The 70986-nt window shown below is 46.4% G+C and overlaps 1 protein-coding gene and 1 non-coding gene across 6 annotated transcripts; one reads left to right on the top strand and one right to left on the bottom strand.

The window, feature by feature from the left end:
• Nucleotides 1-7467: 7467 nt before the first annotated feature.
• On the bottom strand, nt 7468-7608 carry LOC142875259 (U4 spliceosomal RNA). The gene has a single exon (XR_012922657.1). It is a non-coding gene; the product is annotated as a U4 spliceosomal RNA (small nuclear RNA).
• A 1596-nt stretch (nt 7609-9204) lies between these two features.
• On the top strand, nt 9205-25814 carry SH3BP5L (SH3 binding domain protein 5 like). Of its 5 annotated transcripts, none has more exons than XM_012754566.3 (7): nt 9205-10643; nt 11222-11839; nt 19171-19233; nt 19415-19543; nt 21264-21425; nt 22712-22885; nt 23455-25814. In XM_012754566.3, the coding sequence occupies exons 2-7, from the start codon at nt 11657-11659 to the stop codon at nt 23920-23922; spliced, it is 1179 nt and encodes a 392-aa protein (XP_012610020.2). In that variant the 5' UTR covers nt 9205-10643; nt 11222-11656; the 3' UTR covers nt 23923-25814. The 5 variants fall into 5 exon arrangements, with proteins under 5 accessions (XP_012610020.2, XP_012610022.2, XP_012610019.2 ...); XM_012754568.2 differs by lacking the exon at nt 9205-10643 and adding an exon at nt 10651-10757 and having other exon boundaries at nt 19167-19233; XM_012754565.2 differs by lacking the exon at nt 9205-10643 and adding an exon at nt 10651-10757.
• Nucleotides 25815-70986: the final 45172 nt, after the last annotated feature.

Here is a 70986-nt window from a genome sequence, read left to right on the forward strand (position 1 = left end):
GGATATTCCGCCTTGACTTTAATCCAGAACATATGAAGATTTGAAGTTGTCTCAAACATACTTTTAAGGCCACCATCATTTGAGATCTTAAGCAGTTGATCCTAATATAGACAAAGTCAATTCAACTGGCTTATTCATAAATGGGTCACGGATCCATTCCTTCCCAGTTTGGGAGTCTTTTGTGGTTGAGAAGTAGAGCTTAAACTTTTTTGAAAGCTGAGATAGGTGATCATGCACCAGCTGGGAGAAAGAAGGCTCTGGCTCTGTCTCTTTCAAAATCTCTGCTAATGTTTGAAACATGTCAAAAATCCCAATGCTCAGTCGTCGCTGCCATAATTCCAGTTTGGCTTTGAATGCAGCCACTTTGGTGACTTGAACCTCTAAAGTGACAGATTTTGTTGAGCAGGTTGAGTATGTCACACAAGCAAGTTTTGTGACCCATTCTGTGTCACTGAATTGTGCTGCCAGAGGTTAACTGTTTTTGTAAAAGAAATCTCTGGAGCAGCTCTTATAACTCAGAAACGCTGGCCAGTGATCCACCTTTAGAAGCCATCTCACTTCTGTGTATAGGAGAAGACATGTGTGCTCTGTGTCCATCTCCTCACAGAGCTGTGCAAACAGACAGGAGTTAAGGGCACATACTTTAATGTGGTTGATAATTTTAATCACATCCTGCAAAACGTTGTTTAGTTCAGGTGACATGTTTCAGCTAGCCAGCATTTCTCTATGGATGACACAGTGCATAGGCATTCAGAAGCGACCTCCTTGACCTGAGTAGTGAAACCAGAAAGCTGTCCAGTCACGGCACCGTCCATCCGGACATATACCGACATGAAATGACCAATGCAGTTTTCCTGATATGTAACCATTCTAAGACTTGAATAGCTCTGTAGCTATGGTGTTGGCTGGCAACAAGAGCACACATAACTTATTCTCCTGCACATCCTCCTAGAAACTGTATCACACAAAACAACCACTGTTGCCTTGTTGTCAACATTAGTAGACTCATTAACCTGGATTATGTATCACAGTGACTTATTAATCCTGACAACTGTGCCTCAATATCCACTGCTATTTCATCATTTCATCTAGTTAGAGTGCTAGCCAGAAGAGGAACATGTGCCACCTTTGGAACTGCAGCCTCTCCTAAAAGTTCATGGCAAATGTACTTAGCAGCAGGCAGGATCAACTCTTCACCAATATTAAAGGGCTTCCAAGCTTTAGCAATTCGGTTAGCTGCTAAGAATGACGTTCTCAGTGCAGAAACAATTGATGAAGTGGTGGCCTTCAATAACTGCTTCTGTTTTTCATGTTCATGTCTTTTTATTTTCTTTTGAAAAACTCCAAAGGTTTGTCTTTTAATGCAGAGTGCTTGGTCTCCATGTGTCAAAGCTGATTTGAAGGTACCATGGCTTCACTTGATAGCCGGTTGCCACATATTATACAAAGTTGGTGTGGAGAATGTGAATCATCTGTTGCAAATTACACCTGTAATTTAAGTAGGACTCTTGGTATTTTCTTTTAAATGCGGCAGTCTTATAGTCTTCTGCTGTCTCATCATTGGGTCATTCCCCCTTTTCAAAGAAGCTCTCTAGCTATGTTTGTTTTTTCACTAATTTTGCTAGAGTTAGCTTGTAGGCTCACAAAACTGTGACTAAGACAAGTGCACAGTGCAGGAAAGAGGCACAGACAGAAGTGGTAAATAAAATAATGGGTGGGCCACACACAGACTAAAGTAAGTGTCAGATTCTGACTTAAAGCCTGCCATCAGATGTAGCTATACAATTGAAGATGCTCACTTGGCACTATAAAGCCTGTCACCAGATGCAGCTTAATTGTCACTTGCCACTCACTGACAGAGTTTTGATATGAGTTTGCAAGCAACTGATTTACCATAGTCTCTGTGCAGTCAAACCTCTCTGCTAACGATGCTCTGTATTTGCAGCTGCTCGCCAGCACTAGCATCACCACCTTAACTCCACCTCAGATCATCAGGCATTGGATTCTCATAAGGCCCTGTGAACTAAAATAAAATCCGAAGGCTCACCCCCCAACTGGCTGACTGAATGGACCCCGTCTTGGCCAAGGGAATATACTAAAACTAAACTGCCTGCCATGTGGAGGTCACACATGCTTCCTCATGCCCCCCTCCCTTCTTGGGGACATCCTATGTAACCCATTAGCAGGCCTAAGGGTATGCAAGACAAACCTGCAGGTCCTCAATTTACACAACAGATATATATCCAGTGGCTTGTCTCTGATTAACAGCTTCTTATCTTAAAACATTCTAAGCTTTTAGACAAAGCTTCGTGTCTTTAACCAATTATGAGTCAAAGAATTTTTAAACCAACCTATAACCTGTAATCTCCCTGCTTCAAGATGGCCCACCTTTTCGGCCAAACCAATGTATGCCTCCCATGTATTGATTTATGACTTCACCTATAACCCCTGTCTCCCTGAAATGTATAAAACCAAACTGTAACCCAGCCACAGGGAGTCCACTTGCTCCAGGCTTCTTGGGCATGGCTTTGGGTAATGGTCCTCAAATTTGGCTCAGAATAATTCTCTTTAAAATTATATTACACAGTTTGGAATTTTTTTCTGTTGATGGAGCGCACAACCTAGATCCCTCGCATGTGCAGTTTACAGTAGGGTTCACATTCCTGTGAGAATCTAATGCTGTAGCTGATCTGACAGGATCAGGCGGTGATGTAAGTGATGGGGAGTGGCTGTAAATACAGATGAAGCTCTGCTCACTCACCTCCTGCTGTGTAGCCCAGTTCCTAATAGGCCTCCAACTGGTACCAATCCTTAGTCCAGGGGTTGGGGACCACAGCTCTAGAGCACAATACCTTCTGGTGCTTCCCCATATAACTCCACTGATGTCACCTGACATAGTTTTCCAATAGTAGAAAGAACCAAGTACAGAAAAGTGAATTTAACAATTTAGAATGAGAATAGAAAAGGCTGTGTTGCCTAAATCCCGAATTGCAGATTTTCTTTTTTTAAGGCATGAGGATTTTTATTAATTTCAAGTTGCAAACAAATCATAAAGCCAGATCAAAATGGATTTCAGGAAAGAGGAAAACAAGTGAAAACTTACAAATTGCAGCAATAACATACATTAATTTTAATGGCTTGACACAGGATTTAATGCCTTTTAAATTTATTTAAACAGTAATTTTAATAAAAAATGATTGGAATTTGTGCTGCTTACATTCTGGTTAACTTCAAGGTCTCAGGCACTGAAGCCATCAGAGACTGCTACTTTTCTTTTTTTAAAAAACAGTCTCATTCATCTGGGTGGTGTGCAGTGGCTTCAGCCTAGCTCACTCAACCTCAAACTCCTGGGCTTAAGTGATCGTCCCACCTCAGCCTTCTGAGTTGCTGGGTCTACAGGCACACCACAGATACAATGCCTGGCTAATTTTTCTATTTTTAGTAGAGATGGGTCTTGCTCTTGCTCAGGCTTGTCTCTAATCCTGAGCTCAAGCAATCCTCCTGCCTCAGCCTCCCACAATGCTAAGATTACAGGTGGGAGCCATGGCGACTGGCCATTTTTTTTTTCTCTCAGAAAGAAACATTTAATAAGGACTTACAAACAAACAGAACGCACATCCTGGGCAGCTGTGAGACAAGACAAGATGGTGGGTACCCATGTTGAGACTGCTACTTATTTTAACATTTACACAAGTAACTTTGAAGAGCTATAGTAAACTAGATAAACATGGTACAGCACAAAAATAGAATATTTGTTGAGAGGATATTTAAAGATCAACTTTTTTTAAAATACCAACTTTATTCTAGTTCCTCATGTCCTAGTCTTAATGATGAAATTTTTTAAAAATTTATGTTAGATAAAAATTATGTTCAAAATTCATATCTAGGCTTAACGGTTCACATAGTAACCACTAAATGAGCTTAAAATCATGAAGCAGAATTTTCATGGTAAAAAATAGTTTCAAAGTGAAATACAAGGTAGGATAAAATCAGTTTTTATTTAATTTTTAATTTTTTTTTCTTTTTTTAGATTTATAGACAAGGTCTCATTTTCACCCAGGCTGGAATGCAGTGGTACAAGCATAGCTCACTGTCTGCTTGAACTCCTGGGCTCAAGTGATCTTCCTGCCTTAGCCACCTGAATAAGTGGGACTACAGGTGTGTGCCACCACTCCTAAGAAATCAGTTTTTATAATTGAAACCACTTTAAAGAGTAAGAGCAGTAGTATAAATAATAATGGTATCACATGTAACATCTTTAGAAAACAAGCATGTAACATCTTTAGAAAATATTTTGGTTTTTGTTGTTTTCACAAATTAGGGCATTTAAAATGTACATAGATACATTTAAACTTAACATGTGTTCTAATAAAGACTTTCAATAATCTTACTTTATTCATAAAGCTTTTAACTGAGGCAGTACACTGTTGTCTCTAAGGGCCTACATAATCTGAGTCCAAAGACTGGTTCTGCCACTTACCAGCAATATGACTTTGGACAAATTATTTAATCTCCTTGTCTTTAATTTTCTCAACTGTACAATGGAGATACAATTTACCTAAGTTGATTGTTATGAGGATCAAACGAATAGATATAAACCACTCAGAACAGTACCTGGCACAAGGCATATGCCGAACAAGTGTTTGCTGCTGTTGTTGTTATTATTATCATCATTATTATTATTAGAGATGGGGTCTCGCGTTGTCATCCAGGCTGGAGTGCAGTGGCATGATTGCAGCTCACTGCAACCTTGAATCAGGGGATCCTCCTGCCTCAGCCTCCTGAGTAGCTAAGACTACAGGCACGTGCCATGATGCCAGACTAATTTTCCTTATTTTTTGTAGAGATGGAGTCTTGTGTGTTGCCCAGGCTGGTTTTGAACTCCTGGCCTCAAGCAATCATCCCTCCTCAGGCTCCCGAAGTGTTATGAGTACAGGCGTGAGCCACCACATCCGGCCTAACTGGATTTTAAATAAATAGTTTTATGGCAGTATAATTGGCATACAAAATTGCATATTGAAATGTACAATTTGAAAAGTTCTGACATGTATATATACACCTAGGAAATCCTCACTACAATCAAGATAGAGAATATATCCACTACACACAAGTTTCTTCATGCCATTTTGTGATCCCTTCCACCTCCCCAGGCAACCACTCATCTGCTTTGTGTCACTATATATCAGTCAACTAATGTTTAATCAGCAATTGATGGTGGTGTGACTGACGGGAGGAAAAAAGTTAAAGAATACAAAAAGGCAGTTTCTGTTATTAGAAAAAAAGAAACCAAAAAAAAGTAGTTTTTAATGATGAAGGCAATTTAGGGTACTTACATGAGGAAATTAAAAGTTACATGTAAAAATTTATGAAAAATTATTTAACTAAGGAATGGAGTTGATTTGTGACATTACACAGTAATTAATGGTGTTAACATCTTTTTATGGCTTTCATATTTTTATATTTCATTCATTTAGTCAATAGGGGTTGGTTGGTTTTCTGTTTGTGCCAGATACAGTTGTGGCAGGATCATTTAGACCTGTACAGTCTAATACATTAGTCACCACCCATATATGGCTATTTTAAACTTAAAGATTTAGTTCCTCAATCACACTAGCCACATTTTAAGTGCTCAAGAGCTATACATGGCTAGTGGCTACCATTTTGGACAGGGCACATACAGCAATTTCCATCCTTGCTGAAGGTGCTATTGAACTAAGCTGATTTAGAAGACTCCTGAGGTATGTTGTCTCTGATGCAAGTGAGAGGGTCTAAACTGAAGCAGTGGCAATGAGATGGAGGGGAGGGCTCTCTAGATACTTACTGCAATGAAAAGAGGTTGGGGAGGAGGGAATGCATTTACGTCTAGGTTTCTCCCTAGGGTAAGTGGGTGGATCCTAGAACCATTTACCAACATAGTAAATGTCAAAGGAGCTGGATTTGGGAAAAGGGGATGAGATCAGATTTGGACCCATGAGAGGAAACACTGAGGCCAGTTGTGTCTGGGAGGCTGCTGGATAATGTGATCTGCTGGGAGTCTGTGGGGACAGAGCTCCAAGGAAGGAGCCATGCACATGGATAGAGGCTGGAGCCATGCACTAGGGTAAGGCCACTCTGGGAAAGTAGGCAGCATGAAATAGTCAGAAGCTAACAGCAGGCCCTGGGGCACACTGACATTTAGCAGGTGGTTTTCAAACTGTGGGTGGGCTGTGAAATCAACAAAAGAGGTCTCCACCAGCATTAAAAAATAGTATAAAAATATGAATATGTTTTGCATACAATTTGGGTAAAGATCTTTTCCTGAAACTTTTTAATGAATATATTTACACACTTATGTATATTAGGTTGCAAGGTATAATATATATCTGGGTTGTGTTACAATGTTTGAATGTCACCAGTTTATAAAATGAGCATTACAGACTACAAGCTACATGGGAATTGGGACAGTGTTCTTTTTCTCATAATCACTTGAAATTCTGGCATATAATAGACACCCAGTAAAATCATACTGCATACAGGAATGCATCAACAGGCCAGAGAAATAAGAGGAAACTCGGGACAAGGGTGACACAGAAGCTACAGGATAAGAAAGAAAAGAGAAATGACCCAGTGGTCAGACGTCAATGACTTTGCAATATTGAGAGCATAGATGACCTTATGTCTGCAATTTCTATGGAGTGGCAGCAGCAGAAGACAGACTGCAGAGGTAAATGGTAGGCGAGGAAGTGGATATAATGCAAATGGCAGTGGAGACTGATGGGCATTTGTTTGTTTTGGTTTGAAGTTGTCAAAGTTCAACATGTACCCAGAAAACATTTACATAGGAAAGACAGGCTGTTTAAATGTGCCAATAATGGAACCACTAGCCATATACAGCTTTTAACTAAAATTAAATATAGTTGCTTCATCACACTAGCTCAATGGCCACATGTGGCTAGAGACTATACCATACTGCACATAGCTGATACAAAACATTTCCTCCATTGCAGAAAGGTCTATTGCACAGTTGTACTCTAGAAAAAAGTTTTAGTTCATCATGTTTATGCTGGCTTCACAAAAACAAGCCTAAGTTAAATCAATGCACAGTATCCTTCAACCTCATTATACCTGAAACATTATCCAAACCCAGCAGAAAAATTCTTAGGGGATTGTATCACAGTCTACATGTGACAGAATCACATTTGGTCTCAGTGGGTTAGGGTTAATCTTGGGAGAGCCCATTAGAGACTTAAAAGGGCTGCTGAACCTCAGGATGTGATCTAGGGATCTGGGCATTATATGTATTCATGATATTCCCCCACCAAATCCAACAAAGGTCTGTGTCAAGTAGAAGCAGTTTGTGACCGTGAAGGACTGCACACACAGAAGGATCTGCGGGATGGGTTACAAGGTAATGATAGGTATTGGAGTAGTGCTGAATAGGAAAGGTTGGAGAATTCTTTATTTCATTTTATTTTTCTTTTATTTCAGTCTCTATAGAGACTGTCAAAAATTGCCAATGCCAACTATATTTCAAGTCATCATGGCAGGGTATTGGGAAAAGTTTTCAATTAGCAATAATCACGCCTCAGATAAACGTCATTTGCTACAATACTGCTACAGCACAAAGCTGGGGTTGGAGAATTCAGGCTAGGATAGACAGAAGACATTGGGTAAAATGGGGTTATTACAGTGAAATTCTGGTTCTACAAACTTAAAGCGACTATCCAAGATTAAAGCAGATTCGGTAAGAGAAAAAAATAAAAGTGACTGGTAGAGAATAAATAATGTTTAAGACTTCTATATTTGTTTAATTTGCATAGTTTGTGTATGGCACTTTAATAACAAAAAAGAACATGGTTGAAGACTGAGGCATTATCATGTATCAGAGCTGTCCAATTAGACAATGTCACTTAGGGGTCCCTCGAACTTAAATGAGAAAAGTCAATTTTGGAATTTTAAAAATAAGACTTCCAATTATATGGGGAAAAAATCTGTCTTTTAAATCACTTCTTTTAAAGACTATATTTGGCTCTATTCAATTTTTGGGGTTTTTTTTTTAGGGACAGGGTCTCACTCTGTCACTCAGGCTGGAGTGCAGTGGTATGTTCATAGCACACTGCAACTTCAAACTCGTGGGCTCAAGTGATATTCCCACCTCAGCTTCTTGAGTAGCTAGGACAACAGACATGTGCCACCATGCCTGGTTAATTTTTTAAAGTTTTTGTAGAGATGGGGTCTCATTATGTTGCCCAGGTTGCCCTCGAATGGGCTCAAGGGATCCTCCAGCCCCGACCTCCCAAGTAGCTGGGATTGCAGGTGTACAACACCACACCTGGATACATTTTTTATTTTTTATAGAGACAGGGTGTCACTATGTTGCCGGGGCTGGTCTTGAGCTCTTGGCCTCAAGCAATCCTCCTGTACTGGCCTCCCAAAGTTACAGGGATTACAGGCATGAGCCACCTTGCAGACCTCATTTTTTTTTGTTGTTGCTGTTTTCTGAGGAAGAGTCTCACTCTGTTGCCCAGGCTAGAGTGCCATGGCATCAGCCTATCTCACAGCAACCTCAAACTCCTTGACTCAAGCAATCCTCCTGCTTCAGCCTCCCGAGTAGCTGAGACTACAGGCATGTGCCACCATGCCCTGTTAATTTTTTCTATTTTTAGTTGGCCAATTAATTTCTTTCTATTTTAGTAGAGACGGGTCTCACTCTTGCTCAGGCTGGTTTCAAACTCCTGACCTCGGCCTCCCAGAGTGCTAGGATTATGTGCCTGAGCCACCACATCCTTTTTTTTTTTTTTTTAAATGTGGTTATTCATTGGATAAGGGGATGGCAGGGACTGAGAACTGCCAAACTCTTGGCACATGACAACTCCATCTTAACCTCTGCGCTAAGAGATAACTGAACAATAGCATGCCTTCTACCCGCAAAAGGTCATGTCCCTATTATTCCCACCGGCACCCCCCACACACATTAAAATGCCTGCCCGAGAAAGTTCAATGCTGCCAGAACTTAGTTTGTTCCAGCCAACACTTGATGATAGGCTCCTGACTTCTCATTCTTTTTTTTTTTTTTTTTTTTTGAGACAGAGTCTCACTCTGTTGCCCAGGCTAGAGTGAGTGCCTTGGCGTCAGCCAGCTACACAGCAACCTCAAACTCCTGGGCTCAAGCAATCCTACTGCATCAGCCTCCCGAGTAGCTGGGACTACAGGCATGCGCCACCATGCCCGGCTAATTTTTTCTATATATATTAGTTGGCCAATTAATTTCTTTCTATTTATAGTAGAGACGGGTCTCGCTCTTGCTCAGGCTGGTTTCGAACTCCTGACCTTGAGCAATCCTCCCGTCTCGGCCTCCCAGAGTGCTAGGATTACAGGCATGAGCCACTACGCCCAGCCTCTGACCTCTCTTTCTTAAGAGCATTTACTAAGTGTTTACAATTATGAATTCTTCCTTCATCCCTTTAAGATGTACATAGGACTCTATCTCCCAGACTCAGTGGCAGAATAACACATTATCTTAGATAACTGCCAGCTAGCAGACATCTCTGGCCTAATCTCATTTACCCTAAGCCTAACCAATCCTATGTAAGTTTTCACTTCTCTCTCCGACTCTACCGAGCCCGTTCACTTTCTCACCCTCTTTCTTCCTCTAAAATGCCCAATCACCTCTAAACAAATGGAATGGAGCTCAGCTTTCCTTGACTTTCCTTTACTGTATAAAATCCGTTTTTACCGTTTTAATTAAAGTCCCGCTGTGCTTATCTTCCACAGGATCCAAAGAGAGGAGGGAATTCAGTCCTTTTGCCTTCTCCAGCCCCGGTGCAAACCCTGAGTCCGCCCTCACTAAGTTTGGCCTTTTGTAAAAACAAAACATCCCAGCCCCTGCCCTTAGGCCCAGGCCCCTGCCCTGCCTGGCGACGCCTGGAGGTGACAGCCCAGTCGCTCGCGGAGTTAGGTAACGATAAACACTCCTCTTCGAGGGTGTTTGAGCACTGAGTGCACGAGTGTACAGAGTTAAAGCTAAGTTCCTAATTAGTATTCACAGTGTAAACGGTGACCTCACTGAAACCATGTTCAGGGCGGCAGGAGCGGCAGCCCCGCGGCCACAGCCTCTAAGGAGAGGGATCTACCCATCCAAGCTGTCCGCTTACATGCTGTTTTCAGGGTTCAGCTGGCTTCACTGGAGTGAGAAAAGCCGCTTCTGGGACTCCACCTTGCGTCTCAAAGGCGGAATCCACCACGCCCCCACCTCCAGCAGCCCAGAGCGCCCGGCCGACGGCCCGCAAGCTCACTTCCGGTGTCGTGCCCACCTCCGCGGGCAAGGCCGGAAGTGCCTTTCCGGCAGCCGGCGGAGCGGCTCCGTACAGCAGGATGGCAGTGCTCTCTCTGAGGCAGTTGTCTGATCTCATTTCATCCCCAGCGCTTCTCTGCTCACTAGGAACTCTAGAGCGCCATCAACCTCCCTAGCTTTTCTTAGCAGCATATGCTCGTGTTTCGCCTTCACTCAGCCTTGGTGGAGGATGGCTGGCGCCAAAGGAAGGCGCGCCTGAGCACTGTGGGGCACCATTCTGTACGGACACTGAAGGCCGGGCGGGGCGCGGAATCCCGGCGCGGCCCGGCGGGCGAGAGCGCGGGAGAGGGAAGTGTTGCCATCTCGTGAGGTAATTCCGCTTCCGCTGGGCAGAGTAGCTTTTGGTTGGACCGGCTTGTTGCAGGGAGGGAGGGGGAAGATTGTTTGCAATCTAGGAGCTCCGCGTATGGGGAGGTAAACTGAGGTAAGGCTGTGAAGGGTCTTTTGCACCTGGAGGTGTAGGATGGCTGGGGGCAGAGTCCTTGGGGTTGCAGAAAAGTGTGGGGTCGGGAATGCGAGGCTTAGACTGTCCATAGGGTGGCGAGAGAGGAGGTGGGGCGGGGCTGGGGGTTACAAGGTGAATTGCAAAGCCGGGCGGGAGTGGAGTAGGACGGGCCAGAGAGAAAGGGGGATGAAGGGAAGGCCAGGAGCGCGGAGGGAAGTCTAGAGAGCTCTGGATTGGGAGGGGCTGAGGCGAGAGGAGCTGGAACGGGGAAAGAGTGGAATCCAAAGTCCTTGAGCGCTGAGAAAAGTTGAGGTGGGAACTGGTCAGAATACGGGGTGGAGGAAGAGAGTGCAGTCCTTGGGAGGCAGAAAGGTGGGAAAGTGCTGGTGTCTGAGGTTCTGATAATGACATGACCGTATATTTGGCCATTGTTTACTCCGCAGCTCTCCAGAGACGCTTGTTCCGCAGCCTCTGCTTGGGCCCAGCCTACTCTCTACAGCTGCCACCACAGCCTGGAGGTTCCTGCTTCCACCCCCTGAATGGTGCTCCTCTTTGCAGGCCTCGGCCCAGGGTCTAGGCTGCCTTTGCCCTCTGCCTCAGAGCCCTTGCTCTGGGCCTCTCTTGGTGGATTTCCTGTGGCTGTCAGGGAAGAACTTTTGTACAGACAAGGTTTTAGCTCTAGGAACCCCACTGACAACTTGAATCTAACAACTCAGCCTCTAACTGAGTGTGAGGTTCTCCCTGTGCCCTCTTTTTCTGCCTTTTGAGAAGAGAAACCGTTCTTGCCATCCAGAACCCAGGAAGCCCCCAAGCTGGGGCCCTGGTCCCAGCATGTCAGTCCTCTCTTGTGCATAGGGCTCTGCCCACTCCCAGTCAACATGGCTGAGCTCAGACAAGTTCCAGGGGGCCGGGAGACCCCACAGGGTGAGCTGCGGCCTCAAGTTGTAGAGGATGAAGTCCCAAGGAGCCCAGTCGCAGAGGAGCACGGAGGAGGTGGAAACAGCAACAGTGAGGCCAAATTGTCTCCTAGAGAGGAGGAAGAACTGGATCCTAGAATACAGGTGAGAAGACTGAGTGGAGGTGGAGAAGAGCAACCCAGATTCCAGCTTTCTTTCTTCCTTGTGTACTGGGGCAGGAAAGGAAAACAAGTTTGTCAACAAATCATTGCAGTATAGTGTGATAAGTGCCAAGAGAGTTGTGTGTTTAAAGTGCTCATGGAATGCAGAGAAAGACCTGACCTGAGTACCTGGGGTGTGTTGCTGGGATGTGTCCCTGAAGAAGTGAAGCACCAAATTGGCAGTAGGTGCAGGAGGCACACTTTAGGTCAGTGGAGGGTAGAAATGTGCTGCTTTCCAAATAAGCAGAGGGGCTGCTAGCTTTGTGAATATGAGGTCAGAGGAGGTGATTTTGAGATTGGGAGACATTTTTGAGTCTTATTAAGGGACTCTTTGCTCCTTTCTCACCTTTTTAGTAGTTCCTTCCACGGTTGTTTACTCCTGTTAGCAGTGCGACTTTCAAGTGTTAAAAATGTGGTGTCAGCTTTAGGCCTATAAGGAAATCCCATATGTTCAAGGATTTGTATTAGTTGTGGTCAGTTCTTAATAATACACTGCTCTCAGGATGGTGGGTATGCCAAAGAAAATGGAAGAGTGGTTTATTGCCTTGGAGTGTTTACAGCCTGGTTAGTAGGACAGGCAGATCTTTGTTTAGGAGACCTTGGTGCAGTAAGTAAAGAAGACCATCATCATGTGGAAGACTACTTGGCCGGTCAAAGCCTGGTTGCAGTGTTTCAGGGCATTGGCCAAGAAGGGCTTCCTGGGGAAGCTCCTTGGGTAGGTGACAACCAGGATTCTACTGTGTTTGGGGCCTGAGTCTGCCATTTGCTCTGGTCACATCTCCAAGACTGATGTGGATGTGACTCACCATGCCTCTGTAGGTGAGCAAGTGCATCCCAGGGCTCAAATTCCTAGATTTTTCTGTCAACAAGTTTTTATTGGATTACCCTAGTGAGTTGGGAGGAAATCAAAGCCAGTCCAAGCATCGTTCCATCCCTCTTTGTGAGAGTTCCCAGGATGTGTGTGGGGGGCTCCTCTTCAGTTGTGTCCATGCTTATAATGGAGCAGTAGTGAGCTATTCATTTCTGGCATGAGTCAGTAATTTATTTCTGCTTTGCCTCATAGGCATTGCATTGGAAATAGCCAATTTCTTCTGCTAATTCTACAGATTTATTGTCCACTGAGGAAATAAGTTGTAAAAAAAAACAAAAACAAACAAACCTTGGGCTGAGATTTAAGCAACTTCCAGCCCCATGATTTGTGATTTTTTTATTATGGAAGTTACTTCTCTGAGCCTCAGTTTCTTCATCTGTGAAGTAAGCAGTTGGTCTAGATGATTTATTTGCACAACTCATTCTCACTCTGCTCTGACACAGGCCTACAATTCTTTTCTTTGGGGAAAAGCTCTCTCTCTGTTACTTGGGAAGGAGGGGTGTGTGCACTTCATGTACTTCTGCAGCATTCCTTGCCCTGCTCAGAGGCGGTTTCTCCAGAGAAGAATCCACTGTGGTTTCTTGGCTCAGCCTTTCCTGCTCCTGTCTATTTTTCCAACTACTGCAAAGGCAGTAGTATGAAGAGTGATTCTTGCACTGCAGTGTCTAATAATGTAGCCACTGGCTGCATGTATCTAGTTAAATACAATTGATTAAAATAAAAAATGCAGTTCTCCAAGTGCTGTACTGACAGTGCAGAAATAGAATATTTCTGTCATCACAGACAGTTCTATCAGACAAGCTCTGTGAGGGTCAGAGAATACTGAGGAAACATAAGATTCACTTCACCTCCAGTGAACTTTGTAGTGTTACTAGTGCAAGAAGGATAAACCAGACCCTAGTCTCTTGCTAAACTGTGTGGCACATTGTGGAATGCTGTGGGTTGCATTCCACAGCAGCGGGAAAGTTTGTCATGGCCTTCCTCACTTGATGGCACAGGCATGGTGTGGCTGGCTAGTGCTCCAGCCTCGCCAGGGAGTTAGTGTCGTCTTACCATGTGGGAGGGGCAGCCATGTATGAGGGGCACTCTTAACGGAGCAGGCCAGTGGCATTTTGCCCTTCTGTGTTTGGGTTTCTCTCCTGGATGAGAAGGAGATTGGGCGTGTCTTTTTTTTTTTTTTTTCCCTTTTTGGTAGTGTGCATCACCATGCTCAGCTAAGGTCCTTTTTAGTATTGATGGTGCACCACACCACATTGCTCGGATGATGTGTTTCAGTGCTTTCAATGGGTATTCATTTCTCTGGATTCTCAGTGCAGTTACTGGGTCTCTGCTACAGATCTTTCAAAACCAGCTGGGTGTGGTGGCTCATGCCTGTAATCCTAGCACTCTAGAGGCCGAGGCAGAAAGATCGCTTAAGGTTAGGAGTTTGAGACCAGCCTGAGAAAGAGCAAGACCTCACCGCTACAAAAAGTAGAAAAATCAGCCAGGAGTGGTAGCACACACCTGTAGTCCCAGCTACCCAGGAGGCTAAGGCAGTAGGATCCTTTGAGCCCAGGAGTTTGAGGTTGCAGTGAGCTACCATGATGCCATCACACTCTACCTGGGGTGACAGAGCAAGACTCTGTCTCAAAAAAAAAAAAAAAAACCCTACCAAGGAGCTTTTTTTTTTTTTTTTTTTTTTGCTAGAGTCTAGCTTTGTTGCCCAGACTAGAGTGAGTGCCATGGCATCAGCCTAGCTCACAGCAACCTCAAACTCCTGGGCTCAAGCAATCCTGCTGCCTCAGCCTCCGGAGTAGCTGGGACTACAGGCATGTGCCACCATGCCCGGCTAATTTTTTCTATATATATTAGTTGGCCAATTAATTTCTTTCTATTTATAGTAGAGACGGGGTCTCGCTCTTGCTCAGGCTGGTTTCGAACTCCTGACCTCGAGCAATCCGCCAGCCTCGGCCTCCCAGAGTGCTAGAATTATAGGCGTGAGCCACCGCGCCCGGCCCCAAGGAACTTTAAAAACACCCTTTCCTGAGCCTCACCAGACATGTGGATTCTCTCAGTATGGATGGGGTGAGAAGTGATTCTAACACACAGCTAAGGCTGAATTCCCTGGGCCAGGGGCCTTGTTTGGTATTTTCTGAAGCCCCCAGAAATGGCTGCCCTCAGGGTGAGGCTCTATCTGATATGGGACTGGGGTTCCTTGGCAGGCAGGCAGCTCATGCCCCTTGTCTGGTGGGATCCTACTGGAAGTTGGAAGGAGGCCAGCTGATACCAACCTGGGGTGTACTGTCCTCCAGAGAAGGCCACTGGCTGTGTCTCCATGTCATGACCTCAGTGGAGTTCTCCAGATCTCCAGGCTGGTCCTCTGCTTGCTTGCTTGCTTTTCTTTTTTTATTTTTAATTAATTAATTAATTTTTTTGAGACAGGGTGTCTCTCTTGTCCAGGTTGGAGTGCGATGGCACAGTCATAGCTCACTGCAACCTCAAACTCTTGGGCTCAAGTGATCCTCCTGCCTCAGCCTCTCGAGTAGCTGGGACTACAGGCATGCGCCACCACACCCAGCTAAATTTTTTTTTTTTCGTAGAGACAGGATCTCACTGTGTTGCCCAGGCTGGTTTCGAACTCCTGCACTCAAGTGATCCACCTCACCTTCCCAAAGTGCTGGGATTCCAGACGTGAGCTGCCACACCCGGCTTGGTCCTCAGCTTTCTGAGAGAGGGTCCCATGGAGAGATGGAAAGAGGAAAGGAGGGTTGTGCTAGATGGGCCTGTGTCTACTTCTCTATGACTTTTTCTAGCCTTCTTTGTGATGGGTGCATTCTTTCCTCAGATATGTGGACATAATCACTTACCTGCTTCTTTCCATACTCTTCAGGGTGATTTTGCAGCTTCTGTATCCTCATCTGAAAGTGTGGGTTTAGCTTTTGCAGGATGGTCATGATTCTGGCCCACTGACTGACCGTCAGCCTGACTCTTTGGATAGTCCACAGGAGGTGCGTGAGAGCATCTATAGCCTGAGTTGCCTATGCATTTGACTCAGTGTCCTGGCATCTTGGGAATGTGCCCGGTGTGCTCTGGGAAGGTCACCCTCCCCGCTGGCTGCTGGCTCACTGATGGATGATACCTGCTGACTCAGACTTTGTCTTGCCCAAATTCCATTTCAGCTGAGTGCCAGGAGTCCCTGGTGGAGCAGGCCAAATGGAATGTAACTGACTGTACAATACAGGGCCCTGGGTCCTTGGTGGTTTCCCGCTCAGCCTTGCCCTGGGTGTGCCCTAGCCTGGCTGTCCCCTCTGCCTCCTGTGCTTACCCTGCCTGCCGGGCTGCTCTGCTCCCCAGGCATCTCCTTGTCCTTTTAGAGCATTTTGAGTCTAAGGAGCAGGCCTCAGCAACAGAAGGCATTTTAATTGCTGAAGGTGCTATTAGGATGTGAGTTTCCATATAGAAAGACAGTGCCTGCTCCCACCACTTGTCAATAGCAAGAGCCCATCCTTTTTCCAGTGGGGATGACTTAACACTAAGCCATTCACTCCTTTATCTGTCAGGGCTGGGAGTTGGGGACTAAGAGCACTCTGGGCCATGCAACTCAGTGGGGATCCAGTCTTAGACCTTCATTTACCTGTGTGAATGACGTAGGTTAGCCTTTACCCAGCTCCTTCCCTTCTCCCCTGGAATTAATGTTTATAGCATTCCTGAGTCCCATCCCTTTCCTACCTGGGCTGTGGTTTTCCTAGGTCAGCACTCCTTTCTTTTCTGAGGTGTTCTTCCAGGGATGTCCTCAGTCCCAGGAGGGTGGTCACAGTGGTGGGAAAGCAAGATCAAAAGTCAGATCCTGGATCCAAACCATACTCTGTCACTAATTCCTACTGCCTCATTGTTTCTTGTCTGCTCCCAGTGGGAGCTGCTGAAAGGTCTGGTCACCTCCTCTTCCAGATAGCCTGAAACCTCCTGTGGGCCAAGTCCAGCTACAGGAAGCTTGGCCCATAGGAAGAGAGGTGGCCTCTTGTCCTTACAGGGTGAGGAATTGCATTTTGGGGGCCCTTTAGGGCGATCCCAGCAGCTGATAGTGATGCCCCTGTTAGGAAGGCTCTGTGAAACTTGGTTCTGTGTTATTAGTGGCGTGGCATTGCCCCCAGGCAGAGGACTCCTCTGGGGTCCTCTGAGCTGTGTTGGCTACCTGTAGTTCTAGAGTGGTTTATTGTTATTTTATGGACACTGGTTTGTGTGACTAATGTTCCGCATAGGCACCAACTTCTAGACCCACACTGGGAGTCAAATGCTACTAAGTTGAGATTTGTCCTAAGGGTCAAGTACATGTGGATTTTGAAGATTTAGTTTTTTAATGTTTTTTTTTTTTTTTTTAAAACAAAGGAAAAGCCTGGTTAATATTATTATTTGTTGATTACATGTTGAAGTGATAATATTTTGGATAGATTGGGTTAAATGAAATATATTATAATTTCAGGCATTGCTTTTTAAAAATGTGGCTGCTAGGAAATTAAAAATTCCATGTGTGGCTCATGTTATAGTTCTGTTGAGCAGCTCTGTTCAAGAAAGTTTAGAGCCAAATTTGTGGCCTTCCTGAGGCAGGGTCTACACTGTTGTAGGTTTGCGTATTTCCATATCTTTGTTTCTGCTTCCATTGTAAGTTTCTACCTTTGTGTTCTTCCTTTTATTGTAATTAACACATCTGACTGGTTCCCTGTGTTCTCACTTGCTGACCCAAATCTTTTCAAGATCAAGGCAAGGAGTCAGGGGAGTATAGAAGTAAAAGGACTAAAAGAGAGATCATGCATGGCAGCCTGACCTTTCACCTGGGTGCTGGAAGGGCCAAGTTAGGTGAGCAGGAGCTGGTGTCACAGCCTCATGAATGGGGAAGTGACAGCAGTTGCTGCCCAGGACAGTTACATCTGGGCATCAGGCAGATGCTGAGCTAGGTCTCAGTACTGTCTAGAGACTGCAGGGTTTGTGAAGGTGGATCCTGTAGCTGAGCACCAGGTATTTCCTTGGTGCAGAACTGCAGTGCTGCTCAGGAACACCCTCATCTTGCCAGGGGCTCCAGGAACTTGTGTGTTTCCTCCAGCAGGAAAGGATGACTTGAGGCTAACACACCTCCCAGCTCTCTGCCACTTCACAGAAAGCCCTGGGATGGTTCCATTGCTTCTTTCTCCAGCCCAGGGCCAGTGAGATATGTAAACCAGCATCTCTGGTGGCTTCTCCCCAAGACTCTCCCTCCCTCTCACAGGATCTACTGTGTGGGGACCTGGGTCAGCATCACCAATTGCCCAAGCAGGCTGAGAGGCTTCTCAGAGCCTGCAGTCTTCCCTGATCTTGGCCTTGATTATCCACCTAGCCCTTGTGATTCTGTGTACTGCATTTCCTTGGGATCTGCCCTCTCCCACCTGGAATACTACGGACAGCTGCTTCTTTCATCTCCCTATCAGCTCCTCCAAGCTTTACTCATATCGCTCAGGTCTGCCTTCCTAAACCACAGACTAAGTGGCACCAAGCTCTGAGGGACCGTTTTGCCACTGGAAAAGGTCCGGTGTCTCTTCCCTTGGTGCCCCAGCCTCACTTGTTTCCTTAACCTGCCAACTTACTTGCCCAGGGCATCTGCTCCCCTTTGGTCCCCTGGTTCCCTCCCCTTCAGTGGCACTTTTGTGTCTATTAAGTCCCAGCTGAGGAGCAAGTGTTCTGGTCATCCTGCTGACCTTCTGCTCCTCAGGTAGGGTGACCCTGCCTCCCTGGAGGGTACCCTCGTCCACCTCTCACAAGGCTCCACATGCTGCCCAGGGGCTGTTGCTTATTTTCTGGGCTTCCTTAGCGGCTGGGAGCTGCCACCTCTCTGTGTCCTGAATTCTAGGGTTCACAGTACTGAGAGGTGATGAGTGTGCAGTAAATGTGTGCTGGGTGAGTAGCCTTGCCCTGGCCCAGGCAGCTGTCCTCTTCTGAGGGAGAGCAGCCCTCAGGCCTGAGGAAACTCGCCCAGCTGGAGAAAGTGGTGCGATCTGATGGGGAAAGTGAGGGTTCACCACCACTGGCTGCGTGCGTCTTAGTGTTGCATTCTCTGAACCTCAATTTCCTCATCCTTAAAATTGTAGTTTTACTACCCAATACAAAGTAAAGTGAGGATTACATGAGATTGTGTATATTAGGTCTCTGATATACTAGGAGGCATTCAACCATCTCCTCCTTCATTTCTTCCCTTTCCTTTTCCCTTTCCCTTTCCTTTTCCTCTTTCTTCTTTCTCCTTTCCTTTCCTTTCCCCTCTCCCCTCTCCCCTTCCCTCCCTTTCCTCCTTTCTGTGGGCAGGTGGGGCTTCCTCTCTCTGTGAATCACTTCCGCCCTGCACAGTTCGCTTCAGGTTCCTTCCTTCCACTGCACTAACTCCCTACTCCTCTCTGAGGCAGGAGGAGCTGGAACACTTGAATCAGGCCAGTGAGGAGATCAACCAGGTGGAGCTGCAGCTGGATGTGAGTATCCTCCTTTTCCTCACACCCTTGGGCTGGTCTCTGGAGGTCTCTCCATCTGTCTCTTTCTCAAATTGAGACAGCGGCAGGGGGAGGGGCATGCTTCAGGAACAAGAGGGACTGGGACCCACTCCTGGGACCCACCCCACACATGTGCCTTTCCTCTGCCCCGTCCCTTTGCCAGGAGGCCAGGACCACCTATCGGAGGATCCTGCAGGAGTCAGCAAGGAAGCTCAACACACAGGGCTCTCACTTGGGGAGCTGCATCGAGAAGGCCCGGCCCTACTATGAGGCTCGGCGGCTGGCTAAGGAGGTATGGCTGGCTGTCCTGTGTTCAGGGAAGGCTGCGCCAGAGCCTGACCTCGAACTCTTCTGTCTCTGTATGGAGTGGGAGACAAAATACCAGACCTAAGGGCAGAGAACCAGGCCAGACCTGGCTGCTCTGAAGTAGCTCTGTAGGCTGAGAAGGTTTCTTTACCCCCATAGGCCCTGGGCTTGTGGTGGGGAGTTTGGGGGTGTGCTCCAGAGAGTCCAGTTTATGCCTGCTGATGTTTAAGTGTTCTTCTGTGTGTAAGGAACCAGGCTTTAGGGTGTATCAGATTTGTCAGCTTTAATATCTTACCATTTTTGTCTTCTCTCATTTCTTCTTTCTCTTCTCTTCCCTTTCATTCATGTCTCTCTTATCTGCATCTTTTCTTAGCTAACCAACAGCCCCTGACCCCAGCCATTTTGTTTACACAAGTAATATGTGTTAACATTGGAACACTGTAATAAAAAGAAGAAGAAAACCAAAATTGCCTACAATCATACCATGCACATTTCATGCTTTTTTTGTACCTGGGATTTGTTTTAATCCAGTATGGTAAGGTGCTAGACTTGGGGATAACTCCCTTGAAAGAAGAGTTATTCCCAAGAGGAGGGGACATGCCATGTCATGCAGGGCCACACTAGGGAGCAACCAGGGCCAGTCAAGGGGCAGAAGAAGTGAAGGAGAGAGCATATCCCAGAATTGTCACTGTGTTTTTTTGTGGAAAGAAATGGTTGAGGCAGGGTAGGCAAGTTTAGGTAAGTTTAGGATTGGAAAGGGGTGGTTTCTAGTTGTCTAGTTACCTGGTTCTGGGATGATTTGGGGCAGGGAGTTACTAGTTTGGTGTGTGAGTTAGATAATGGAGGTATCTGGGCATCTGGGGTTTGGACTGGTTGACTTGCATGTGAAAGTCACACTTACAGGAGAGTTTCTTATCTCTAGGAATTAGCTAGCTCTCTTTGGCCAGCAAGGCCCTCCAAGATGTCAAAGCATCCTAAAAAAAATAGAAAATAAAAAATATGACTGATACAGCACAGATGAACATGTATTTAAAAAAAAATTGGTGTTTATTTTGCCAAAATGGGATTATACAATATGTGCTATTTTCGGTCCTTTGTTTTACTTAGCATTATGACATGGTTCCATATCAATGAATGTACATCCATGCCATCATTTTGAAGGACTGATTAATATTTCCTTATGTTAGATGTACTATTACTCATTTAAGCAGTGTCCTGTAACTGAAAAGTTAGGTTTCTATTTAGTCTTTTGCCTGTTTAGTATGGTTGTGTTGAATGTCTCCGAGCATGTGTCTGAGTATTTCCTTCAGCATACCCACTGGATATGGAATTGATGGTCTCAGGGTCATATTTTCTGTGACACCAGGTCCATGTCACTAACCCTTCCAACTCAAATGGTTCAGATTTTCCCTTGTTCTCCCTGGGGCAAAAGGCCAGCAGCCTTTGAGAGTGCTGAATTTCACATATCCACTCTCCACTGGCAGTATCATTCTTTTAAATATTTATTTGTATATTTATTTATTTTCCTCCATATCTGTATGAAATAGTCTTTATAGGATATTGCTTCCTTGGCATTAATCCTTAGCACGGTTTGGGAAATGGAGCTGATGTTGCGAGTGGGCCTTTTTCTGCTCGTCCTCACGCCTGTCTCCATGGGCAGCTGGAGACCCTTCAGGGCTCCGGTGCTGATGGCCCTCTCCCCCCAGGCTCAGCAGGAGACACAGAAGGCTGCACTGCGGTACGAGCGGGCTGTGAGCATGCACAATGCTGCACGGGAGATGGTGTTTGTGGCCGAGCAGGGTGTCATGGCTGACAAGAACCGGCTGGACCCCACGTGGCAGGAGATGCTCAATCATGCCACCTGCAAGGTGAGCTGGGCGGTGCTGGCAGGTCCCCTTTGCTGGTCCTTGTACTTCTTTTACTGTCTCTTCATTGCCTCACCTTTTTCTTCCTCCCTCTCCTCCACTCCAGCCTTCCCCCAGCTCTGGGTCTGTTTCAGGCCAAAGCTATTCCTAGCTTTCTGCCTTGTGTGGCCTCCAGTGCTTCCCACATTCCATTTCCCTCTGACTTAGAATGTCATCCTGGGATCTTCTCAAACCTTTACCTCCAGGTGTGAGACCAGCCCAAACAGTTTATATCCCTGGAGGATACCCTGGGATTCAACATTCACATTTGTTATATTCAGTTGTGTGACTCTTTGGTTCTGTTTTCAGCATGTTTTCTCTTTCCTGCTTTTGAGCCCTGCCACCGTACCTTGATTTTTGAAGTATAATTTATGTATCATTTCCAAGCTCCTGAAAGGGGACTGAGGAGTGGGAGGATTTCTGGTAATGGCTCAATCTGCCACTTACAGCTTGAACAGGGCAAGTGTCAGCTCCTGGTGCGAGGAGGTCATGTCTTGTGATTCTTTGTGTGTCCCTTGTGCAGAACAGGCCCTCTACTTCTACTCTGGAGCTCATGCAAATGAGAGCACGGAGCATCGGAGAAGGGGTGTTGAAACTGTGTAGAGCAGTGTTAGGGGCTGGTGCACAGTCCAGAGCTACCCCTGAGCAGAAGCAGGTGAGGCCCTCCAGACACCACAGCTACCAGGACAAGCGGGCCGACTGTGCAACACCCTGTGGTAGAAGCACATATGAGGGGTGGAAACCCAGAGAACCCAGTACACAGCTGTGGCTCCCCACATGGGTTCCTCCTGTCCCTGGCCCCTAGCTGCCGGCACTGAGGACAATGCTGGCACCAGGACAATGGCTGCTGCAGATGTGATGTGCTCACAGACAGACATTCCTGTGATGCTCATGAGTGGTTGAGAGGGCTCCAGCAACCCTTTCCTGGCAGAAGCAAAGCTGAGTGGCAGGTGGTACAGGTGACAGTAGGCAAGTGCATGGGGAAGAGGTGACTACAGAGGCATGTGCTTCAGACATGGTCCTGAAAGGCCAGGAGGTCAGGCAGCAGGTCCAAATGAGGGAGAGAAGCTCTCTTGAGGCTCACTGACCCACTGTTCCTGAGTGTCTTGGGCTTTGCACATGGTGGGAGGTTTGCAGAGGATGCTTCTGTTCAGGTTCTCCCAGGGTAGCTCTCAGATGAGCAGCTTGGGGTGAATGCCAGGGACTGCACTGTGGGGCCTACCTCAGTGGTGTGTGACCCCGTTGGCCAGGTGAATGAGGCAGAGGAAGAGCGGCTTCGAGGAGAGCGGGAACATCAGCGGGTGACACGGCTGTGCCAACAGGCTGAAGCTCGGGTCCAATCCCTGCAGAAGACCCTCCGGCGGGCCATTGGCAAGAGCCGCCCCTACTTCGAGCTCAAGGCCCAGTTCAGCCAGATCTTGGAGGTAGCTGAGTGGGAGAGAGGGAAGAACGGGCTGGTGGGGGTATAGAAGGGGCAGGCATGGCAAGTGAGGGCGAGTAGAGGGATGCTGATCTGCCTGTCTGGGCCGTCCTGGTGGGGTGGGCAGGGCAATGTCTCTACTAGGCCAGCCAGTGGTGGGGACGTGTGGCCCTGTAGGAGTGGGAGGCAGGGCTCGGGGCTGGTGCTGGCAGAGAACATAGTTGAGGAAGGGTGGTAAACAAGAGAAAAAGTGAGAATGGAGGAAACCAGGGATAGGGAGAAGAGCCAGTCAGATGATGAGAAGGAACAATGGGGAGAGGAGAAGGAGGAGCTGGTGGAGACGAAGTCCTGGGAGGAAGGTCCTAGAAAGAGGGACTCAAGTCAAGAGCAGGGTGCGATTGCTGGGAAGGACAGCCAAGGAGCAGTGGGGCTGTCAGGTGCTGCAGGTCTGCGGTGGGTGCTGCGTGCAGCTGGCCAGGGGCTCTGGGAGATGAGGCCTTGGACCTCAACGCGGAGCACTGCCTCAGGCGCGGACACCTGGTGGATCACCTTGCTCTGTCTTGCTCTCTGCAGGAACACAAAGCCAAGGTGACAGAATTGGAGCAGCAAGTAGCCCAGGCCAAGACCCGCTACTCAGTTGCCCTGCGTAACCTGGAGCAGATTAGCGAGCAGATCCACGCGCGGCGCCGGGGCCTGCCTTCTTACCCCCCAGGCCCGAGGCGTTCCTCCCCCGTGGGGGCTGAAGCAGGACCTGAAGACACAGAGGACGGGGACAGCGGGATTGAAGGGGCCGAGGGTGGAGGCCTAGAAGAAGGCAGCAGCCTGGGGCCTGGCCTTGCCCCCGACACAGACACTCTGAGCCTGCTGAGCCTGCGCACTGTGGCCTCTGACCTGCAGAAGTGCGACTCGGTGGAGCACTTACGTGGCCTCTCGGACCACGCCAGTCTAGACGGCCAGGAGCTGGGACCCCGGAGTGGGGGACGCCGAGGCAGCGACGGTGCGGTCCGTGGGGGTCGCCACCAGCGCAGCATCAGCCTGTAGCCCAGTGGCCACAGCTACTGGCTTGACTTCCCCACGGGCTGATCAGGGCCCACGGACTTCTCACCCCTCTTCTCTGGGTGCCTGTCTTCCCTGAGGTCCCCTTCTCCAGTGCTTTCCTGGGAGAGGTTAGCTGTGTCTGCGCCTGTGTCTGCCCTGGCTTTCTCACGGCCGCCCCTCGCCCCTCAGAAGGCAGCTCTCCTTCACCTTCCCCATTCAGAAGGCTGTTCTCTGGCGCTCTCCTCTCGCGCCTGCTGCAGGCCCCTCAGTCTGTAGGGTATGGACCCTTTGCTGTCCTCTTTCTATCTGACCCTCTCCGTCCATCTGTTTGGCTTTTCCCCTCAGGGAACCTGGTCTAGATGGCACAGGGAAGCTCATGAGAGAAAATGAGCTCCAGGCCTGGTGCCTAGTCTGAGTGGAGGGACAGGCACCCCTCCTGCGGGCTCCTAGCCCACCCACTTTCCCCAGGCAACTCTGGAGGGCACGCTAGGGATGCTGCTGAACCCTCTGGCAGCCCTGCACCTCTGACCTGTTCCAGCTTGCCGGCGTGTAACTGCAAGATGTCTCTGTGCCTCCGGAAGACACCGTCCTCCCTTGCAACACTCCCCTTCATGACCTGCGCCACTCTGCTGAGCGTGTCCCAAAGCAGCACTCGCAGGATGTGGGTGTTAGAGAGAGACCCAGCCCCATTGTCGACATAGGGAATATCACCAACTCCAGACTGGCTCCTGGGCTAGTCCCTAACATTGCCTAGGTGCTAGTGGGTCCCTAACAGGGTCTATGTTGCGGGAAGATGTGATGAAGTCCCGAAGGCTTAAGCCCCTGTCATTCCCATCCCCTTACACTCTTGCTACTGAGTTACATTTACTTTTTCTGGGTAGAGGATCCTAAGCTGAATCTTAGCACCCTCCTGTAGGCTGGGGTTGGGGAATTTGGTGCTCTATTGCTCTTCCCCAAAGCACACAATGCCTACTCCAGGATACCTTGGGGAGTGCTCAAGCTTGGCTGGCAAGCCTCTTACCTCCTCCGGTGCAGGGAGTGATTGGTCTGGGGCGAGGGGTCCTGCCCTCTACACGAGCTGCTCCAGCTGCCTGGCAGTGCTCCGAGGCTGTGTGCAGGGAAGCCACACCAGATTTGGGTGCCTTGGAAAAGTTGGTTCTTCCTCTTGTCCCACCCTGGAGAGCAGAGAGCTCTTGCCTAGCTAGGCCTGCGTCCCACTGCCAGCAACCACTAGAGGAGTGAACCTCTGCACTCTGCACAGGCGTCTACAAGTGAGGGGTATGGTCACAATGAGAACCTTGGGGTTTGAGGTGGCCACGAGTGTGCGCACGTGCTAGTGTGTGGGGGAAAGGGTCTGCCCTGGTTTTATTTAAATAAAGTAGTTTATGTAACAGCAACATTCACTGTCCCTGTTGGAGGAAAGAGAAAGGTGTAAGGGTGAGGCAGGGGTTGGGGAGGGAAGAGCAGGGCAAAGTGGGGGCTCTTTAAATGGGGTGGTCAGGGGAGGGAGATGAAGGGCCAGATGGAGCGAGCCAAGCTCTATGTGCTCTTGGGGTGTCGTGAGGCCACATGGCCGGGCGCTCATGCACAGGGCAAACGCAGACAAGCTGGGAGGAGTCTGGGTCTCATGGTGCGTGAGCTGGTGGGTGCCAGAGTGGGCTTGGCGCAGAGGGGCCTGCAGGTTGCTGCTGGAGCCAGGAGGTGAGGGTGCCAGGGGGTGAGGATCTTGATGTGTCTGGATGTGAGCTTGAATGAAGAGGAGGGACAAAAGAAGGGATGCTAGATTTATCAAGCAAACATACATAAGTTCTGACAATGATTTTTGTCTCCTGTAGTATTTAGGACATAAGAGTTATCTGTTGTGTATAAGAAATTAAAATGTGGATTAAAGGCAACTGCCAAGTCACAGCTTGACCGGTTGGGGTCTGGAAGAGGTTTAAGTACATTTGGACCCACAGGTGGAAGATGGGGGAGGGATGTGGACTTCAGGAGCCTCAGAGCAAAAGTCTTTGTTTGGCTTGAGCTGCAGTTGGGGCATGCCAGTATTCAGAACAGGGCTGAGCAGTCTAGCCAAGGGAAGGAGAAGATGCTGCCAGGGAGGAGGACCAAAAACTTTGGAGGCCAAGAAGGAGCAGCGTAAAGGCCAAGGATCGGAGGGACACAAGGAGAGCAGTGACCTTGATAGCCTTGGACACCAGAGAGGCCATTGCAAGCCACTATGTCTTGAGCGCTCACTGTGTGCCCTTTGACAGGCTCTGTCCAGTTTCTGAGACTGCCTTCCCTGACCTGGCAGATGGATGACAAAATATCTCCTTTATTACCAGACAAGCTGCTGTGAGAATGTATGGCTCATGTTTCTGGACAAGTGGGCTTTAAGAACGTTTTCAAAAATTGTATATATTTAAGGTGTACAAAATGATGTTTTGATAAACATAATGAAATCGTTACTGTAGTCTAGACATTAGCATCTCCATCTTTTTGCATAGTTACCTCCCCCCTTTTTTGTGGTAAGAACACCCAAAATCTACTTAGCTAATTTCCAGTATTTAATATTATAATGACTATAACGTTGTAGTAATGAGTGGCTTTCTGAGATGATACCGAGGTGCTGCACTTCCCTCCCAGCCCATGGATGGCGGGACCTGGAAGGCTCCTGGGCGGAGAAGCCCCAGAAAAGAAGGCCTGGGCTGTGCACACAGCTTCTCCTCACACAGCCACCCTCCGGACTAGGCAGGGTTGGAGAGAGACCAGGAGGGTTCGAGCCAGTGGTGCTTCCTTCAAGTGGAAGAAAACAGAAGCCTCAGCAAGTGTGGGCTCACTCGCACCCTAGCAACACGGCTTGTGCTCATCCTGCGACCTCATGTACCAGGGGCACACACCCCCTGAATCCTCACAGCCATATGGGTTAGCACTATGGTTCTCTTTCCACAGATGGGGAAATGAGCCTGCCCCAGCTTCTCACAGAAGGTAGTGGGTGAGGGTGAGCAGAGGCCGGGGGAGGGAAGAGCAGGGCAAGGTGGGGATTCTTTAAATGGGGTGGTCAGGGGAGGGAGGTGGAGGGCTGGAGGGAGCAAGCCAGACTATGTGCTCTTGGTATGGTATGAGGCCACGTGGCCGGTGTTCTTAATGCTCCCACCAGACACTTGGAGTCTGGAGTCCAAGCTCTTGCGCCCTGGAGTGGAGGAGCTCACAGGAACAGGAGATGAGAAAGTGGAGGGAGTGGATATAGTTTTGCTGGGAAGAGGAACATCACTTCTCAGCTCCTTTTCCCAGCAAAGAGGATCTCAAGGGGTTTTTTTTGTTTTTGTTTTTTTTTTTAAGGTGAGCAAGAGATGGTCAAGGTGTGGGGGATGTGGGACTTTGCCCCCATTCCCGTACCATGACATGTCTGTCACATGTTGCATTGGCTGGTTGAGTTCTGCCCACTCCCCAAGTGAGGGGCTGGGGCCTCAGTCTCCTAGACAGCTGGCATGTGCCTTGCACCTAGTGGATGCTGAGTAAAGGTGCTTTTGCTTCTTGCCTCTCTCCTTAGCCCCACCTACACCAGGTGATTGTATTGGTACAGCGATTAGGTCAGCGTCTGGTAACACACAGTGCCAGGATTGCATCTGCATGCCTCCAGGAGAGTTCTTGCATTTCCCTGCACTTCATTTTTATCACCTATAAAATGGGACAGTGTGGATGTGCATGGCATGGTGTGTATCAGCGGCTCTTAGTCACAGTGGCTCTTGGTGCTTCTCTGCCACTTTGGGTTGCTTAACCTAAGGAGGCCTCATCCCATCTTGTGCTAGACAAGGAGACTCTTTATAAAAGGGTTGTGTTTTCCTCCTCGTCTGGATGTGATTTTGAGAAGCCTAACAACTTCAACCAGTCCTTTAAAAATTTTCAGTTTTTGACTTTTTAATTGACTCATAAGCATACATGTTTATGGGCCTGATATCAACTGCTCTCTGCACAGAGGGGGGTGGCCTCGTGCTGTCAAGGTCCAGCTCTGTCAGCAGGGGGCAGCAGCCACCGGAAAGCAGGCGGAGTGCCTCCCGCCCCCAGCGCTGTGCGTGCGCTCCAGGCCTTGGGGTCGGCCTCATGCACGCTTTCGCAGGAGCCCGAGAAACTGCTCCTGGAGGGGTGGGGAGGAGCTCCGTGTGTCCTCTCACGGGCCTCTTGCATCCTCAGAATCGCTCCACTGTGTGCGAAAGAGGGCCCAAGTCTGCGATGCAGCTCACTCGTCCTTTGAGATCAGACGTTCCCTATCTTGTTGCGCCCTGTTGTCAGAGCTCACCTTTGCCTCCGAGTGTCTTTTCCTCTCCCTTGCTGCAGCCTCCTGTGTCCCCACCCCACGCCTGCCCGCCACTCCCAAGCCTCAGGCTGCACCACACTCCTGTCCTGGGACAGGGAGCCGAGGACCATTTCACTGGTTGGAGAATGAAATTTTTGGCTGGTGAAATGGCCAGTAAATTTTCTTAGGTTACTAAGAAGTATTCACCAGGATCTTTCAGCATATAAAACACTGATAGGGCTTGTTAGGAACATCACGAACTGAAATGCCATCGGTGAGTCTTCCAGGAAGACCCTGGAATGCAGTGTGAGCAGGTAGCAGTGCCGGACAGTGAAAAATAGGTGACTAAAGAGGGCTGCAGTCAAGGAGAGAGCTGGGAGGTTGGGAACAGCACAGGGCCCTCCGGCAGGAGACTGACTCTGAAGCTCTGCACTAGCCCTTGGTCTCAGACTGCAGAGGTGGTGGCGGGAACTCCTTCTCCCCTGTCCTGGGGGCCCCTGGCTCCCAGTCCTCCCACTCTTCCAAACTCTGTCCCGAGCTTTTTCAGCCAGGGCCTCAGCTCACTCACTTTGGTGTTCTCAGGGCCTGGGATGTGGCACTTATCACCAAACATCTGTCCACTGACTTCTGCTTTGTGCTTCCCCTGGCACAAGTTCTTTCCTTTGTCTGTTGAACTTCTGCCTGTGGTTTGAGGCCCAGCTCATAGACACTTTCATTTTCTTTTTCTTTTTGAGACATAGTCTTGCTCTGTTGCCCAGCTAGAGTGCCATAGCATCAGCCTAGCTCACTGCAGCCTCCAACTCCTGGGCTCAAGTGATCCTCCTGCCTCAGCCTCCTGAGTAGCTGGGACTACAGGCATGTGCCACCATGCCCAGCTCACATGGACTTTTGGCCAAAGGTCTTTATGGTTCTCCAGCTCTCTGTCCCAGTCTGAATTAATCCCTATCATCCCAAAGTTCCCTATAGCTCTTTTTGGCATACTGAAGAACTGACTCAGTGTCATAGACATATGTCTCCTGTTGGTCCTAAGCCCCCAGAAGAAAGGCGAGGTGTCATCCCTGACTCCATCTCACTCAATGCATAGCAGTGCCATAGACATGTGTACAGGGACCATTCGTGATATATGGCCCAACTCTGTACCCTGAAGTGTGAAAGAGGGCAGGTGTAACTTGGGGCTGTATCAGGTGATCCAGGACACGTGGTCACCCTCCTTTTAGAGAGTAAACATGGGTTGACTCTGAGGCCAGCTGTTGAAAGCACTGACTACACTGACCAGAGGGTTGTCCTTGGCCTGTGCCTGTCATGAGGGGCTGTATGCACGTGGACAGGTCACTCAGCTCCTCCAGGCCTCAGTATTCCAATCTGCAGGAACCTCTCAGGTTATCTAAAGCCCTAAAATTATACAGCTGGCAGTGGAGGTTGGGCCGTGTAAGGAGTTCTGTTGGATAATGTGAAATGGTCCATGTGTTTGCAGAGAGATTAGGAGTTGGAATATAAGAATTCCAGTGAGTCTAGGGCTAGCTGGGGTCTAGCCCAGAAGCAGTGGAGGGTGGCTGGATGTTTCTGCTTTGGGTGTGAGGTGATGACCGCCGTGGTCAGTGGTCTCAGAGTGTGGGCGGTGGCTTCTCCTTCCCAGAACAGCAGGTGCAGATAAACACCAGATCACCACACAGTGCAGATAAACTAGTTGATGTATTCAAACATAGCTGGGAGGAAGGGGGTGTGTCAAAATGAGTTTCTTCTCATTTAGAGAAGAGGAACATTCTAGTTCTAGGGTGGAGTGGAGGAGCAGGACCATGGAGTTCAGAAGAGAAGGCAAATGCCTTCTTCCTCACTGCTGCCTCATCTCACAAGCTTCTTGACCACCCTGTCCTTTACCCGCTCTCCCTATGATTTCTGTAGTAACACAGAGGAGGCAGGGTTCTCTGCACACCCAGCACAAGGGAATCTCAGTTGTGTCGGAGCTGCCCCGCACTGGAGGTGAAGCAGGGATTCGTACAGGGCTGGGGGCTGGGGAAGCAGCAGGGGCCAGAAGGCTCATGGAGCTGTGTGAGTTCCCAGGACTCCTGCTGTTTAGGGGAGAAGAGGCTATGGTTAATGTCACCTTCCCTCCATCTAACCTCAGTGTTGCTGTGTGGTTTCAGCCTCCCACTTAGTTGGAGAGAGTGACCAGGAGCCCACCTGCCCTTGTGCCCCAGAGTGTCTGACAGCTCTTGTTCTCACATCTGACCTTTCTTCAGCTGACCTGTGCCCCTTTTACCTGATCCCCTCTTTCACTTGACAGGATTTCAGAAGCCTCCAATCACAAACCCCTCCCTCTCTCTCAAATAGTTGCATTTAGTAGTAGGGACCATGGGTGCCTAGCCTTAGGATGGTCTCTTAGAAGGAAGGGAGCTATGTTTTCATTGTACCAACAAAAACAAACTCAAGTTAAAAAAATACAACCACATATTTAGTTCATTTGCCACCTTGGGTATGCTTTTTATTTTTTTCTGAATTGTTTTCTTTCTCAAATATATATTTTAAAGACACATCCAGAGAGAATGTGACAGAGGAAAAAGGCAGAATCAGAAAGACAGGCAAATTGATTTGGAAGCATAAATGGAGGGGTGAGAGAAAAAAGCCAGAAGCTAGAGAAACCGAAAGAATCAGATGCTGCGCTCAGTGGCTCACGTCTGTAATCCAAGCACTTTGAGAGGCTGAGGCTGGAGTATTGCTTGAGGCCAGGAGTCTGAGACTAGTCTGGGCATTGTAGCAAGATCCTATCTCTGCAAAAAGTTAAAAAACAATAGCTGGTGTGGTGGCAAGTGTCTATAGTCCCACCTATTCAGAAGGCTGAGGTGGGAGGATCCCTTGAGCCCAGGAGTTCCATGATCAGAACAGTGCATTCCAGCCTGGGTGACAAAGCAAGACCCTGTCCCTAAAAAAAAAAAAAAAAAAAAAAAAAAAAAAGGGAGAAAGTGATGAAGTGGTGAAAGTGGAGCAGCAGAGAGGAAAAGGGGCATGAAGGTATATGCACTCAGCTGGAGGGAGGGATCTGAGAGATAAGAAGAGGGTCCTAGCTAGTAGCACAAATGGTGCTCAGAAGTACCTGGACTCTAACAGCCCAAGCTGGAGTTGCAGGTCTTCTCTATCTTGACCTGTCTCAAGGTTCTTAGGTGTGGGGCTGTTCCTGGTGCTGCCCGAATTCTTCAGCCATCTGCAGGCCAGAGATTCATGGCTCTAATGTCAGGGAAATCAAGCAATGTTGTTTCAGATATGCCCCATCCTCTGTTGACTACATAGAGTGACACCCAATAATAGGAAGCAAGGTCCTGTGAGTGAACTCAAGACATAGACAGAGACTATGGAAGGCATAGGGGAAAGAGATTGCCTTCCTAGGAGATCCTTGAATTTCTCCTTGGAAGTAGTTACGCTGTGTATCAGATGGAAGAGGACCAAGGCATGGGGTGCCTTGGGGCATGGCTGTGGGCCTCCCAACAGCTCCTCACCATTAATTCCATGGGGAATTGTGTGCCTGGAGCCCAGTCAAACCTAAACATGGCTCTCTCTAATCAAAACTATTTTCTTGAGGATTTGTGGGTTGTGAGAGATGTATTCTTCTATGTGGAATATGCTCTTTCGATTATGAACACCAATATCCCACAGTGCAAATCCCACCAAACCTTCATGTTTAACGTGATTCAGTAGGGAGGCATCATTCAGAGACTTCAGCACAGAGAAGGGCCCTTCTTGAACTTTGGTTCTTAAACTGTATCCTTTAGATCAGCAACATAAGCGTCACCTGGAACTTGTTAGAAATGCAAAATCTCAGCCCCACCCGCACTTCTCCCCAGACACACTGCATTAGAAGTTCTGGGGTGGCCCTGGCATCTAACAAACCCTGGGGGGAATCCGTTGTATGCTGGAGTCTGAGAAGCACATCCTCCAGGTGGGTGGAAGGGATGTGGCAAACAGCGCACTCCCTTCTAAGACTGAGCCCTTCACTAACCTTTCATTGGCCAAAGCAAGTCATCTGGCCTAGCTTCAAAGGGGTGGTTCAAAGGGCGCCTCTACCATGTGTCCTGGAAGAAGGAGTCTGGGATATTTCTGGCCACAGATGGGAAAAACTATGGCCATGAACATTCCCAAAAGAGCTGACACAAGCTAGAGTTTGCCCTTTCTGTTTTTAGGATGTGTGTTTACGAAATAGGGGCCTATGAATATAAGCACAGTGCCATTATCACACCAGATGAAATTAACAGTAATTTCTTGGTATCCTGCGTGTATCAGGCCCAATTAATATTTCCTAAGTTGCCTCATAAATGGACCATTACCGAGGGGGGTCTTTAGGCCCCAAAGAAGCCCTATACATTGCACAGGAGTTAGGTGGCTTCAGTCTGTGCCTTTGAGGCTACCATTTTCATGAATCACATTGGGACATGACTGACATGTAGTTTCTGATGTAGCGAGGCTGGGGTGGGGCCTGAGCCCCTCCATGCCGAGCCTCTGGTTGCTGGGCGGACTTGGAGCAGCGAGGCCCACACCCTCTCCAGAGCCCTGCCTGCAGGGAGCAGCCCTGCCTGCAGGGAGCGCCGCCTTCCTGCGTGCTGTGCCACCTGGTGTGCGCTGTTAAAAAGAGCCAGCCCTGGGGAATAGATTAATCTTAGGATTGTTCCTCCAAAAAGTATATTCTTATTTAGAAGAAACCTAAAATTTTGCAAAATAAATGGATATATTAATGAAATTCTTGGAATCATATTGCTTCATTAAGTAAGTAAACAAACAAAACCCCACAAACCTATAGAAATGTGCTGTTATAAGATCCCCGTCTAGGAGACTTCTGTTTCCAAGTCAGACACGTAAAGAGCTTAGAAGTTGTCACTGCTGTCCTTATACCAAGAAAAAGCTGGACAGACTGAAAATCAATGACTTTTCTTAGACCCATCAGCGAACTGAGTTTTGAATCAAACTGCCACTCCCAGATCTAGTGAGACAGGCAAATCTAGAAAGCACAGCCGAGCTCTGCCCACCTAGAAGGCACTGGAGCCATGAACTGGTAATTTTGACGAATTACTAATGGCTAAGTGTGGGCCGCTGGGGACTGGAGGGAGAAAGTCCTGGGGCTGTGGTGTTAGGGCCCCCTACACCTATGGGGTTTTTATTTTTGTTTTTTTAGACAGATTCTCACTCTGTTGCCCGGGGTTGAGTGCCGTGGCGGCAGCCTCGCTCACAGCAACCTCAAACTCCTGGGCTGAAGCAATCCTTCTGCCTCAGCCTCCCGAGTAGCTGGGACTACAGGCATACAGGCATGCACCACCATGCCCGGCTAATTTATATCTATATCTATATAGATATATAGATATTTTTTAGTTGTCCAATTAATTTCTTTCTGTTTTTAGTAGAGACAAGGTCTCACTTTTGTTCAGGCTGGTTTTGAACTTCTGACCTTGAGCAATTCGCCCGCCTCAGCCTCCCAGAGTGCTAGGATTACAGGTATGAGCCACCATGCCCAGCTCACCTGTGGGTTTTATTTCCAGGAACCCTACCAGGTTCTTATGGTGAAGATCCAAGAAAGTTTCCCTTATGGCTCTGGCAGCAGGAGGGGCAGAGTAATTACTGCGAAACATGCCCAGAACATGTTCCATGGTAGCCGCCTCTCCAGGAAAAAGACGATACCAGAGCTTATCACATCGGAGTGAAGAGCATTTCTCCCACTCCAGGGCCCTCTTGCCTTCCTGTCTCGCCTGAGGGGTTGAGGGTTGAAGCTATAAAAGAAGCATTTGTGAACATCAGGTCACAGACCCACTGAAGGACTAAAATTGAATTGGAAGATTATAGAATGTTCCTCCTCCTCTCACCTCAGCGCTTCACTGCCAGGGCGCCAGTACAGTAACAGATTACAACTGAACAAGACGCAGCACACAGTCTCTGAGAAGGAGTCTGACGAGGGAAGCCCAAAGCTAACACAGAGGACACAAAACCAAGGAAACCAGGGGATCGGAAGCCTCTACTGTCTTTAAATGCAGAAGGCATTAAACGAAGCTCAAATATTAACCAGATTATAACAAATCCTCATACTAAAAGCCTGTTCATCTCAGTTCCTATTACTGAATAAAACATTTTCAGCTTTCTTCCAAATATCACAAGTCATGCCTAAAGGCAAGAAAAACACAGTCTACAGAGGCAAAATTAGCACCCAAACCAGACTCATGTTGGAATCATCAGGAATTTTAAAAACTATAATTAATATGTTAAGGCCTCTAATGCAAAATGTAGACAGCATTCAAGAACGGATAAGTAACGCAAGCAGAAAGAGGGAAACTCTAAGTAAGAATAAAAAGGAAATACTACAGGGTGTCCCATAAGTCACCATACACAGGGAAAATGAGAAATTGTAGCTAAATATACCTTTATTTAGAAAATATTCATTACAAAATTTTACAATTTTTTTCTTTGTATGGAGACTTTTGGGACATGCTATAGAAATTAAAGCTTTGTAACAAATGAAAAATGGCTCATTAGTAGTCTTGACATAGCTAAGGAAATGTGATCTCGAAGGTAGGTCAATAGGAATTTTCTAAATTGAAATGGAAAAAAAAAAGGAAATTGAAAAAATACTCAGAGCACCCAAGAACTGTGAGATAATATCAAAAGGTGTAGCATAGGCATAACTGGAATACCAGAAAAAGAAGAAAGATGCCAAGGAAATATTTGAAGTAATAATAGCCTAGAGCTTTCCAAAATTAACAACAGATGTCACATCATGAATCCAAGAATCTTGGAGAACATAAAGGAGAATAAATACCCAAAATAACTATTTTCGGCAACATATTCAAATTGCAGAAAAACAAAGAAGATAAAATCTTAAACAAAGACAGAAAACAAAAGAAAACCAAACCCTCCCTGCCTATAGAGGAACAAGGGTAAGCATTACAGGAGCATTCTCATCAGAAACCACTCAAGTAAATAGAATGGAGCAAAATATTTAAAGCTTTGAAAGAAAAATCTCCTAGAATACTGTTAACAAAATTATTTTTCAAAAGTGAAAGAGAAATGAAGACTTTCTCAGACAAAGCCAGGGGATTCATCATCAGCAGACCTTCCCTATAAGAACTGAAAAGGAAAATGATATAGGGTAATGAAGGATAGGGAAACCTAGATCTACATAAAGAAAGAACACTGTAGGAGCAATACATGAAATTAAAAGAATATTTTATTTCATAATTGATCTTAAGGATGATCATTTGTTTAAAGCAATAAGAATAACAATGTATTAGATAATTGAGCTATGAATAACTGTGTTATAAAATACCTGCACTGCACAGGAAGAGGGATAGTGTTATTTGAAGATATACTTGGATTAGATTAACATGTATATTATATATTCTATGGCATCAACTAAATTTTTTAAAGAAAGTATAATTGTTATACTAAAAGACGAGACAAAATGATATCATTTCAAATGCTCAAAGCCAGAGAGGGCATAAAAAGAAGCCTTTGGCAATGAGTAGAAAAAATTTACAAACAAGGTTGATATTAATCTAGCTATATCAATAATCACTTTAAAGTAAATAATCTCAATATACCAATTAAATGACAGAAATTATCTTTAAGATAACAAGAAACAAGACTCAAACATGTGTTGTCTACAAGAAGCCTCCTTTTGTTTTTAATAAGTGAAAAGCATATACATTTTATTTGTTTTATATGACACAGGAGCAAGAAGCCTACTTTAAATATAAAGATTATAATAGGTTAAAGGTTAAGGGATGGAGAAAGAGTATGTTAATGTTAATCAAAGAAAATTTGGGGTATTACATTAATTTCACCCAAATGAGAATTCAAAAAAATAAAAATTATCAAGGATAAAGAAGGGTACTACATAATGAAAATGGGGTCTGTTCTCAAAGAAATTGTAACAGTCTCAAACATGCATGTGCCTAATAACATAGTGTCAAAATATGTGAAACAAAAACTAGTGGGAATGCCAAATGGTACAACAGGTTCGAAGACAATTTTGCACTCTTTTGTGAACTAAACATAATCTTATCATATAATCCAGCAATCACACTCCTAGGTATTTACCCAACTGATATGAAAATTTGTATCCTCTCAAAAAGCTTCATATGAATTTTTGTAGAGGATTTATTCATAATCACCAAAAATGGAAGCAAGCAAGATGTCCTCCAATAGGTAAATAAACAAACTGTATTGCATCCAATGGATTAACTATTTATTCGTAATAAAAGGAAATGTAGTATCAAGTCATGAGAATGAGTGTAAGAATCTTAAATGTATATTTAAGTGAAAGAATCTTTAGTATATATTTAGTGAAAGAAACTAGTCAGGAAAAGCTACATTAATATGTTATTTCAATTATATGAAAAGGTAAAACTTTAAAGGCCTTAAACAGATTTGTAGTTGCCATGGTTTCCAGAGGAGAAAGTGAAGGTTGAACAGGTGAGGCACAGGGAATTTTACGGCCCAGTAAAATTTCTGTGTGATATGTAATGGTGAATACAAAACATTAAGCATTTGCCAAATCCCATAGAATTTTATAGTACAAAGAATAACCTTAATGTTTCCAAACCTCACCGGCTCAGTCAGAAGAAGGGGGCTACTCAATGAGAGCTTCCTTCCACATTTTTTCTGCAGCAACCATTCCAGTAACTGTCACAAAACAAAGAACTGAGAAGTCTCAGGTCTGCCACAGCAGAAAACTTCTCATAGTATTTAAGTAACATTTTCCAACTTCTACCAATTAAGGTTAAAGAAAATCTGAGGGCCAAGCTTTTGCAGGACAACCAGCATAAATATTCTGCAAGGAGGCCCCAAACTATTGATTTTTAAATTTATAATCATTTTTCCAAGTCCAAAATGTGTAGGATAGGCTGACAGGCTGGAAACACAGAGAAGAGGGGCTTTGTTGAACTTCTTGTGTGTGTTCCAATAAATTTAGGAAGTTTTCAATAATTATCTCTTTGAATATTTTTTGCTGCTTCTTTATCTCTCTTCTCTTCTCCTGGCACTTCCATTACGTGTTTGTCACATTGTGTGTATGTACTTACTGGTGCCCCACATTTCTCTGTTCCTCTGTTCATTTTCCTTCATCCTTTATTCTGTCTGTTCTTCAGATTGTGAAATCTCTATCAACCTATCTTCAAGTCTGTTAATTCTTTCTTCTGTAAGTTCAAGTCTACTGTTGAACTCCTCTACCAAATTTTTCATTTCAATTATTGTACTTTTCAACTCCAGAATTTACATTTGGTTCTTTTGTATAACTTCTATATATTGATAAGATTATTTGGAAAGACTTTGTTAAATCTGACATCTTGTCACTTGTGACAGTTACTTTTATGTGTCAACTTAGCTAGGTCATGATACCCAGATATTTGGTCAAACATTATTCTAGATATTTCTGTGATATTATATTTAGATGAAGTTAATACTTATTTTGTTTTATTTTTAGTTAAATAGATTTAGGGGTACAAGTTTTTATTGTTGTTGTTACTTGGATGAATTGCATAGTGGAGAAGTCTAGGCTTTTAATACACCTGTCACCTGAATAGTGTACATTATACCCGGTAGGTAATATTTTATGCACACCCCCTGCACCCTCTCCCTTCTGAGTCTCCAATGTCCACTACATCACTCTGTGTGATCCCATTGCTTCACTTGCACTTATAAGTGAGAACATGTGGTATTTGTTTTTTTGTTCCTGGGTTATTTCACTTAGAATAATGGCCTCTAGTTCTATCCGAGTTGCTGCAAAAGACATTATTTCACTCTTTTTGATGGCTAAGTAATATTCCATGGGGTGTGTGTGTGTGTGTGTGTGTGTGTGTGTGCGCGCGCACGCACGCGCTGTCTAGAAAGTATCCAGCCATGTAAGATGAAAAATAGTATTGACAATGGCTGGATACTTTCCAGACAGCCCTCATATACCACATTTTCTATATCCACAAGACTAATATTTTCTGCAGACTAAGTAAGGCAGATTACCTTTCATGATGTCAGTGGGCCTCATCAAATTAGTTGAAAGCCTTAACAGAAAAAGACCAACCTCTCTGGAAGAAGGGAGACGTCTGCCAGCAGATTACCTTTAGACTCAAACTGCAACTCTTCCCTAGGTACCCCTGGTACTCTTCCTAGCCTACCTTGCACATTTTGGACTTGCCAAGCCTCCACAATTCCGTCAGCCAATCATTTAAAATCTCTCTCTCTCCTAGATAATATTGACTAATATATCATTTATACAGGCGGTTTCTGTTGCCTGCCTTTCTTGGGTTTATGAGCCATACTTTCCTGTTTCTTTGCATTTCCCAGAACTTCTGTTGGAAACTAGACATTTCATATAATATACTATAGCACCTCTGGGCACCTCCCTAAGGGATTGCTGTTATTTGCCTGCTTACTCGTGCAGTGATTGTCTGGCTTATTTTCATGAAGTCTGTTCTCCCACTACCACCTCGCCCTTGCCCACCTGTGACAGAGGAAGCCTCTGGTGCTGCTGGAGGACACAGCTCTGGCACGCCCAGTCGCCTGGGCGACGCCCTTCTGCAGGGCGGTTATAGTGGTTGTGGCGTAAGTCTTTCTGACTGTCTTTTCCTGACCTCACCCAGCTATTAAGCTCCCTGCAGGCTGATGACTCAGTTGTTTTTAATAATTGGGCACAAATCTGGGCATAAATTGCCTTATGGACATATCTCATCAAATTCAGGCTCCTTTGAAGGGATAGTTCCCAAATTCAGTGTTTGAAATTTGGTCTGTCTCCAGGAGGGCTCTTTGCAGCTGTCTCTTTTCTTGTTTCTTTCTAGCAAACCAAGCAGCCTACAGTTTGGCATATATTTTTGTCTTAGCTTGGGATGTTGTAATAAAATACTATAACCTGGAGGGCTTACTAAAAACATAAATTTACTTTTTACAGTTCTAGAGACTGGAAGTCCAAGATCAGGAGGCCGGCATGGTTGGGCTCTGGTGAGACCCTCTTCAGGTTGTAGACTGTTGACTTTCCATTGTGTCCTCTCAGGGTAGAAAGAGCGCATGAGTATTCTCTGGGGCCCTCCTATAAGGGCACTAGTCCCGTTCATGAGGGCTCCTTCCTCATGACCTAATCACCTCCCGGAGGCTCCACCTTCTAAAGCCATCATATTGGGGTTAGGATTTCAACATACAAAGTTTGGAGGGACACAAGCATTCCATCCATAGCAATCTCTGGTGAGTCTATCAGTCGCTTCTCAATTGCCTTTCATCACAAACTCCACTGTTTTTCACCACCGTTTTTAGAGCACATTTAGACATGAACATCCCACACTCCTTTATAATGAAGTTTGTCCCTTTGGGGAGAAATTTGGAGCTTTCTGTTCTATGGCCTGCTTTTCCCCCGGGGAAAATCTCTGAGCTTTGGCTCTGGTGCTGGGGTGAGGCAAACGGCACACATCTCCCGAGGGGCACTGCCACTTTAGGGGCTGAGCACCAAGCAGAGTGGCGGGCAGCAGCCCCAGAGCCTCTCAGGCCGCCCCTCTCGGCGTGGAACTGCTGCCTACGTGCTGGGGCCATGGTGACTGGGGACCCAGTATTTTCGTTGTTTGCAGACTTTTCAAGGGCCAGCCTCTATTCCATGAGTGGGGTCTGTGAGGAGGAAGGGAGCCCTACATTGCAGCCATATTGGCCTGGAGTTTGTTATCCTCAAGGGGAAGAAGCTGGGGGCAGGATGAGACATGCTGACCTCCTGCTTCTTTCAGGAAATGTGGACATTGTCAGAATCAAAATGGAGTCACTTGTGTTAAAGACCCTGACAAACAAAGCTAAAGAAGGCCATGAAGGAAGGGTTCTCGTGCATGAATACTTGATAACAATTGTCACAAAAGACCCTGCAAAAACCACAACTTTGCACAAAGACTATTGCAGGCTGACACAAAAGTATACTCTTGTGAGGACATCTGCCCAGCAATTGCCTGTCCAAACTTGGACTGGCGCCATCCTTGTTATTGCTCCTTGTAGCCAAGGATGATTATCTCAAAACAATTATTTAAGCCACCTCATTTTTTTTTATTTTTTATTTATTTTTTATTTTTTAATTTTTTTTTTATTTTGGCCTTTGTCTTCCTTTACCTCCATGAACGTATTCATAATTTACAGGCACATTCCCATTGCAATGTCTACTCCTGAACAAATTTTGTTTCTTTTAGAGAGCTTCCTGCTCTGCTAGTTATTTAGGTGGACAGAAGAGAGTCCTTTGCCTGGGAGCAGGGAAGAGAGGAAGCCTGGTTTGTAAAGGCTGGAGTAGAGCTTCTGCCTCAGAGAGTTGGGAGGAGGAGCAGAGAGTGTGGGTCTTGGTTGTCCTGGCAGGCTGCAGGAATGATGGCTGTCCTGGGGAAAGAGTCACCTCCAGGGGTCCTTGCTGGACTGAAGGAGTGATCGGCATGTTTCTGAGCACTTCTTGCATACCTGCCGTTTGTGCTGATGTAGTCGCCATTGCAGCCCCAGCTGTCACTCCACACAGTTCGCCCCAGAATCTCCTGTGGTTATGCGGGTCACAGGACAACAGAGTCAAGGCAGAACAATCAGGTATTCAGAGCCTTAGGAGCCCTAAACTTTTGACTGTGTTACACAGAACAGACACCCTCTACTTTTCCATGTCTAGCATATCGTCTGTCTGGCTAAGAGTAGGGGTGTGGCCACTGGGGGGAGTGTGAGAGAGGGCTACAGAGTCCCTTATAGCAGCAGTCCCCAAACTTTTTGGCACCAGGGATCAGTCTTTCCATGGATCAGTGTAGGGAGAGGTCAGGGTGGCATCTGGGAGGGGTGGGAGGCAGCTCAGGTGGTGACAGGAATGATGGGAGCCAGCTGGAAATACACTTTCCTCACCTGCCGCTCACCTCCTGCTGTGCACCCCCACCCCTCCCCACAAGAGCTCTGCAGCCCCATCCCTAACAGGCCAGGACGGGGAGCAGCCCATGGCCCGGGGTTGGGGACCGTAGGCTTATGGGCTCAGAGGAAGAGTGCCACAATGCAGAGGTGACGCAGTGACATATGAACCTATTGAAAGCTATTGCCAAGTAGATGTTACTAACGCCCACTGGTATCTGTTCTTGTGTCCTTCTGGGAGCTTCACTTCCAGCCCGCTTTGCAATGAAGTGAGGCCAGTGCGACAAGTTGTGACCAATGGACTGAGAGGGGAAGTGACATCTGCCTCTTCAGGGGCAAGATGTACACTCAGAAGGGATGTGAGATGTCCATGTGCTCTTTTCCCTTCCTGGGCAGATATGAGGCCGCTTGTTCCAGAAGGGTCAGCTATAGTACGGGTCTCCATCCAGAAGGGACCCTGGGTGACATTGTGGAACAGACCCCCGAGCCCAACTCCTCATAACAGCTCATTTGATATGTACTTTGAGAAACAAATAAGTATTTGTTAAGCCAATACAATTTTTTTAATGATTAACAATTTATTATAAAGGCTACAGCTCAGGAACAGCCAAGTGAAGGAGATGTATAGGGCAAGGGAAGTAACAGGACGGTGGGATGGATGTCCTGCTAAACAGCTGTAAGTAAAGAGATCCCACATCCTTTATGTTCTGCAGGAGCAGCCAACTGCACACAAAGGCCCTTCCCACTATGACTTAGATGACGCTCTTTTGTCACCTGTCACAAGGCCAGACACAGACTCTGCAAATTCATATTTCTGCCTCATAAACAATTAGTCGAACAGTTTTTTTAAAAATGTTTTTATCCTTTTTGAGATAAGAGTCTCACTCTGTTGCCCGGGCTAGAGTGCCGTGGCGTCAGCCTAGCTCACAGCAACCTCCAACTCCTGGGCTCAAGCGATCCTCCTGCCTCAGCCTCACGAGTAGCTGGGATTACAGGCACGTGCCACCATGCCCGGCTAATTTTTTCTATATACTTTTAGTTGTCCAGCTAATTTCTTTCTATTTTTTTTTAGTAGAGATGGGGTCTCACTCTTGCTCAGGCTGGTCTCAAACTCCTGAGCTCAAATGATCTGCCTACCCTGGCCTCCCAGAGTGCTGGGATTACAGGGGTGAGCCACCTCTCCCAGACTGGTTGAACAGTTTTATCTTCAGTGGTCAGAACAAAGTATGTGTTAACCACACTTTGCTTAAGTTTCTTTCATTCTCCCAGTCCCCTGAACTTTGCCCTGAGCCTGAGCCAACATAAAACCCCTCTCTGTGGCCCTCCTAAGAGCAGGCTGACAGCAGGGTGAAACATTCTCCGATCTAGAATGTGATTTTGGCTGGGCACGGTGGCTCACAGATTGTTTGAGGTCAGGAGTTCAAGACCAACCCAAGCAAGAGTGAGACCCTGTCTCTACCAAAAATAGAAAAAATTAGCCCCCCAAAATTAGAAAGAAATTAGCTGGACAACTAAAAATATATAGAAAAAATTAGCTGAGTGTGGTAGTGCATGCCTGTAGTCCCAGCTACTAGGGAGGCTGAGGCAGGAGTATCACTTGAGCCCAGGAGTTTGAGGTTGCCGTGAGCTAGGCTGATGCTACATCATTCTAGCCCGGACAACAGAGCGAGACTCTGTCTCAATAAATAAGAAAGAAAGAAAGAAAGAAAGAAAGAAAGAAAGAAAGAAAGAAAGAAAGAAAGAAAGAAAGAAAGAAAGAAAGAAAGAAAGAAAAAATATATATTAGAATGTGATTTTGCCACCTCCATCCTGCCCTCCCCTTCTACATTCTTTCTAATCTTGTTTGTTCTTCCCTGTGGAAATAAGCTGTTGTCTACCTAGCCTCTGCAATGTCTGCAGATTTTATAGTTGGTGCTTTTACTCTATTGAAATAGTGTTTTAAAATAAAGTTACTTTTAACCTAAATTTGAATTCATTTTATTTGAAAATGTCTAGAATCAGCCCAGGACAATAACAAGTACACCCTCAGAAAGGGCATCAGACCCCACTTCCACCCCAAGCCGCCCACAGCTGCCTGTGGGCCCCGGGTTCAGCCGCAGTGGCCCCCAGGGCATGAGGGCTCCTTCCAGGGTGGTGTGGACAGGTGGGGCACCTGGAGGGGGTGGTGTGGACAGGCGGGGCACCTGGAGGGGGTGGTGTGGACAGGCGGGGCACCTGGAGGGGGTGGTGTGGACAGGCGGGGCACCTGGAGGGGGTGGTGTGGACAGGCGGGGCACCTGGAGGGGGTGGTGTGGACAGGCGGGGCACCTGGAGGGGGTGGTGTGGACAGGCGGGGCACCTGGAGGGGGTGGTGTGGACAGGCGGGGCACCTGGAGGGGGTGGTGTGGACAGGCGGGGCACCTGGAGGGGGTGGTGTGGACAGGCGGGGCACTTGGAGGGAGGCTCCCAGGAAGAACTGACTAGGCCTTTAGGGATGTCCTTTCGCTGGATCAGGATTGACCTTTACTTGGAGTCGCTGAGCCCAGGTCTCTGCTTCCCAGTTATGGTTATTCACTTAGTTTTAAATATGAAAGCAGCCAATGTTTGAAGAATCCAGTGAAATCACTCAAACTCAGTGTTTATATTTATAGAAGGGAAGAAAATTATAAGGCACTTACATCTCACATCTTAACAGGAAGAGCAAAAGTATCAATCCCGTTCAGACAATAATTATGTCACTTAATTATGATTTCTATAACAAATCATTTACTAAACAATTCATCATATGTGAACATTTTTAGTAACTGCCATTCCTATCCCATAAACTATAGCTATAAACACTCTCATCCAGATAACAGGTTATAAAAGAGTCATCCACTGTAAAAAATTCTCCACCCTGCATAAGAGAGGAACTGATGTTTTGCTGAATATTTATAATTTGCCAATTTATCTACCACACTTTCTTGTGGAAATGTATTCATTTTTCTGCAGCCATATGGCAAAGATATTTTCCCCATTTCTTCTTCCCGCTAGTATTACCAAAGAAAAGCCCTGGGATTCTGTTTGAAATCACCCCAGAATAGAACAGAGCTCAGAAGCTTACAACACTCACTCTAGAAAAGAAAAAGATAAATAAGAATTTTCAACAAATGGAAAATAAGACTAGATTCTTTGTTTCCTGAAAGCCACCTTTCTTGCCTCATTGGAAACAGTTTATTATCTTCCAAGTTGTACTGATAAAATACATTTTGCAGTTAATGAGTAAATCTTTTGAAGTGACAAATCCAGGGGCAGGGTGCTGGCTGCAGCACAGGCGTGTGTGACTCCAGTGTCAAGTTAGGCCATCCTATCACTTGGGACACCCCCCAGCCCACCCTGCTCACTGAAGGGTTAAACACCAGCCCAGGAGACACACTCTGCCTCCGGGAGCCAGCGCAGACTGGTTGCAGGTTCCCGCACTGCCTCATTGGGCGGATGTCTTGTTTGTCCTGTGGTGTGCTGTATCCTCCATTCACAAGTGTGAAAGAATCCAAAGGGCAGGAGTCACTTGTGCCCTTTCACCTCAACACTGGCATCCTGTGGGTTGAGCATCAATGTGTCTCCAAGGAATGGGTGCTCAGGTTGGGGAGAGAAAACCTTAATGTCCCAGAAAGTTAGCTGTTTAGACGAAGGGTAGAGTAGGTGGTTCGTCTCAGCACCAGACCATCCAGCGGCTCCCTAGAGAGGCTCCACCCCGCACTCCAGGCTGTCCTGAGAGATGGCCAGGCTGACAGTCACTAGACGCCCCAGGAGACATGGCTGCTGTGGGCATCTTGGGTCATGCCCAGACAGCTGTGAAACCAGGACCAGGAAAAGACAGGAGGGGAGCTGAGGAGACTTAACCCTGTGAAGTTTCCAAGGGGTAACCTCCACCTAAGGATAAGCTGGTAAGGTGTGTGCTAGGAAAGATTAAAGGAGGAGCACAAAGGTGTTTTATAGGGAAATATCAGGTGATTACTCTTTGCTTTCCTCTCATGCGAAATGTTCAGAAACAGAAAACAAATATTTTTGAAAGTCACCCACAGCTCTGTGAAAAAAATGACCAACTATTCAAATACTGTGTTAGAAAAATAAAGGACAAATAATTGATAATGCTATGAGTTGGAGGGCAGTAGTAGGCATTTGGAATGCAGGGAAGGAACTGGAAATTTAGAATTTCCAACAGGCCCTAGAACAGTCAGGCTGAGCAAACTGAGTTTGTGCCTTGGATATGAGACTCTGCTTGCCATACATTTGGAAAATGCAAAGAAAACCAGTCCCTGTAGGGAGTGTTCAAATAATTAAATAGGGTTAAAATAATTAAATAGACTTAGGTGGCTGTAGTGCCTTGGGTTCCTACTTCAGAAAACCGTAATTCTAGCTCCAATGCATTTTCTGTAAATTACAACTTAGAGGAAAACAAAAGTTAGGCAAATAACTACAAACTGCCAATGAAACTCGGATGACATACTGGAAGATAGCCATCCGGATAGTCCAAAAAAAGTGACTACATAACTGTACCTGGTTAATGAACTTGGTTCATTTCCTCACACACCTTATAAATGCCTTTCCTTCAAGCCCCTCCAGCGGCCCCAAGACCACAAAGCATGGTTGGGGGCTTCTAGATTCACAAATTACCATTTGCTAAAATAAACTCTTTTATGTTTTCACTCTTCCTCAGGTTAATTTCTAATAGGAGAAAGGAGCGGCTGGGGACTGGGACCCCAGTTCCTCCCACGCATGAGCCCGCACACCCAGAGGGGATCCTCCCCAGATTCCGACCCTCCTTCAACTCCGCCCTCTCGGGACACCCGGCTACACTCACCATTTCTCAGCTTCCGGGTGTCCCGGTGTCCTCCCACGGGTCTCCCAGTACCTGCAGGTCCCAGGGCAGCAGGAGCTGCAGCAGAGACACCTGGGCCTCCTGGAGATGGAGCAGTGGAGAGAGGACCCAGTGCACGCCCAGCGCCAGGGACGAAGAAGCCAGTACTGTTTTGAGGAGAATTTGTTACCGGAGCATAAGGTGGCCTATCCTAAATAATGTAAAGCTATTAAAATAGAGGAGCAGGAATAAGCTTATGTTTATCTTGAGGTTTTTAGTAGGCCAGGGGTTAGCAAACTTTTTCTTAAAGGATGACACAGCAAATATTTTAAGCATGTGGCCTGTACAGTCTCTGTTGAATCCAGTCAGCTCTGCAGTTTACGGACTAAAACAGCTACGGACAATAAGAAAACGCATGAGTGTGTCTATGTTCCAATAAAACTTTATTCATAAAAACAGGCACCAGCAGCGGGGTGTGGTTTGCTGACCCCTGTATTAGGTGGTTGTGGTCCCCCTCTGGGCTCTCCATTCAATAGTTCCCACCACAGACTGCATGCGAATTTCTGGGGAAGATATAAAAAATAAGATGCTAGGGCGCTTCTCCCAGCAGGGTAGACCAGAATCCCAAGTTTAAAGATCCCCAGATAATGTCAATTTATGGTGAGCACTGACACTCCACCTAGGCCTCCAGCTAATTCCTAAAAAATCCTACTCAGATCAGTTGTCCTGGGGACATGTCTTGGAGCCACCTGAATCTTCCTAAACACATGGCATCAATAAACTAATTATTCTAAGATAAGAGGGAGTGCAGGTTGTTTGGCAAAGACTGTCTAAACCTGCCTTTCAGGTTTGAGAACTCAACATAAACCTTTGCCCTTTGGCTGTTCCTCAGCTGGCCTGCTGGCCAGGCCTGCTCTCCCTGGCTGTCCTGTATGAGGCCTGTCCCCACCTGCTGCGTCCGGCCTTGGGGTTGGCAGAGGCCCCAGGGCCATGCCACACACTTCCGTTTTGGCTGACCCTTTCTTCTTTTTCTTTTTTCTTGATTAATATGTTTTTATTTATTTATTTATTTTTATTTTAGCATATTATGTGGATACAAGTGTTAAGGTTACATATATTGCCCATGTCCCCCTCCCCCCTTGAGTCAGAGCTTCAAGCGTGTCCATCCCCCAGACGGTGCACATCTTACTCGTTGTGGTTGTATATACCCATCCCCTCCTCCCCTCTCACCCTCCCTACACCCAATACATGTTACTCCTGTATGTCCACTGAGGTGTTGATCCGTTAATACTGGTGAATTGCTGGTGAATACATGTGGTGCTAGTTTTTCCATTCTTGAGATACTTCACTTAGTAGAATGGGTTCCAGTTCTATCCAGGAGTATACAAGAGGTGCTATAATCACCATTGTTTCTATTTTTTTATTATTATTATTTATTTTTTTATTTCGGCATATTATGGGGGTACAGATTTTAAGGTTTCAATAAATGCCTTACCCCCCCCCACAAGACTGAGTTTCCAGCATGACCATCCCCCAGATGGTGCACATCTCACTCCTTATGTATATACATACCTGCCCCCCTCGCCCCTCCCACCTGCCCAATACCCTATTACTGTAGTACCTATGTGTCCACTTAGGTGCTACTCAGTTAATACCAGTTTGCTGGAGAATATATCTGGTGCTTGTTTTTCCATTCTTGGGATACTTCACTTAGTAGTATGGGTTCCAGCTCTAACCAGGAAAATATAAGATGTGCTATATCACCGTTGTTTCTTAGAGCTGAATGGTACTCCATGGTATACATATACCACATTTTATTAATCCATTCTTGGATTGATGGGCACTTGGGCTGTTTCCACAGCCTTGCAATTATGAATTATGTGCTATAAACATTCGAGTGCAGGTGTCTTTTTTGTAGAGTGTCATTGGATCATTTGGGTAGATGCCCAGCAATGGGATTGCTGGATCAAATGGTAGATTCACTTGTATCGCTTTAAGGTATCTCCATATTGCTTTCCACAGAGGTTGAACTAGTTTGCAGTCTCACCAGCAGTGTAGGATTGCTCCTCTCTCTCCACATCCACACCAACATTTGTTATTTGGAGACTTTTTGATAAAGGCCATTCTCACTGGAGTTAAGTTTTGATTTGCATTTCCCTGATGATTAGAGATGATGAGCATTTTTCATATGTTTGTTTGCCATTCTTCTGTCTTCTTTAGAAAAGTTTCTGTTCAAGTCTTTTGCCCACTTTTTAATAGGGTTATTTGATTTTTTCTTGCTGATTTTCGTGAGTTCTAAGTATATTCTAGTTATCAGCCCTTTATCGGATACGTAGGATGCAAAAATTTTCTCCCATTCTGTAGGTTGTCTGTTTACTTTCATGACTATTTCTTTGGCTGTGCAGAGGCTTTGTAGTTTGATCATGTCCCATTTATTTATTTTTGTTGCTGCTGTGATTGCCTTTGGGGACTTCTTCATAAACTCTTTGCCTAGGCCGATGTCTAGGAGAGTGTTTCCAACATTTTCCTCTAGAATTCTAATAGTTTCATACCTTAGGTTTAAGTCTATTATCCAGCGTGAGTTGATTTTTGTGAGAGGTGAAAGGTGTGGGTCCTGCTTTAGCCTTCTACAAGTGGCTATCCAGTTTCCCCAGCACCATTTATTGAAAAGGGATTCTTTTCCCCAGCATATGTTTTTGTCTGCTTTGTCAAAGATTAGATGGTTATATGGAGATGGTTTTATATCAGGATTCTCAGAGTTGTTCCACTGGTCAATATTCCTATTTTTGTGCCAATACCAGATTGTTTTAATTACTACAGCTTTGTAGTATAGTTTGATATCTGGCATATTAATACCTCCCATTTTGTTTTTGTTGCCTAGAATTGCTCTTGATATTCGGGGTCGTCTTTGGTTCCATACGAAGCGTAAAAATTATTTTTTCTATATCTGTGAAGAATGCTGATGGGATTTTAATAGGTATTGCATTGAATCTGTAGATCAGTTTGGGTAGTATAGACATTTTAATGATGTTGAGTCTGCCGATCCATGAGCATGGAATGGATTTCCATCTGTTTACATCCTCTGCTATTTCCTTCCTCAGTGTTTCATAGTTCTGTAGAGGTCTTTTACCTCCTTGGTTAAGTATACTCCTAGGTACTTTAATTTCTTTGTTGCTATTGTGAAGGGTATTGAGTCTTTAATTTGGTTCTCCATTAGATTGTTGTTGGTGTATATATGAATGCCTCTGATTTCTGTGTATTGATTTTGTATCCTGAGACTTTACTAAATTCATTGATCAGTTCCAGGAGTTTCTTGGTTGAATCTTTGGGGTTTTCTAAATATAATATCATATCATCAGCAAACAGTGAGAGTTTGATCTCTTCTGCTCCTATTTGGATACCTTTAATTCCACTTTCCTGTCTGATTGCTGTAGCCAGGACTTCCAGCACTATGTTGAATAGAAGTGGAGATAGTGGGCAGCCTTGTCTGGTTCCACTTCTAAGTGGGAATGCTTTCAGTTTTTCCCCATTCAGTATAATGTTGGCTATGGGTCTGTCATATATGGCTTGTATCATTTTTAGGTATGTCCCTTGTATGCCTATTTTCTTAAGTGTTCGTATCATGAAAAGGTGTTGAATTTTGTCCAAAGCTTTTTCTGCATCTATTGAAAGAATCATGTGGTCTTTGTTTTTGCTTCTGTTTAGGTGGTGAATTGCATTTATAGATTTACGTATGTTGAACCATCCCTGCATCCCTGGGATGAAGCCCACTTGGTCGTGATGGATTATTTTTTTAATATGCGTCTGGATTCGGTTAGCTAAGATTTTGTTGAAAATTTTTGCATCTATATTCATTAGGGATTTTGGTCTGTAGCTTTCTTTATTTGTTGCATCCTTTCCTGGTTTTGGTATCAGAGAAATATTCGCTTCATAAAATGTGTCGGGGAGGTTTCCGTTCTTCTCGATGTTGTGGAATAGTTTCTGCAAGATAGGTACTAGTTCTTTTTTGTAAGTGTGGTAAAATTCGGGTGTGAAACAATCTGGCCCAGGACTTTTCTTTTTAGGGAGATTTTTAATTGCTGTATCTATTTCAGCAGTTGAGATTGGTCTGTTCAGGGAATCTATTTCTTCCTGATTGAGCCTAGGGAGGCTATGTGTTTCTAGAAATTTGTCCATTTCCTCTACATTTTCCAGTTTTTGTGCATAAAGATTTTTGTAGTACTCATAAATTATATCTTGTATCTCTTTGGGATCAGTTGTGATATCTCCTTTTTTATTCCTGATGGAGCTTATTAGAGATTTCTCTTTTCAGCTTTTCGTTAGCTTAGCCAGTGGTGTATCAATTTTGTTTATTTTTTCAAAGAACCAACTTTTTGTTTTGTTAATCTCCTGAATAGCTTCCCTATTTTCAATTTCGTTTAGTTCTGATTTGATCTTGTTGATTTCACTTCTTCTGCTGGGTTTGGGGCTGGTCTGTTCTTCTTTTTCGAGCTCTTTGAGTCATTCATTAGATTGTCTATTTGTGATCTTTTTGACTTTTGGATATAGGCATTTATGGAGATAAACTTTCCTCTCAGACTGCTTTAGCTGTGTCCCAGAGGAGTTGAATACTTGTCTCTCCATTGTCATTTTCTTCATAGAATTTTTTTATTTCCGTCTTGATTTCTTCATTTATGAAGTAATCATTTCGTAGGAGGTTGTTTAATTTCCACGTTTTTTGCGTAAAAATGTGAGTTTCTGTTACGGTTGATTTCTACTTTTATTCCACTGTGATCTGAGAAGATACATGGTATGATTCCTATTTTTTTAAATTTCTTGAGGTTTACTTTGCGTCCTAGGATATGGTCAATCTTAGAGAATATTCCGTGTGCTGATGAAAAGAACGTATATTCAGTGGATTTGGGGTAGAATGTTCTGTAAATGTCAGTCAGACCCAATTGTTCTAGAGTTTTGTTTAAGTCCATTATTTCTTTATTAATTTTCTGTTTGGAGGATCTGTCTCGTGCTGTCAGTGGGGTGTTGAAATCTCCGGCGATTATGGAGTTGCTACTAATCCATTTGCTTAGCTCCAGTAAGGTTTGCTTTATGAATCTGGGTGCACCTAAGTTGGGTGCATATATATTTAAAATTGTTATCTCTTCTTGTTGGACTGTGCCCTTCACCATTCTATAATGACCCTCTTTGTCTTTTACTACTTTTGTTGGTTTAAAAACTAAATCGTCTGAAATTAGAACTGCCACACCAGCCTTCTTTTGGCTTCTATTTGCTTGGAATAATTATCTCCACCCTTTTATTTTTAGTCTATATGCATCCTTGCAGGTTAGATGTGTTTCCTGAAGGCAGCGTATACTTGGCCTGTATTTTCTTATCCATTTAGCCAGCCTATGTCTCTTGAGTGGAGAGTTTAAGCCATTCACATTTATTGAGAGAACTGATAGGTAAGGTAGATTACTGATCATTCTGTTGGGTTGGATGTTGTTGCTATGATTTCTGTCTGGAGCCATTGTAATATCTGGCCTTTAATATCTTTGGGTTTTGGTTGTTTTTATATTCGTGGGTTATTATTATGATGTTCCGTGCATAACTCTGTTTTAAGTACTTCTTGTAGGGCTGGTCTTGTCTTGGTGAATTCTCTGAGCCATTGCTTGTCTGAGAATGTTTTTATTTCTCCTTCATATACGAAGCTTAGTTTTGCAGGGAATAATATTCTAGGCTGGGCATTGTTTTGTTTCAAAAGAGTGAGAATGGGGCCCCAGTCTCTCCTTGCTTGTAAAGTCTCATTAGAGAAGTCTGATGTTATTCAAATTGGCTTTCCTTTGTATGTTACTTGCTTCCTTTGTCTTACAGCTCTTAGAAGGGCCTCTTTAGTTGATACTTTGGTCAGTCTGATGACTGCATGTCGTGACATCTTCCTGTTTCCATTGAATCTCCCAGGCATCCTCTGAGCTTCTTGAACTTGTATATCAAGATTTTGAGCAAGGCCTGGGAAATTTTCCTCTATTATATCTTCAAACAGCTTGTCCAACCCTTGAGTGTTATCTTCTTCCCCTTCTGGTAACCCTATGACCCTCACGTTAGGTTTCTTCACATAATCCCACAGGTCTTGTAGGCTTTGCTCTTTTCTCTTGTTTCTCTGCTCTATTTCTGTGACTGATTTATTTAATTGGAGGGTGTTATCTTCAATATCTGAGATTCTTTCTTCTGTTTGATCTACCCTGTTCTTGAGACTTTCCACTGTATTTTGTAGTTCCTTGAATTGATTCTTCATTTCCAGGAGTTCGGTTAAACTTTTCTTCATTGTATCCATTTGTTTTTCCATATCCTGGAGGCTTTTTGTGGTTTCTTTGTGTTGGTTATTGAGTTGTTGTTGCATCTTGGTGAGTGTTCTTCTGATCCACAGATGAAATTCCTCTTCTGTCATATTGGTTGCCTGATTTTGGTTGTTGCCCGTTTCTAGGGTGCTGGGGCTCCTCTTTGGGGAAGAGTTTTCTGTTTGGTTCTTCATATTTCCTGAGTTCCTTCGCTGATTTCTTCCCATATCGATCAGTTGTTGTTTCTTTTCTTTAGGTTTTTGTTTGGGTATTCACACACCTTGTTTAGTTTCTGAGCCGGAAGGTAGTGTCTGTGGATGAGATTTGTCCACTCCCTGTCCTGATAAGGTTTTGCAGGATGCTCTCCCTGTCAGTAGGTGGCGCTTGTTTGGAGAAACAGGCTATGCTGTTGTTTTTATGTCCTGTTATCAGCTCTTGTTCCTGTAGAGAGAACTCTAGTGCCTCAGATGGTGGGTGGGGCCCTGGGACTTCCAGGTGTGTCCTTTTCTCCCTTCAGTGAGGGCTGGTCTAGGAGAGAGTCTGGGCAGAGCTGGGTTGGGTAAGCCTGCCCTCAGGCAACACCAATGTCGTTAGCAGGGGTGAAAGTCCTGTTCTCTGTTTCCAGGCAAATCTTTCAGGTCGGGGCTGGAATGGCCCAGCTCAGTCAGAGAGTCTGCGTGTGGGGATGGGGCTGTCTGAGACTCGCAGTCTGGAGTGGGCCTGGCTTCTTTCCACCGTCCCCAACTCCACAGCTACTGCTAGGCCTCTGCCCGGAGGCCAGACCACATGCCACCACTCCTCCCCGGGCTGTGCTACCTGCAGGGAGATTCCCTACGCGGGAACACCAGCTGGGCTGGGCGCAGGGCCTCCCTTTGGGGGGAGGGTTGCCCTCTAGGATGCTGAACTGCCCCTGAAGGCACACACACCGCAGTAGGCTGTTCATAAATATCCCTTCTGTGCCCCAGGCAATGTGAGGCCTCGGTGCAGGGGATGTGGTCTGCAGGTCTGACCTCTGGGTCCCAGAGTTCAAACTATATCCCCACCAGGGAGAGCAGTGCCAGTCCCAATTCACCCACAGGGAGCCCAAGCTGCGCCTATGTCTCTCAACCTCAGAGTCTGCCCTGTTCTCCTGGGATCACCGTGCCAGCAGCACCTGGGAGGGCTGGCAGGTAGGGAGCTCACAGTCTGAGTTCCCCTTAGTCAACTGTAGGGTCCCAAAAGGGAGGGTCCCATTCCCTGTAGGTACCTCTGGCTGGTGGCTGTATTGTCTCTCTGTCTCTCTGGGCAGCTGCGGGTAGGGTCGGGGGAGAGGGGGAGGAGGCAATATGGCGTCTGCTGCATGGCTCGGGTCTGTGCACACAGAGGTGCCCCGAGGGAGTTGGGAGCCCGGTGCTGCGTCCGCCACTGGCTTACTGCTCACTGGCAACGGCCATCGCTGGACTGGTGTCCGCAGGTCTCTCCACTCGCTGGGGAGCCCACCAGCATCTGGGATGCAGGGGAGGGGAAACAGCCGATACTTCCCGTTGGTCTCCGGGCTGCTCTGGCAGTCCCAGCTTCCAGTTCTCCTCCGTGACCTCCTCCCGTGGAGTCTCCCGTGGTCTCAGGTACTCCTCCTTCCGACCCTCATCCGATGTAGGCTCGTCTTCTTGCTTCTTTCTTCTGATTTCTGCTAGAATCTATCTTTTCTGCAGAGACACTCTGTCTGGCGGTGTTTCTTATCCGCCATAGTGCACCAATCACCATTGTTTCTTAAAGCTTAGTAGTACTCCATGGTATACATACACCACATTTTATTAATCCAATCATGAATTGATGGGCACTTGGGTTGTTTCCACAGCTTTGCGATTGTGAATTGTGCTGCTATAAACATTCAAGTGCAGGTGTCTTTTTCATAAAGTGACTTTTGATCTTTTGGGTAGATGCCCAGTAGTGGAATTGCTGGATCAAATGGTAGATCCACTTGTATCGCTTTGAGGTATCTCCATATTGCTTTCCACAGAGGTTGAACTAGTTTGCAGTCCCACCAGCAGTGTAGGAGTGTTCCTCTCTCCTCACATCCATGCCATTGGCTGAGCCTTTCTTGAGCTGATGTCCGTAACTTGGCAGCAAGATGAGTATTACCAATACTCTCAGCCAAACCATCCCCTTCTCTTGATTTCTGTGTCTGTCAAGGCACGAATGTTCACTCAGACTGTCAAGCTCCAAGCTTTGAATCAATCATTCACTGAGATTTTCTGCTAATTTTCTTGCAGCCTTCACCCTGACTTATATCTGTTCACTTCAAAACCCAAGTCATAGTTGCCAAGATAGTCTCAGCAAAAATAACAAATAAATGTGACAAAAATGTATAGATGAAAAAAATCCATCATGTTAGAAGTGGTTATATTATCTATCAAATTGTTTAACTTTTTAAAAATAGTTTTTCATTTTTGAAATTTGTGCCCAAATAAGTGAAGGGATTATTTACAAAAACACAAACATCACTTAATTTCTTTGACTTCTTGGTCCATATATAACTAATGCAAGTCACACAACCATATCCACACCTGCTTTTGACATAGGAATTGAACAGCCGATTGAAAAAGGTTTAATTCATCTGCAACAACAGTATTCTTGCTGGAAAAAAAAATAGTGTCAGGAGATACATAAAGGAAATGCTAGGTGGTACATTTTTCCCCTGAGAACCACATCCATAGCTCAATGTCTTCACTGGAAGATGATTCCTCCCAAGTGAGTAGGCTCAGAGCACCTAGAATTCAGGATGGTGCAATTTTAATAGGAAACCTCTGGAGTGAATCCATACTGAAGGCTTTAGAGGAAAAACTGTTGACCATCTAAACCATCCTTCTGCAATGAAAACCCATGTTTATTCCAGCATTTATTATGCTTTTAAAGTAAAAAGTTAGAATAGATGAAATCTAAAAATTCTTTATTTATGAGGACTGAGTTTATTGGCAGAGCAGGAGCATGTTCCTTCCTTGAAAGACCACATCAGTCAATAAAGAAGAAAGATTCAAGGGCAACACCTGCAAATGATGTGTTTAATAGAAAGATATTTACCAGTGACATTTACAGTTTTGGTGCTTTTCTTGTTCTGCTTTTAAGACTGAAAATGAGACTCCAGCTTCCAAGAGTAGCCCAACACCTGGCCACAGTAACCTGGAGGAAGGTTATCTCCCAGCTCCACCTGTTTGTCCTGGCCAGACTCTACCCAACACTCCCTGTCCTACACTTGCACAACCATTGGGTCTCCTCTTTCCCCGGGCTGCTCTCCTGCTCAAGAACCCATCGCTGGCCATGTTAAGTTGATTTAATATCCAGTTAGTATTAATTTAATTTAATGTTAGTTGGATACTAATTAATAATTAAATGTATGTCAATGATTGACATTAATATTAATAAACTCAGCTTAGTTATGAAAAAGTTTCTTAGTTAAGAAAAATAATAGTTTTTTCTTAAACATTTTAATGCATTGCTTGCTTTTTAAAAACCCTCTTGATGGATAAAGATTATTATAAAGAATACATGTTAGTTAAAACAAAAACTTAAGACTATAGATGTATATAAACAAAAGGTGGAAGTTACTTTTCACTCCAGTGGCTTCGAGGTCCTATTGTTGGCCTCTCAGCCAGAACGTTTTGTGGGTAGCTTTCCTGAGAAAACAGCTACCCCCAAGCTGCAGGGAGATGGTTTAGTGAATCTGTTCTGCGTATGAACCCTAGATCCACCCCTTTCTGAGCTCAGACTCCCACCCCTCCTGCTACTAGCTCTCCCAACTTGGGTATGTTATTTCAGCTCTCTGTACCTCAATTTCCTTGTCTTTAAAATGATAATGATATCTCCCTCACATTGCTGTGAGGATTTTTTGCTGTTGAACCAGGGTCTTGATATGTTATCCAAGCTGGCCTCAAACTCCTGGGCTCAAGCAATCTTTCCGCACCAGCCTCCCAAATGCTGGGATTACAGGCATGAGCCCCTGTGCCCAGCCTGCTATGAGGATTAAATGATTTTGCGGGCCTGGTAAATCTTGGCTACTACTGTTATTTTGTATCTTTCTACCTATTAGAGGTCTTGCTTGATCTAAGGAAGAAGGGGACATTAAAGTTCAAGAATATGAAGTAACTGAGAGGAATACCAATACGAGAAGCAGCGCTGTTTCGGAGGTGCGGATGGAGCACTTTCATGCCGGAATGGCTGCTGCCTGGAAGGGAGTGGGGCTGGCCAGTGGACAGGCACTTGCAAGGACAGAGTTACTGGTCCTGAGAGGATGAGCTGGAATATAGAGACTAGGAGACGCAGGAGCTTATGGTACTATTGTGGGTGGAATCCTCCAAGAAAAGACATGTTAACTCCTAACCCCTGGTAACTCAGAATGTGACCTTATTTGGAAATAGGGTCATTGCTGATGTTGTTAGCTAAGTTAACATGAGGTTGTACTGGAGTAGGGTGGGCCCCAGTCCAGTTTGGCTGGCGTCCTTCTCAGAGGAGAGACATGCACAGGAAGAGCCCCATTGGAGTGATGTGTCTACAAGCCAAGGACTGCCAAGGACTGTGGAGAGGCACCAGTAGCCAGGAGAGGCACGGGACAGATTCTTCCCTGGAGACGCCAGAAGGAACCAACCTTGCCAACACTTTGATTTTAGACTTTCAGTCTTCCGAATCATGAGAGAGCACATTGCTGTTGTTTAAGACATCCAGTTGGGGGTGCTTTGTAAACCCTGGGAAACTAAGACAGTTACTGTCTGAGTTCAAGTTGCTATAACAAAGTATTATAGACCAGATGGCTAATGAGCAAGAAATTCATTTCTCACAATTTTGGAGACTGGAAGTCCAGAATTAGGGTGCCAGCGTGGTAAAGTTCTAGTGAGTGCCCTCTTTGGGTTGCCAACTGTCAGCCCTTCATTGTATCCTCACATGGTGGAAAGAGAGGAGGGGAGATGTGTGGGGTCCCTTTTATTAGGGCACTAATCCCGTTCGTGAGGGTTCCACCCCCATGACCTAATCACCCGAAGGCCCTACCTCCTAATGCCATCAGGCATGGGTTAGTGTTTCTACATGTGAATTTGGGGGACACAGATGCTCGGTCTATTGCAGTTACCTTCGTAGTTTGAATCCAAGCTGCCTTCCTGCTTCTCACCTTCACACTTCCGCCAGCCTGTCCAAACTGGTCTATTCATAGCCTCCCTACAGACGTTTTATTTTATTTTATTATTTATATTTTATTTTATTTTTATTTTATATTTTATTTTCAGTCCCCTCAGAGAACACACAGCCTTTTATTTTTTACTTCTAAGCTTATTCCCTTGCCTGAAAAACTTTCATATCTCCACCCTAACTTTCTTTTGAGTCACAATTTAGTTCCCTACCCCATCCTAACCTGGCCCCTTATATGCTTATATGAGAGTCAGAAGGCACTTCATGGTCCTGTAAATTAGTGAGTGGGGAAAAGTGCTTTGAAGCTGGTAATGAGAAGCATCAGGGACATTTTCCCTCCTTTGCTCATCTCCTTTCACAGTCCCATGGCAGCTGGATCCCGTCTCTGGAGTCTGGGGCCGCCCTGGCGGGCTGTCTCAGGGAGTAGCCCAGTTGGAGCCCAGACTGCACTCTGACCTCATGCACGGCAACCCTGGCCCCCAGGGCCCCCCCTTCCCAGGGTGCGGGGAGTCGGCCATGCCGCACAGGCGCCACCTGTCCAGCACTGCAGCTCTGCTCCTCGCTCCTGGGCCCTCTGCTGCACCCTCCTGGCTCCGGCCCTGCGCAGAGAAGGTGCAGGGGACCGGCGTGTGGGCCCCACGGACCAGATGGGAAGGGAGTCACTCATGCTGGAGTTCCTCTCGCTGAACTGTTTTTCTGATCTTCCAAGAAATGAAGAGAAAGAAAGATAGCAGCCAAACTCTCAAACATTCCACTTTCAGCTGGCATGATATGGAAGTCCCCTCTGCTTCAACCTTTATAAGGAAAGTAACTTTGAAACAACCCATCTGCGTTTTGTTCTCTGTCCTGCTTTCCTCAGCCCCTTTCTGTCTACAAAGCCAAACTCCTCTGCTCAGCTCGTGGGAACATCCATTCTTTTTTATAGAATGAGGTGCTGCCTGACTGCAAATAAAAGCCAATTAAGACCTTTAAGTGTGCTGTAATTTTGTCTTTTGACATCCCCCAGTTTATCAGCTAAGCAAATGCCGGCCTCAGGGGTGACCACAATTGGCCCCAGCTGTGGCTGTTCAGTCTCCACCCCTTGGGTGAAGCCAGAGAGCTGGGACTTGGGTTTGGGATCCGAGTCCCAGCGCAGTGCTTGGTCTGGTAACTCCGCACACCGCTGCTGTCTCTTCTCTTTCCTTACAGGCTCCTGGAAGTGGGACTTCCTCAGCCCAGCAGCCTGTGCCCCGCCTGAACTTGGCCACCCCCAAGCCTCAGGGCGGGACAGCCCTAGCACATCAGTGCTCCACAGAAGTGGCAGTCAGGGCATGGCAGTAGCAGCAGCTGCAGCAGCTGTGCCGGCCACCGTTCTAGGCGCTCAGAGCTACTGTTCTCGCACTGTGGTCTAGAGTCTGTGCAAGAACGCTGGAAGCCAGGTTCCTGTAGGAGCACAGGAGATACTGGCAAGTTCTTGAGGGTCCTGGAGCTGAAGGGAGCTGCACAGTAGTTGCCTTTCGCAGTATGGTCTCTGCTGTGGGCGCCACTCCATGCCCAGCCTGAGTCTCTCTCCTCCAGGCTCTTCCCTGGCTCCTGTGCTCTGACCCAAGTCATTCTCCACCCATTTTACACGTCCAGGAAGCAAGGAATTGTGGTGAGTTGGTCAGCAGCCAGGTGTGTAGATGGGTGCCATAAAGAGGGACTGAATGTGTTTATGGAGTCTCCATTTCCTCCTCCACCTTTGCATAACACAGGTCTGTCCTTGAAAGACACGCAAACACCATCTGCCCCTTGTCCACGTGGGGCGGAACCCTCAGACACTCCAGGAGGCCCTGTTGTCCTGTGTGGCAGCCTGCCAGGAGCTGTGACAGTGGTGGGTGATCCCAGACCAGAGGCCGATGACTTGACACCTCAGGTCTCTCCATCTCTTTGGCTGCGTCCACCTGCCTGTCATCATGGTAGGTGGCAATAGGACTTGCAAAGGATGGTAGTGATTAGGGAACAGTTTTCCCTTGTCCTGCATTCTCATCCTTTCTGCCCTCCTCTTTAGAATGAGAAAATGGGATGTGACATCCTTCACTCTTCTAACCTTTCTCACAAGAGACTCCCTTCTGCATAAGATCCTCTCTCAATAGCCCAGGGGCCTTGGGAACTGATGGGCAAGCCTGTCCAGCTGTGTGCTGCCCTCGCCTTTCAGCTATTTCCACGCTGCGTCTATGTCCTACATCTTGAGGTTTTAGGGGGTAGAGCATATCTTCTACTTTCTTTTCAGTTCAAACTCATTTCCCTTTTATTAAAGTCCAAGTTACCATTACATGGTTTGGTACTCAATAAAGGAAAACTTGTTCAAATGAAGTAATAGGTTATTATTTGTATTTCCACATGATTTTTTTGGTTTGATTTTTAAATTTATTTTTGTCTCTCTTTTTTCGTCCCTAGACTTTCTGGGACAGCCCAAGTGATTGTTTATAGTCAAGCAGCAATGCCAATGAGTCCTTGGGAAGCCTGTCATGGGGTTTTACACTTGGTCAAGGCCCAGTTCCTCTGGAGTGCAGACCCCTAATCCACTTAAAGTTGATCTAGGTTCTTGGACGACATAGGGGTAGATTTCCTTATGAGGTCCTGCTTTGTCCTTAACAACCTCTAGGATTCAAACTGCACTTGCAAAATCATTTAATCCTCTGCATGCGTGCAAACAGCATCAGTGAGTTTGGGTTCTAGAACCACATCATAGCCAATAAGTGCATTCGTCCCTTTACACATCCCTTTACCCAAGTCCCAGGCACCTGTATATGGCTTGGTAAGGCATGCCACTCAGCGAACGCCAGGCTCCTCGACTGTCTCTTGAGGCCCATGACAATAGCAGCAAACTGTCTAGACAGTGACCATGGGGCTGGATCTGGGGCTGGGGCTGGGGCTGGGCACATAGGCCTTGAGGGCCGCGGTGGCCGGCTCCGGTAAGGTGGAGAGCAGCACCTAGCATCGTGGCAGCGGCCGTGCACAGACTAAGGCTGGAGCAAAGCCAGGTGCGAGCCTGCGGACCTTCTGGAGTGTGTGAGGGCCGGAGTCCTGCACGGATGCATGGCGGGCTGAGTATCTTCTGCTTTTGTGCTAGGTATAATAGATGTTTTAGCAGGGAACCTTCATGGATTTTTTCCAGGAGTGCAGACAGCACGTGAGAGACCGTAGCTGTGATGTCCGGTGTGTCAGAACAGGCTTGGTGATGCTGCCATATAACAAGTGACCTTGAGTTGCCAGAAGTTACAACATCAAAGATTTATTCTTGCTTATGATATCCGAGTCAGCTGTATTTCTGCTCTGTACCGTCTTAACCTCGGACCCAGCTGACGGGGAAGACTCTGTATGAAGAATCGCTAGCTATCACAGTAGAATGAAAAGAGAGCACAGCCAGCATACAGGAGCCATGGTCCTCAAGGCCTCTGCTGCCAAGAGACACATCCCTTTGCACGTTCCGTTGAGCAGAGCCAGCCATTCGATCCAGACTGACGTCATGAGGCAGGAGAGTCTCGCCTGCCCCAGGGAAGGCCAGTGAGTCTCTGGATGGAGCAGCAGTGCCTCCTCCCAGCCCTGCTGCGATGCAAGAGCAAGCCCTCAGCCATTCCTCTCAGAACTGGGGAGGCGGGACAGCAGCCAGGGCAACGCCAGACCTTTGCTGTCTCTCTGGATGTTGGCAGTTGGCAGGGGACAATGGGCGATAGAGGGAATTGGGAAACACAGATCAACTTTCATTCAGCTTCCACCAAATTTTGCATCTTCTCTGAGCCTCAGATTCCTCATCTGAAAAGGGGGGATTGGATTAGATAAGAGCTAAGGCCGGCGCCAGCTGAATCTAATTACAAGTGAGTGGAGAATACAGATCCATTAAGACAAGGACTCATAGCATGTGTGCCAAGATTGCAGAGAATAACTGGGAAACTCCAGAAAGTTCTGCCATGCCCTCACCAGCACATGGCTTGGGGGGCCTGCCCCCAGATCCTAGAATCTTGACCTGTTTCTGTGCCCCAGCTTATATTTCCTCCAGCTTGGTGTGCCCTCTTCTTCTCTGCTTCCTCAAAACTTGTTTTTATTCCTCCTCAGTTCCCTCAGCAGGGAGTGTGTCTTAGAGTTTTCTGCACACTTATCCTATCTTCCCAAGGTTATGTCCTGTCTTTCACTTCTTTTCCTGAGCCTCCCACCCTATGTCTTCCCCACCTCTTACCATATCTTTCACATTATTAAAGCACCAACTATTGTTTGCGTTCATCATCTCATTTGGTTCTCATAACATGACCATAAGGAAGATATTATTTTCCACATGACAGCATCTACCTCCTAGATTTTCTGCCAATCCAGTGGAAGGTCAAATGTTTAGTGCACACAGTACATGATCAATAAGCAGTAGCAGCTACTATAATTTTTGCTACCAGCGATGAAACTGAGATCCAGAAAGGCTAAGTAACACATACATGTTGTGCATTTAGTGAGGAGCTGAGTTTGAATCCATGTGAGTAGTCATTAGGGCCACTCACTAAATATTTCCGTTTCTTTCCTCTCCTGGGTACATGTTGGATTGGACTTCCTCACCCTCCACGCACAGCAAAATGACTTTGATAGATGTCTGTCACTTTTCAGTGGAAGCTTTAGAAGCCAGTGGTTCACAGCATTCCCTTCCTGCCGCAGCTGCGAAAGGGAACTCGAATGTGAAAGTAAAGCCGCTGTCGGCAAGAGACTTTGAGTCATAAGGATGGTGAGTGCGTCCAGACGTGAAGCGTGAGGGAGAAATCTGTTGCTGTGTTAGGCCACTGGAACTTGGGGAGTGGTTGCCTAACCCATGTAGTCACATGGGTTACACCAGGACATGCTTATAAAACTATTGGCATACCCTTTGGGGCTGTGTAATATAGACAGACCCCTTTACTCACCAATGAGGTCTGATGGTTGCTGTCTTTTAATCTTTGTATCTATCTATCCATCTATTTATCTATTTATTTAGAAATAGAGTCTCGCTCTGTTGCCCAGGCTGGTCTGGAGCTCCTGGGCACAGGGGATCCTCCCACCTCGATTTCCAGCGTGGCTGGGATTGCAGGTTTGTGCTGCGGGGTCCAGCATGCTCCCTGTTTATTCCAGTCAACACTGATCTTCCCATTAACCAAACTCTTCAGCGATAAGCGAGTAATTCTGAACAAGGAAGTACAATCCCCTTGGGACTATTTAGGCAATTTATGGCTGTGTTTAGGATTGTTACAATTATTAAATGTGGTAGTGGTGGTTTGTGCCATTTCATGAACACAGAACAGGGATGCTAGACATCCTGCAATTTTGGGGACAGTCCTGAACAACAAAAAGTTTCTCAATCCCGTAGGGTTCTCAAGGCCCAGGTGGACACCCATGTCAGTGAGAAGTTTATAATTGATTCCGGCTCTCCAGCAATGGTGCACCCCGAACGGCAGCGTGAAGATTGATGGTGGAAGATGCTGCCCAGTCGTGCAGAGTCAAAACAGCGAAAACTGTGCGCCACATTGCACCTGACCGGGAAGAACCTCCCCTGTGGGACGGAGGAGGAGTGCTCTGGGGCGCTGTCTGCCCCGTGCATGTGCTGGCACACCGCGGCCCAGACTTCAGCAAAGAGGGCAGGTTCTGCACGCTTGGCTTCACTGTCTTCAGGTCCAAGGCAGAGGCTCAAATGGCACAGACATCTCAACAAGAGTTTTTATTGCCACACCCTCTATCACAGTAGAGTTCTGCAAGTCATTTGGGGACCCAACAAAGCTCCAAGCCTGGAGCAAACATGCCTGGAAACCAAGCAGCCTCCAATGACTCCATTGCTCCAGAAATTAAGAAAGATGACTAGAAGAAAACGATGGCCAGTGAACTGGAGAAGCCGAGACGTCGCAGGAGCAACAGAAGGGCCCTGGTTACAGAGGCGCCGGAGCACAGCGGAGAAGGGCTTCTCAGAGGGAGTGTCCCCTGGCCTGCATGTGTCGAGGATGGAGTGGGGCTGCTCCCAGGGCCTGACTGTGAGTCACACACAGGGCCCAGCCCGGCCGCAGGCTGCCTCGCACGGGAAGCTGTGCCTGTCCAAGCGGAGCCCGCCTCGCAGCGCGTCCCAGCGCTGGTCTCAGGCCTCCTGCCCTCTCCTTCCGCATACTGCACCCACCCCTCCCTGGTGCCAGGCAGGGCCTTCACCCGTCCCTCCCTGCCCCGCCCTGTTCACATTGTCCCGGAAGCTTCCCCAGATCCCTGACTCCCTCTTGCACAGGACAACAAGGGCTGTGGGCACCCAGCCAGCCCCTGGGGCCCTGGGTTTTCTTAGGCTCCCAGGAAGGAGAGCAGGAGGGGAGTGGATGGAGCTTTTAGAATTTTTCCCTTTCCTCTCTGTGAAGCTCTCCTGTTCTCTGTGCCAGTCTCAAGGGAGGGGGACAGTGTAGCTTTTTCTCCCCACAACCAAGACCTTTACCTCCAGGTAAAGGGCTCACAGTCGCATGCAGGTCCTGCAAAGCTGTGGCAACTGCTAACAGCCTTTGCTGTCAGTTTTGGGGCTGAGAGCCTGGGCAGGGCTGGGGGCCCCAGTGAATTCTGCAGCCTGATTATAGCAAAGCACTGTGTGGCAGTGCATGACAGCAGAAAGAACTGTAATTACTGGGACCTAGAACCTAACTCAGTTTTACATGTAAAATACAAAGCATTTGAGGGCATGGCTTTTGGACTGAATTTTCCAAGAATACAACTATCACATATACATGGAGAAGATTTAATTTTTTTGCTGCAAACTTAACTAAGAGTCATTCACTTTGGAAAACACCACCATCCATAGCAATACCATTCATGGTCATTTGAGGGATCAAATCATCACACCTGCCCCAATCAGCCTTTATTGCTCTCAGATTTGCTAGGACTCTATGTATATACACTGCTATACAATATTTAGTCCTTATTTCAAAATGCCAATGTATAATACTAGTCCTAAATCAATCTCTTAAATCCAGTCATCTTTTCTCTTTGCTATTTCTTTTACTTTAGTAGTGCCCAAGCATTTCTGTACTGAAACACCCATATTTTATTATACATTTCTAACATTGTCCATTACATAAAAAATGTTCAGGGCATTGATCTGTTTAAATTTATAATGTTTGTAGGTGGATGATGTTACCTGTGAATTGCTTTTCCAGACAGTAACGAGGTGTTGCACAATATCGTTAGCATGGGAGGCTTTGGGCTGGAGTGAGTTATGAACTATAAAACCAGGTCCCTTATTGCTTTACAGGTGTGTCCTGCGGCCTGCTAAGCACAGAGGTAGGTAAGGTAGCACTTCTGGGCAGGTGCCGATGTTCTTCTTACAAAAGAGGAAATGGAAGCTCAGAGAAAGCACACAGTCAGCACTGGAGCAGTACAATGTGTGCCCTTTTACCTGCCTCCTCTGTCCTGCCTCCTTCACACTGCCTCTTCTGCTTGGCCTCCTGCACTCCGCTGCCTGCCTGTGAAGGCATGGGAGTCCATGGAGGGCATGTGGACCATGGGTGCACTGCAGAGCTCACGTAGCACGAGCATTGTGGTATGCATGCATTTAGCATTCCAGAAAGCTTTCTCATCTGCTCGACAATATCTGCCTCCTGCTCCCCATGGCCAAAGCCAGAGGGGATACCACATCAGCCTCTCCTGTCATCGTCATCATGAGGCACCTGCTAAACTGTTCCTCTGCTTGCATGGCTCTCCACAGTTCACAAAGCACCAAGGCAGACTCATGGAGTCCAGCCTGCTCTGCATGAGCCTTCAGCAAAGGGTGTCCTGCTGTCCTCACAGCCACTGGCCACTGGCTCTGTGGGGCTGCGTGTGCCCCAGGCATCGTCAGGGACTGGGCCAAGAACGGGGACCCTCCGCCTCTCAGGTTCTGGGCTGTCCCTGTGTGTCTCAGGTGCGTCCACCTCACGAGAGCACTGCTGTGTGCTGGCCTGGATCAGACTCACCTGGGAGTGGAAGCAGGAGCCCCTCCTCCTTGGAAACTCCAAGCTGGAGGTCCACAGTGACAGGTGAAGCATCCCATGGGAGTCCCTCAGAGTACAATATGATGTTTTGATATAGGAATACATTGTGGAATGACTGAATCAAGCTAATTCACATATCCATTATCTCATACAATTATTTTACATAGTGATTTAAAGTCTACTTTTAGCAATTTTCACATATACAGTACATTGTTATTAACTATGGTCACCATGCTGTACAATAGATCTCCTGAACTTATTCCTTATTTGTCAATTAAAAAAATTCACTCTATTCAAGAAGCAAGAAGGATCATTTAAAGAGGGAGGAATTCATGATGACCCTGGTTTCTGGCCTGGCGACTGGCGGGAGCATGGCACCACACCTACAGTGGGAAGGGCACAGGAGAATAAGCAGGTCTGAGAGACAAGTGGGAGAGCTTGAGCTTATGTGGCATCATACTGAGCTTCCATTACCTGTTGGCATCCTGGTGAAGACGGAGTTACAGGGATGGCGGTCGGGGCAGAGAGGCCAGGGGGGAGGCACAGCCCTGAGGAAGGGGTGACTCCGAGTCTCCTGTGAGGGCGGTTCTTCAGCTTTGGTTCTGCAGTTGTTATTCATTAAAGGTTGCTTTGGACGGATCTCATAGCTTACTGGAAACCAGTAGAAATCACTATGGTTAAGAGGACTGCCTGGGAGAAGGCTTGGTTTTCTGGGCTGTGTCCCTGTGTGTGGTTTGTGTGATGGTGATTTTTCCAGGTTGTAGATGTCAAATCCAGCCAGCAGCAGCCCCATTCCAAGAGCAGCTGTGAGAACTGGCAGCCCCGCCCCCATCCCTGGCCACAGCCCCCATTTCACCCAGGGCACCGCATGCCATGCAGAGCTGTTGCCCGGAATTCCTATGGGCGGCTTTCCGTGGGCTGGGCCCCGATTGTCACAGTAACTCCATTATAACTGTACAGGGAAATGCTATCAATTATTAACCTGCTCCTCTGCTTGCCCTTGGTGTCCGCGGTAAGCAGATGACATCCACATGGAAGGGGGTTGGATTCAGAATCCTGGATTCCGAGTCCTAGCTCTGCCCCTTCACAGCTTCCAGACTCTGGGAAGCTGGCGTTCCCCATCTTTAGAGCAGCCGCCTTTGTGCGTCTGCAAGGAAATCTCTATGAGAGGGCACGACAGCTTGCGTTTGTTTTAAATTGTTTCTACAATTAGAGTTAGCAAGTGAGGCAGACGTTGGCAAGGAGATGGAGCCACCGCTGGAGACGCCTCTCCAAGTGGAGAGGCGAGAAGAGAATTTGGCTTTTTCTTCCATCTCACCTTCAGCATCCCACCTGCGCCTACCACCAGCCGGACCTTGCTGGTCGCTGGCAGCGAAGACCCTGGAGGGCCTGCAGGAACGTGGGCCTTGGGGCACAGGGCCGCAGGGAGTGAGGAGCGGACTGTGGCACGCGGCTCGGTGGCGAGCGCGGGTTTGGGGCCCTGTGTCTCCAAAGGGCCTGTTGGGGTGAGAGCTCAAGGCAGGGTGGCCGTGCCCGTGCAGGAGATGGGGAGGTTTCTGCCTGCGGAGACACCCCCACAGCTGACAGTTTGGAAAGACGGAGCCCAGGGATTTGGTTGACGAGTACAACACCAGGAAGGCTGTGGGAGATTAACCACGAATCCCACTACGAGTCTCAGACCGCCAGAACCCTCCCGTCCCAGACGCCTGTTGACGTTTGAGAGTTTTAGCAAAACTAAAAGGAATTGGACTTCCACATATATTGTGATAATTTTTTTTACATTACTTATTTATTTATTTTTTATTGAAATAGGGTCTTGCTATGTTGCCCAGGCTGGCCTCAAACTGCTGGGCTCAAGGGATCCTTCTTTCCCAGCCTCCCAAGTAGCTGGGCCTATAGGAGCATGCCACCACACCTGACCAAACACTTATTTTTTTTTCAGAACAGTTTTAGTTTTGTTGAAAAATTGAGAGGCAGGTACAGAGGTTTCCCATATACTCCCTGCCCTACATGTGCGTAACCTTCCCCATTGTCCACGTCCCCTGGCATTTTCCTTATAATTGATGAAACCACTTCAAATACTTTTATCACCTGAGTATAACTAAAAGTCCATGGTTTTCATTACAGTTCACTCTTGGTGTTTTGCATTCTATGGTTTGAATAAATGCACAATGACACGTGCATTCTCTAAGATTATAGGATCACACGTCACATCTCTGACTCTCCTGTTAAATTTTCAGCTCCTTAAGGGCTGTGCATTCTAATCCCTGGGGCTCCCTGCGTGAGTTCTGAGTGAGGGACACAATTTCAGAACCTGTGCACCCTCTCCCCAGGCAGCAGCACTGGGAGGGCTGTGGGGATTATTGGGGTAACCACTTTGTTTTATAAACCATGAGGCTGAGGCCCAGGGAGGACCAGTGGGGATTCTAAGGCCATACAAGTGAGTCAAAAGCCTGACCAAGTCTGGGGGAAATGTCTTTTTTCAAGTTTTCTAGAGTGCCTGAAAATCCCTGGAGAATGTCCACAGTCAGCTGCTGAGCGACATCCAGTGACATCCGGGGTGTGGGATCCCTGGATGACATGGCGGAGAACAGCCAGGTCTTCCTTATGTCACCCCTTTGTGTGGGACATGGGGGACTGTCCTAGTCGCCCTGAGTGGAGGGCTGGGGGTGGGCAGGAGTCACCCAAACCTAGGTGTTAAGGCCAAACCTAGAGCGATAGAGGAGTGTTCTCAGAGACTGAGTGCACTGTGGCCACACCCAGTGTCAGACTGGCTTTCTGAAGCTACGGCCAGCTGCTGCCCAGCTCCCTGCCACCCACTGCCTGCCCTTTGAACTCTCACTGCGCCCTGCCTTCTTCTGCCCCAGGAAGAGCACATCTTTGAGAAGTTGCCATGTGGAGTTTAAAGTTAGTGGCAAGGAGGAGGGACGGCACCTGGAACGTGCGAACCTCTCCCTGCTCGCTCTGCCCAGAGAGAGAAAGGAAACCAGTGTTCCCTCCCTCCTGCCCCACCAGGGAAGGACGGACTCTGGTTTGGAACTCTTTCCGCCCAGCCACTAAAGCCATTGGGTGGTGTGGTGCGAAGCATGGGCAAGCTTCCCCACCTATCTGCTTCCTTTAGACCTCTGGAACCTTCCTTCCTCTTGGCCTTTAGGCAAAAGCACAGTTGTGTGTGGCACCTCACACCTGCCAGAGTGCGGCTCTGTCATGCCTGAGGTCTCACAGCCATCTCACTTCTCTTACTGACATCGAACAACTGGCCTTTCTACTGCAGTGAGCCATCAATGATCCTCTAAATATCTGCATACAGTTTTAATAATTACATTTCCCCAAAATATAAACACCTCTAAATATTTCATTAGAATCCCAAGCCAAATATATAACTCTTTGACCTTCTTAGTGCCCAGAGACGGCACGCGTGGTCCCGCACGACTGCGAAGTCCATCAGCACATGGACACAAGCACCACGTCTCACGCTCCAAGGTCGGGGATTGACAGCAGTTTCCCTTCTCTTGTCTTCCTTTTAGTCCTACTTTTTCTTAGGGCTTGTCTTCATTGGGTCTTGGGAGCTTCACTTCTCATGGCTCTGTAATCCTACCAGAACTTTTAAAGCAGCAACAGCATCCTGCCAGCGGCAGTCATGTGGCCGGTGCTGAGCTGGCGGCTCTCGCGGGGTTCTGAGGTCGGTGCGCGGCCCCAGCTGATGCAGAGCTTCCCAGTGCCCCTGCCCTTCGGTGATCGGCGCTTGATACTTCCAGAAGATTTTACTTTCTTGTAGTTTTTTTTTTTTTTTAGTGACACATTGTCTCTCCCTAATTATGTTCTTTTTGGCATCTCACTAGGTCAGCATGATGCAGCCCAAAGCCTGGTCAATATTCTATGAGGACCTGACCTGTTAGTGGTGTTAAATGCCTTGGAGCTCCTCTCAGTATTTTATTATCCTCAGGGGCCTTGGAAGATCCAGTTCCCAGGAAGTGGGGGTGGCAAAGATAAAGTTGTAAGGACATATTTTATTTATTTTATTTATTTATTTTTTTAAAGACAGGGTCTCACTACGTTGCCTGGGCTGGTCTCAAACTCCTAGCATCAAGCAATCCTCCCACCTCAGCCTCACAAAGTGCTGGGATTACAGGTGTGAGCCACTGTGCCTGGCCAATGTTGAGGTCTAGTTGAGAACAGAACTCAGAGGAACCTGGATAGAGTATGGTCAGGAGGAAATCTTTGCCAGGGACATGGAGTCTGGGTGATGGGCTCTCCTTTTCTAAGGACTTGGCTCATTCATCCCTGTGAAACACAGCCTTGAACATTGTCCTTCTTTTAGCTCAGGTTCTCATTTTATCTGCTATTATTTGGTACATTGGGTGTTAGTTCCCACTGTTATTACCCCTCATTTTACTTATGCAGAAAGAGTTCTGTACTTTTTTTTTTTTTTGCCTGTTATTCACCTTTTATTTATTGATTTTTAAATTGCATTTTCTTTTCCTGTTTTTCTTTAAACATTTTTTATTTCAGCATATTATGGGGGTACAAATGTTTAGGGTTACATATATTGCCTTTGCCCCACCCCAGTCAGAGCTTTAAGCATGTCCATCCCCCAGATGGTGTGACTGTACCCATTAGGTGTGCATATGCCCATCACCCCTCCCCCCCATGTGCCCAACACCCGATGAATGTTATTACTATATGTGCACTTAAGTGTTGATCAGTTAATACCAATTTGATGGTGAGTACATGTAGTGCTTGTTTCTCCATTCTTGAGATACTTCACTTAGTAGAATGGGTTCCTGCTCCATCAAGGATAATACAAGAGGTACTAGGTCAGCATTGTTTTTTGTGGCTGAGTAGAACTCCATGGTATACATATACCGCATTTTATTAATCCACTCATGTATTGATGGGCACTTGGGTTGTTTCTACATCTTTGCAATTGTGAATTGTGCTGCTATAAACATTTGAGTGCAGATGTCTTTTTATAGAATGTCTTTTGTTCTTTTGGGTAGGTGCCCACTAATAGGATTGCTGGATCAAATGGTAGATCTACTTGTATCTCTTTGAGGTATCTCCATATTGCTTTCCACAGAGGTTGAACTACTTTGCAGTCCCACCAGCAGTGTAGGAGTGTTCCTATCTCTCTGCATCCACGCCAACATTTATTGTTTGGGGATTTGATAAAGGCCATTCTCACTGGAGACAAGTGATTTCTCATTGTGGTTTTTATTTACATTTCCCTGATAAGAGATGTTGAGCATTTTTTTTATGTGTTTGTTGGCCATTAGTCTGTCTTCTTTTGAGAAGTTTCTGTTCATGTCCTTTGCCCACCCTTTGATAGGGTCGTTTGATTTTTTTCTTGCTGATTTTCCTGAGTTATATGTTGATTCTAGTTGTCAGCCCTTTATCGGATGTGTAACATGCAAATATTTTCTCCCATTCTTCAGGTTGTCTGTTTGCTGTCATGTTAGTTTCCTTGGTTGTGCAGAAGCTTTTTAATTTGATCAGGTCCCATTTATTTATTTTTGTTGATACTGTGATTGCCTTTGGGGTCTTCTCCAAAAATTCTTTGCCTAGGCCAATGTCTATAAGAGTTTTTCCAACATTTTCTTGTACAATTCTTATAATTCCATGAGTTTCAGAGTTCTATACTTTATAAATAGATACTAGTAGTAGTAATAAAATATGCATTTTTTTTTTTTTTTT

Source organism: Microcebus murinus, chromosome 13 (assembly GCF_040939455.1).
Source record: "Microcebus murinus isolate Inina chromosome 13, M.murinus_Inina_mat1.0, whole genome shotgun sequence".
Lineage (NCBI taxonomy): Eukaryota > Metazoa > Chordata > Mammalia > Primates > Cheirogaleidae > Microcebus > Microcebus murinus.

Excerpts from the sequence above, each read along its gene's own strand:
- SH3BP5L (XM_012754566.3), top strand. The coding sequence starts at position 11,657 with ATGGCTGAGCTCAGACAAGTTCCAGGGGGCCGGGAGACCCCACAGGGT. Across the intron at positions 11,840-19,170 it reads AACTGGATCCTAGAATACAG|GAGGAGCTGGAACACTTGAA; the intron begins GTGAGAAGACTG and ends TCTCTGAGGCAG. Across the intron at positions 21,426-22,711 it reads TCAATCATGCCACCTGCAAG|GTGAATGAGGCAGAGGAAGA; the intron begins GTGAGCTGGGCG and ends CCCGTTGGCCAG.